This window comes from Caretta caretta, chromosome 27 (assembly GCF_965140235.1).
Source record: "Caretta caretta isolate rCarCar2 chromosome 27, rCarCar1.hap1, whole genome shotgun sequence".
NCBI lineage: Eukaryota > Metazoa > Chordata > Testudines > Cheloniidae > Caretta > Caretta caretta.
Window position 1 is genome coordinate 12995176 of NC_134232.1, and position 65461 is coordinate 13060636.

Below are 65461 nucleotides of genomic sequence, written 5' to 3' on the forward strand. Positions count from 1 at the left end.
CATTCTCTCTGAAGCATCTGAAACTGGCCACTGTCAGAGACGGGATACTGGGTTAGATGGACCATTGGTCAGTCACTTTGCTTCCAGCTCTGCATAGTCTCACCAGCTCTCTCCTTTCTCACATACCTAGATCAGCAGCAAAATGGTTAACAATGTTCCCCTGAAATAATCATTAATGATCATTAGTTTTCAGAGTTAAAATACACCGCAAAGGGCAGTTCATGCCTCTTGGAGCCATTGTTTCAGGCTGTCCACAGACTCAGGTACAGATCACTGCGGAATGAGCTCAGCACCCTTATAAAGCAGAGCAGGGGGCCAGAATTTTCAGGAGGGTTCTGCACCCACAGTCAGGGGAGATTTTCAAGTCAGCTGAGCCTCTCTATTTCGGCCCAGAAAGATGAGGTCAGATATTCAAACTGCACAGCACCCAACCACTCCTGTTGAAAGCCCTCTTGCAAATCCAGCTGCTTGTTTAGGCACCTGGAGAGTTGCACCCTTTTGGAGATCTGTCCCTAAATCGCAGAACCCCTGGGCAGCGGCTGACGTCCATCTCCCGGTTCCCTTGATCTGGAGGGAGTTTCCCTGCTCTGGAGTGGTTGTTAGAGCAGTTTGCAAGCCTCCCTCACCCCAGGAGAGATTTTTCCAATGTGTACCCCTCAATCAGCCCTTTTAGTTTTCGCTCTCATCCTCTTTCACGACCTCTCCATTTACCCCGATCTGTCCCAGGGCAGCCCAGACTGAGACCAAACAAAAGAGGCAAAGAGAAAAGTGAAATCAGAATGACCCTGCCGCACCAGGACGGAGAGAAGTGCTTTCTTAGGAGGCACACAATGGTCTTGGCATGCTACAAGGAGTGAGAATGCCTAGCCACTCCCAAGGGAGTTGGAATCCAGCTCGGGGGCGCGCGCGGCACGTCTCCGCCGCCCAGAGGAGGAAGTCCTGTGCAGGAATAAAGTTGTGGATCTGAGCGTGCAAAGGAAGGGAAACCCACCCAAACTTTCTGAGAAGACCCCTCTCTGCAAGAAGCCATGGGTTGCTGTCTGCAATGAAAAAGATGATCCTTCCCAGCAGCTGCTGTTTCTGCATGGGGCTGCTTTTAGCCTCTTTCTTGCCGGGCTGCTGGAGCACAGAAGGTGGGTCAGATTTGAAAAAGGAGAGAGAGAGAGAGAGAGAGAGAAAAGCAAGCTTGTGTGGGACGTTGGCAAAGAGAAATTTCAGATCAGGGAGAGAGATTTTAGGATGTGGGCGAAGAAAACTCCGAACAAGCACACGCAGCCCCGGAAAAGTAAGGGGGGAGGGGGGCACACCCAAAAAAACTTTGTCTGAAGTTTTGTGGAACTTGCATAAAGAAAGAGACCTGACCTAGTTGAATGATCTTTAGTGTCGTTACTCAAAGATCTACTGAGAAGGCAGAAATGAATCATTCCACCCAGCAGAGTGAGGTGTGAGGGGGAGTAGGGGGAGCGGGGGGGCGAAGAGTTTGTTAATTACTTTCGCGATCATGACATTGACTGGGTCCCATGAGTCCTAGTTGAGCAAGGATTTAGCTGGAGCTTTCACTCGTCAGAGCAGGGCTGCCGCTTCAGTGCGGGAGGGTGTTTCTAGATGTTGCCCTTTTGTGTTGTTTGAGACACGCACGAAAGGGCGATCGCTGTGCCCCTTTCCCAGGGACCATTACACCAGTCAGACGTGACCAGAGAGGCAGAGAACTGCGGCTGCATCAGGAGTGTAGGGAGGGGGAGACTTGACTGGTTTTGAAAATGGTTTCTTTCATTCCCCTTTCTCGTTGTCGCTGTTACAAGGAATGAGTGGGTTTAAAAACTAGGGTCCATGGAACTTGCCTAATAGCCCAAAGGCAATCACATGCAGACACTCAGGTTGCACGATGCAGAGATCTGGAGTGAGTTGTGTGCCTAATCACTTCATGGTAAGGGAACGGAGTTACCCACCTGATTGCTCTGTACAGCAGTAGATGGCAGGGTCAGACTTTACACACTCTGAGGTGCTGGATGAACTCTAAGGGCTGAATTTGTCTCTTTAATCGTATGTTGCTCTGTGTGCGGAATCACCAGAGGCTGAATCTCCAGGCCAGTCATAGTTTACCTAGGCAATTGTTTTCTATCTCACTCACACATTAAATAGTCTGGAAAGGAGTTTATGTTACAAGTTTTGGAGGCTAGGATTCTAGCCTGTTTTTGTGAGGGGGCTGGTTGAAAGTGAATGCTTGTTTTGTATGTTTTTCAAAATGTACAATGGGGAATTAAGTGAGGCCAGAAAGATTTGAGATTTTAGCCAGAAGGCAAGTTGTTTATTGAAAATGTTACCACCTCATCCATCTTGTCTGCTGTTTACAGTGTCAAGCTGTTTATTGTATTTGAATACCGTGGGGCTGCAACTTTATTGATGCAGTTACATTTTGTAGCTCATTGACTGTCCAGCTCTGTTGGATGAGAGGACAGACAGGAAATTCTAGGTGCTGATTCCCAAGGGAGATATCTGGTATGTCGGATTTAGGTAAATGATTCATAGCACCTTATGCACAAACCCAAATCTTTACTAACTGGTAGTGTTTGTTTTCTGATGTCTTAGTTCAGTATGAAGTTGACCTGCAAATGGGGCAGGTCTACTTTAAACCCGTACCTAGGCCCTAGAGTCCCTGTAATACACTATATTTAGGGATAATAGCTCCTGGGCAATGTGGCCCTCAGAGAACAGTATTTTATAAAGGATCTCTCATCCTGAAATGCTTCAGAGACTTTACATATACAGGAGTAACTTCACTCACAAGGTGAGATGCAGCCAGTTCTGGGGTGGAACACATCAGCTGCCTAACAGCACAGAGCAACACTATCCAACAGTTTGAGGGAGAAAGTGAAGGGGAAAACTCCTTCACTTGAATCTGCAGGAGTGAAGGGGGATGTAGGGTGGCAGAACGTATTTACTCAGATTGGAATTGGCACGGACAGCCAGGTTAACCCCCCTACTCCCAAGGGGAGAAAATCCCACAGGATCTTTAATTACTTCAGCTGATATCTCAGACAAAAAACAGCACCAGTGTGCCCCTTACTGCCATGGTGGGACATTGGTTCAGAAAGAGCATCACCTACTGACTTGGGAGCACTGCTTGGGTTTTCCTGTGTGCTTGTGTGTATCTCTCTGCCCCATATACATTCCATCTAGGCCCAACCCTGCTAAGCTGGTGAGATCCAAGCATAAAGTGGGCACTGAATTCTGAATCACCTTTTCCAATTCACATGCCAATAAGATGCTTTGTGTTGGTCGGGATCAGAATATCTGAAAAACTGTTTAAGTTAATTGATCTCCCTAATTTCCCAGGAGAGGGAACCTGTTCCCAGGAATGGGGACATCCTGGCAGGGCCTGAGTTACAGTGTTCCAAAATAAACAGTGATAACACCTCTGACGTTAAAAAGAGTCACTGCCCCAATCCCGCAAACACTCGGTCCATCGGGTTACAGAGTCACTGTTGGTTACGGTAGAATTACTTTGGACACTGAGAGAAACTGAGTCTGATAACATTTAGGGCACAAGGTCAGGCCCGTCTGTTTACACAATGGGTGATTGCAAGGTTGTGTGCAGCTTAACCCTGGGGTGAGTCTGCGTGTGTGTTGTTGGAGGATGTTTTGTGCGTGATCCTGGAATCAGTGCATCTAAAAATCTGACTAAATTAACTATCTCCAACGTACTGGTCAGGCCATGGAATCGTCCAGGTTAACAGTGGGAAAAGCCCTGTTAAATTATCACATCCTCCCAGCAGGTTCAGGATTGTTCCGTGGGTCTATTCTCCGTGCTTGCACAGTCCTCCAGTTTTAAGCATCTGTAGAGATGGAGCACCCAGACTCTTCCTTAAGATCCAGTTCCGCAGCTGAATGGATCCCTCCATTAGGAATCTTTGCCCGTAGAGTCATCTCTTCAATTCACTCTCTCCAGACCCTGCTTAGATTTATTTATTTTTTAAATGGTGGCTGTTATTTTAATGTAGATAATAAATAATAGCACCCACAGGCCCCACCTGAGATCAGGGCCCGATTGGGCTTGGCGAGGCATAGCCCTATAGTAAGACACAATCCCTGACTGAAGGGCTGATGTCAAGGATCACAGAGTGTGCTCTGCTTTGTACCCCTCGGCAGTCTTCTAGTGATAGGCCCATTTCACTCGAGGCAGAATCCTGCACCTGTGCCACTGGGTCCCTGGGTGATAGCACCCCGGTTTCTCCCCGTGGCTCCAGTTTTGGCTTGGCTCCCTGCAGGAGGCTTCTCTCTCAGGAGCTGCGTAACCAGATAATTTATGCAGCTACACAGTTCAGCCTTTTCAAAACAAAGTATTATTTATTACTCGACAGGAACACAGTTGGGAGAGAATTGGGTTAAAATAACAAAGGCCAATACGCATGAATCTTACCTAATGACAGGTTTCAGAGTAGCAGCCGTGTTAGTCTGTATCCACAAAAAGAAAAGGAGGACTTGTGGCATCTTAGAGACTAACAAATTTATTTGAGCATAAGCTTTCGTGAGCTGCAGCTCACTTCATTGGATGGCATGCATCTGATGAAGTGAGCTGTAGCTCACGAAAGCTTATGCTCAAATACATTTGTTAGTCTCTAAGGTGCCACAAGTCCTCCTTTTCTTTTTATGAATCTTACCTACACTTTGTTCTTTCCTTGTAAGCTTTGGGCAAGTTGCACTCAGCCGAGACACCCCTACAGCTGGCCTGGGAGAGACAGACAGCCCCCTCAGCATCCTCTCTGTGCATCTCTGTCAGAGATTCATCTCCTGCTCGTGCTGCCCGCTCACTACCCTTCCTCTCTAGGTGGGGGAATCTTAATGGTTCAGTGTCCCTTTGATCCTAGGCTTGAGCCTGGGAAAAATAAACCTGCTAGCCTAGCTGGAGACAGGCAGATGGGCATTTCCCAATTAATAGCCTCCCCATTTCCCGTCCCCACCATTGCTCCTTGGAAGACCCTTGGTATTCTCTCTGGAGATACCTTCTCTCCATCATTGTTTCGTTTCCTGTCTGTTTCCCTTCCTCTGATTTAATGCCATGCGATCAGGGAAGATAATATCAAGCAGGTAAACTGAGGCACACATAATTATTAATAAAAATAATACAGGACTCTCCCACGCTCGCCACAGCGGGTTAATAGAATATAGAGGCTTTCATAGCTAAGTGGCCTGTTTGAATCCAATCCAGGTCAGTAGCAGTTACAATCTGATGGCTTTTTCAGTGGCAAAAGTGTGATGAGTTTGTGACACCTCAGTCCAATTTGCAGTGGAGAAGTGTTGGCACTAATTGGAACGCTTGTTAGCAGGAATTGAAAGCTAGACTCCCTGCTCTGCCGAAGAATTGTTCCCTCCAGGTCAGGTTTGAGAGCTGTTAGCAGAGTTTGATGCATGTTTGTGTGGGGAGCTCTCCCCACTGCTCTGTGGTTAAACAGAGGCCTTCTGTCCCCCAGGTTTTTAAACAGGTTCTGTGCACACGAGGCATTTAACATCAGTATAAACAAGAGGCCCTTAGCCTCCCAGCGAAATGTCCGGTGCTGACTGCATGAGTGAGCCTTTAATGATTGATAATTGACTAACCTTGCTGGGAGCCTGGGCTGTCTCACATTCCTATGCAACTTTAACAACCTGCACCCAACTCTCCGCCTTTGGCAGCCAGCTCCCTTCAGATTCACTGCCAGGGGCGCAGAGCACAGCTGGGAGAGAGGAGACCCCACCATCCCCCCACCTCCACCACTGCCCTCAGGCCAGCCTGGTGAAGCGGGAGGTAGCAGAGAAGGCAGGCGGGGAAAGGGACAATCTTCCCGTAATGGATGGATGGATCTCAGCTTGGCACCTGCTCAGGGATGTTGCATCTCAGGCTGTGTAGGTGGGATGCACTCTCCCAGGAGTGTTAGTTGTACTTCTCCGTCCCTTAGTATGTGGGTGAGATGGGACCATAGTCAGAGCATTGATTCCACCTCCTGAAACAGCAGGATACAGCCCCTCTCCCCTCAGAGAGGGCAGAGCAAATAGGGCAGCACTCAGTATCTTCTTTTTCTAGTTTAAATGCTGGCTGGCCAGCCCTGGAGGCCAACGCTTCTTAGCCTATCCCCAGAACAAGGACAGTCCAGAAAACAGCAGGGCGCGCTTTCCATGCCCTCCCTCCCTACACGGCATCCCCGCAATCTGTCTTGTGCCTGACCCCCAGGGGGAGTTGGGTCTCTACCACCTGCTTAGCCCTCGGCGGAGGCTACCAATAAAGGGATTCGCAGGTGCTGAGTGTGATGCTTCTCTGTGCTGCTTGGTTTATTCAGTCCAGAAGCTGAGATTATCCTAAGAGAGTCAGGCACTCAGTGCCCACTGAATTTCCCTTCAGAAATGCCTCCCTCCCACAGGCTCCTTTGAGCAACCCTCCCCTGGTTAGCAAATGGCTGCAGAGGCAGGATGGGCCCGGCAGGTAGGCAGCTAGCCAGGGATTTGGGAGACTCAGCAGGTTTAAGTCCCTGCTCTGTCACTGTGCCCTGCATGACCCTGGGCAAGTCAGTTAGCCTCTCCGTGACTTAGTTTCCCCATCTGCACAGTGGGGATAAGTACCTTGCCTCATGTGGCTGTGTGAGGACAAATGCAAAGACTGCGAGCTGTTCAGATGGGGTTCAGACCCGCAGATAAATAGACTAAAAGGGGCATTATACGAAACGTGAGGTGACGCTATTGATTTATATGGATCCATATGGCGATAAAAGCTGCCCTGTCTTATTCGTAGGCGCACATGTAGCAGCTTTGAAAAGAGAGGCCATCAGACTAAAGCCAGACACTGCCCCACCAGCAGTCCCCCCACAAACCTCAACTCCCTTCCCAGCATGGCACTGACCCTCTTCCAAAAGGCAGAGTAAACAGACAGGCCTTGCCTCATGCCAGGAAGGTCACCAGACCCTGCGGGGAGCGGGAGGAGAGGATTGGGGATAGGAGGGTGAGACTTGGAAGCCAAAGCTCATGGATTTTGGAAGCCTGATTCCATTTAATTGTAACTGGGCATCTAAATCCAGCTTTGAGAAGCCTCCCCTGTAAAACGTACTTGTGCTCCTGGAGCCAGGTGTTGGTAAAAGGCCAGCAGCTCCCACTGAACCCTTGTGAAAATCTGGCCCTGTCTGCAGGTGCTGGGCCCTTCTGGCCTTTGCCCCACCAAAAGCTGCCACAGTTCATTGTTCTCTGGAATCCTACACCAATCTCTTGATTAGCAGGTGGATTTAGACCTTGAGCTTTGGCTGCAGGTGATGGCAAGAAAGCGAAAACAAGCTATCTATGGGAGATGGGACCCTCCCCCTCAAATGATTCCCCTGGCAGCATGAAGCTTTACATACTCTGTTCTGCTCTATGCACTGGGCACGCGCTTGGATCTGTTCTGGTCAAACGATGGTCCCCAGGACTGCTCCCAGGATCCTCTAGGAAACACCACACTCCTTCGAGAGCCCCACCTCCCTCTGCATAGCACAGGTGCTGCTCGAAGGGGAGAAGCTTCCAAATCCAAAAGGGATTCCCACATCATGCTGCCCTCCATGTGCTCAGTTGCGGGATCAGGAAATTGGGGAACCCCTGTGATGGTGCAGAGCTGAGCCAGGAAGCTCACAAGGACAGATCAGATCAGCCCCTGGCATTAATTATTCTCTTTCCCTCTTTATCTCCGCAGCCTCTGGGGGATTCCTCTCTGCGTTAGCCTAGCATGAAATACAAATCTGCCCTGGCCCAGCTTGTTCCAAAGGTGACCTTTAAACTTCTGCCACAGCAGAGATCTCCCACACTCGGACCTCTCCTGAGCCTCCCTGTGTCCCAGCAGCAGCTGTTAAATGTTCAGAGCCCTGCTTGCTGGGCCTTGGAAATGCAGCCAGTGGGGAGGGGCACTACTCTGAGTAGAGGGGGGGGTAAGGAATGGGTGGGAACAGGAAATGGGGGGGCCCTGCTGGCTTCCCCAGCTAATGGGGCTGGAGATCAATGTATGGATGGATATGTGGTTGGTGCAGTGGTTCCCAGCCTGCCATGCTCTGCCACAGAGTTTGGGCCACTTGCGATGCCAGCAGCCACCCTGGGGAGGGCTAGCGGGACAGAACCGAAGGGGTCGGACATCGTTTGGCTCGTCAGAGTCCAGTCGATGCTCCCGTTGGGATCAGGTACTGCCCCAGAGTGCTGGCAGGGCAAGGTGACGTTAGCAGCTGCACTGTGGCAGGCCCGAGGGGATGGCAACGAAGCCGTGGAGTGAGGAATAGCGCCGGGGGTTGGCAGGAGGAAAGGGCAGAGGACACAGAGGAAGCTGAAGCCAGGCTTAGCACGAGAGAGAGCAGCAGACAATTACATCAAGTTTAGGAGCCCAGGAGCTGGACAGCAAGTTGGAGCCCCCCAAAGGGATCAAGGAGGCGGCTCCAAGCACAGACCCCCGGGGGCTCAGCTCCTTTGCGCCAGGCCAGAACTCCTCGCCTTAGCACAAACCCAGACAAGGGACAGCTCAGAATCAGGCTGCGCAGACACGTCCTGTGACCCAGAGCAGGCGGGAGGCTGCTGGACGCGGCTGGCTTTACGCACGCGGCATGCCATTGCTGGGCAGCTGTTCGGCCCAAGGCAAGCTGTCAGTCAGGCCGCGCGGGGAGCGCCCTGTTTGCTGTCCCAGCCCACAGGCTGAAGGCTGGGGAGGGTTGGTAATTTACCACTGTGGAGGTGGGGTAGGACCGTTTGAGTTGGAAAGGAACAAGGAGGGTTAGGAACCTTTCCCTGAAGTTACAGAGCATCTGTGACAAAGGGAGAGGGAAAAAACCAGCATCTCTCTGAATCTCTGTGTGGATCATTTTTTTCCAACCTGGATTTGAAGTCCCAAGCCTGCAGGCTTCCCAGCCCAGCCCAGGACAAATCCCTTCTCCCGGCTGCTCAGTCACGTAGCCGATGCTGCCCGAGCTTTTCAGGAATCTGACAAATGGAATCCCAGCTCCCGTGATCTGTGGCGAGCAGCCAGTGAGCTTCTGCTGTAGGGTCACAGGGCAAAATGCCAGCACTGCTCTCTGGGGTGCATGACAAGGCAGTTTGCTTTTACTGGGAGGGACTTGGGGGGCACAGAGTGAACCTCAACAGCTGCTGCCCCTTTCCTTCCTCCCCATCCCCACCTCAGTAGCTGGCAGAGAAATGTTTGCCCCTGCTTCTATTTTTTCCCCATAATTCTGCATCCTGGAGAACAGCAGAATTAAACAAGTCCACAAGGCTACCAAATGGGAGGTGAGAGCAAGGTGTGGTGTGAGTCAGGACTCTTGGGTTCTCTTCCCAGGTCTGGGAGAGGGAAGTGTTTCCTACTGATTAGAGCAGGGGCGCTGGGCATCAGAACGCATGGGTTCTATTCCTGGCTCTCCCCGTACCTGCTGTGTGACTTTGGGTCAGTCAGAGCATCATGTTGTGCCTCAGTTTCCCTACCTGCCAAACGGTATAACTTCCTTATTCAGCACTTGACGACCACCTGCTGCACATACGTTAATTTAAGCTTAAATTCATTAAAATGGGGATAATAAGCCTGGCCTCTGGGAGTATAGGGCTTATTCGTATGTACAGAGCTTTGAGATGCTCACATGAAAGGGACATGAATAGAAAATTCCCCAGTGATCAGTCCTGGGGCTCGATTCCCCAGCTGGTGGAAAGAGTTGGGGGAGGGCAGGGGATATCAACCGAGCTGATCGAAGGGAAAGGAGCAGGCTTGGGCAAACTAGTCTCTGTCCATCAGTTTTCTACAAAGGGGAGACTGGAGTCACAGCACTTGCATGACCAGAGATCCAGCGGGCAGCTTCAGCAGCAGCCTGCTCCATTCTCTAGCTTCTCTGTCTCTACCCTGTCAACGACTAGCAGAGCACCCTCCCCGTAATCACCTGCTGTAATCCCTGCTGCAGCCCTGGCTGGCTGGAACCCCAACAATCCCCCCTCACCCATGTGTGGGCAGTGGGGAGCCAGGAGAGACATAAGGAGAGAGCTGGAGAACCTCTCACTTCACTCCCTGCTCTCCCCATCCGATCCCCTGTATTTGCCAGCCTAGATTCTCTCCTGGGGGATCAGGCGCGGGTCCATTTTACCAGTGCAAAGTTACCACTTGCCTACACAGTCCAGACTGGGGGGGGGGAAGAAGGGGTACTGTTTGCAGACCCACTGGTGCAACAATAGATGTGTGTGTGTGGGGGGGGTGCTGGCTAGCTGCAAACCAGCCCCCAAGAGACCAAGGGGGACAGATCCTGAGTGATGACCCTTTGGATAGCAGAGGTGGCACACGGGCAGTGCGGCCCGGGGGTTATTGATTCCCGGCTATCTTGCTTCTGAGGCACAGTTGCCCCTGTCTCTTGTGGCTGGGAATGGCCGAGGCTATTTGCTGGCTTGCCTACAAGGCGCTGTTCATTTTAATCTGCCCTCATTCCAAGCCCCAGATAAGAGCTCCAGCATCAGGCCTCCCATTCAGCTGGGCCAGGCAGGCCTGAGGCCTACCACCGTCCGCCCGTTGCTAGGAGACTGGCTACCGACATCCAGAGAATGCCTGGCCGCGGGAAGTTGACTTTATTACAGGCCCTCGCGGGCCATTGTCCCCTGTAGAGACCCCGCTGCGGACTGAATGCTGGGAAGGAGATGTCCTTAGCCCGCCTGCCTCTTTGGCGGGGGCGGGTCGGAGAAGCCAAGGAGGAATGGTGTGGTGCTGCCCCCCCCCCCCGCCACTGTGGGGGCCAAGGGCGAGGATTGCCAGTTTGGGTTGGATGTATTCCTGGAGATTTCATTACGACATAATCTTTAATTAAAGCTTAATCTTTAATTCCTGGAGACTCCAGGGCAAGCCTCCCAAGGATATCCAGCCATTCAGTCTGCTGCAACTCAGCTGCTTCCCCGAGGGGAAACGCATACCCCCGAAAGGAGTTTTCCCTCTGTACTATCCTGATGGGCCACCCACCCGGCTGAACCTATAGGGAAGACCCTGTTCCTCCAGTGAGTTGGTGTAGCCCATTCGTCAGAGCGTGGTACAGGGCCCCCCTCTGTGCCTGATCCACAGAGGAGCTGTCTTGCTCAAACTTAGCTCTGGAGGTTCCCTGGTTCAATTGCCGGGGTGTTGGCCAAGATGGCGGCTGTCACAGAAGTGGGCCCATATCCTGGATTTGAGCTGGAAGAATGGCGAGGGTCAGGCACAGAGGGGGACCAGTAACACACATGCACCTGTGGGTTACACCACCATCTCTAAGGGAATTGGGTCTCTCAGCCCCACCCCTTCAGGAGTGCTGCTCTAATAGACATTGACCCATCAAGCCCCAGTTTGGTCAAGGAGGAAGATCTCCCAGCTGCTTCCTTCCTGGAGATCACCATCCTCTGGTTGCTGCCCCTCCCTTCTCTAAGATCTGATCCTTTCTCCAGTTCCCTGGGCAAAGTTAGTTTCCACCTCCTTTTCCCCCAACCCCCCTAAGGGACTTGTCAGTCTGTCTGCAGCCCAGCAATGCAGGGCGGTTGCCTCTTGCTCTAGGGATGGTGCCCATCTTGGCCAACCCACTGGGGTTGAACTGATGGCCTCCACTAGTGTATTGTGCTGCCCTGTGGACTAGATGTGTCTAGGAAAACATCCCACATTCCAGGACTTCAAACGGGACTTGGCGCTGAGTTTCTGGTGCCATATTGTCTTTGTGTTTGTAGTATGCAGGCCCTGGCTCATCTTTAAGAAGTAAAATGCTCAATATTTATTATCCTGTTGCAGCTATTTTACCCCCATTTGGTTTTGGTCACTTGGCTTTGGCTTTGAACCTTGGCTTGCCCCCCAGGTGGCACGCACTGCCCGGGGAAGAAGAGTCAGGGCAATGGCCCCTCGAGCCCCCATACCCCCCTGGGTGGCCTTTGTCGCCGTGGGCCAGTGGACAGCAGGCCACTCACAGCATGTGGTGACAACTGCAGCAGTTGCAGGAGGCCGGGCGGGGGAAGGCTGCGTCAGGGCAGGCGAGGCGGAGGTGTGTCGGGGAGGGGAAGCTTGGCTCCACAACATTGCGTCAGTCCTTTGACTTTTTAAACACGCCCAACCTGAAAAAGCGGTTCCATCAAAACCTGCAACTGCCTGGGGGTGACCTGCTGCCACCGTCAATCAGGGGAGACAGGGTGAGGCAGAGCCTTGGCCGTACTGCTCTGCGAGGAGTCCATGGTAGCGACGGGGGCCTCAGGGGGGAGCACTTGTGTCCCTGAGCCACCAGGTCCTGTGTTTCTGTCCCAATCCAGGAATTAACAGTATACAGAAATCACCTTGCTCTAGCTCAACCCCAAGGTTTGGATTGGAGGCAGGAATTGCCGGGGCCAGTTTTCTGGCCTGTGCTATGCAGGGGGTCAGAGTAGACGGTCAGGATGGGCCCTTCTGGTTTTAAACTCTGTGAATCTGCCCAGACCAAAGGGGCACTAAGGCCTCTGGTATCCTATGGCCACAGCTCAGCAGAAGGAATGGAGAGCCCCATCACAGAGACTTATCTCCAGGTTGACTGGTCCCTCACCGGGGCGGCCCAGATGCAACAGACGCCCTCCTGGCTGACACAGTGAGGACTGAACTGGAAACCTCCAGCCCTAAAAGTAGGAGTTGCTACAGCTTGAGGTAAAGATCCATAACTCCCGTCTGTGGCTTGGCCCTATCACACCCTCCGAACTCCCTCAGGCATGAGTTGCTTGGGCAGAAGCTGGGGTACAAGGGTCCTCCCTGTTCCCAGAGCGTCCCAGCAGGGAAAGCCACAGGTGGGGTTTCAGGGTGGGATAAAGACAAACCTCTGTTTCGCTCCCTAAATGATCGACTGAATAGCTTAAAATATTGGCCTCCGCGTGCAGCACGCCTTAAAACTGGGCCCAGAGCTGGACCCCAGCCCTGGCTGGTGCAGGGACTGTTTTGTCTCGGGATAAATGCTAACAAGGGGGTAACTAGTCATTCATATCTTCCCCCCATCAACCCCCAAGAACAGACTGACTTGCTGCTACCGAGGCTGGGCAGCACAGTGGGTGCAGAGACAGCGATGCTGGGGTGAGCACATTAACGGCCTAAGGGCCATCAATGCATCCGATGAAGTGAGCCGTAGCTCACGAAAGCTCATGCTCAAATAAATGGGTTAGTCTCTAAGGTGCCACAAGTCCTCCTTTTCTTCTTGCGAATACAGACTAACACGGCTGTTACTCTGAAACCGGCCTAAGGGCTGTTTGCTGACCCCTGTGCAATGAGTTTGTGGGGTCTCAGCTGAGTTCCTATTGGGCAAACATCCACCTCACACAAAACCCACCATCCTGTTTGGGATTAATTGACCTTTGGCCTCTGTTACCAGAGCTCCTCACCGACTTTAAATGAATTTATCCTCACGCCCCCGTGAGGCAAGGCCGTGCTATTATCCCCATTTTACAGATGGGGAAACGGAGGAAAGGAGAAGCTAAGTGACTTTCCCATGGTCACACAAGGCATCGAGGCCTGGTCTCCTGAGTCCCAGACTAGAACCTTAACTACGGCATCAAGTTCCCCCTCATTTCATACAGTGGCGATAGAGATTGTCCCAACTCCCTTCGTCTTCCAACTCACCCACCGCCCCTCCCCCCATGACCAGCGCAACCTCAGCTGGGGATGTAGGGCCTCTGTCTTCACAAACACAGTCAGCTCCCAGACTGCTGCACTGGGCAGCACAGCATGGGGAGGAGGTGACCAGCCCTCTGTGGAGAAAGAAGTGGTTCCGGACTATTTAGAAAAGCTGGACGAGCACAAGTCCATGGGGCTGGATGCGCTGCATCTGAGAGTGCTTAAGGAGTTGGCGGATGTGATTGCAGAGCCACTGGTCATTATCTTTGAAAACTCATGGCGATCGGGGGAAGTCCCGGACGACTGGAAAAAGGCTAATGTAGTGCCCATCTTTAAAAAAGGGAAGAAGGAGGATCCTGGGAACTACAGGCCAGTCAGCCTCACCTCAGTCCCTGGAAAAATCATGGAGCAGGTCCTCAAGGAATCAATTCTGAAGCACTTAGAGGAGAGGAAAGTGATCAGGAACAGTCAGCATGGATTCACCAAGGGCGGGTCATGCCTGACTAATCTAATTGCCTTCTATGACGAGATAACTGGCTCTGTGGATGAGGGGAAAGCAGTGGACGTGTTGTTCCTTGACTTTAGCAAAGCTTTTGACACAGTCTCCCACAGTATTCTTGCCAGCAAGTTAAAGAGGTATGGGCTGGATGAATGGACTATAGGGTGGATAGAAAGCTGGCTCAATTGTCGGGCTCAACAGGTAGTGATCAATGGCTCCATGTCTAGTTGGCAGCCGGTATCAAGTTGGCCCAAGGGTCGGTCCTTGGGCCAGTTTTGTTCAATATCTTCATTAATGATCTGGAGGATAGTGTGGATTGCACCCTCAGCAAGTTTGCAGATGACACTAAACTGGGAGGAGAGGTAGATACACTGGAGGGTAGGGACAGGTTACAGAGGGCCCTAGACAAATTAGAGGACTGGGCCAAAAGAAATCTGATGAGGTTCAACAAGAACAAGTGCAGAGTCCTGCACTTAGGAGGGAAGAATCCCATGCACGGCTACAGATTAGGGACCGAATGGCTCGGCAGCAGTTCTGCAGAAAAGGACCTAGGGGTTACAGTAGACGAGAAGCTGGATATGAGTCAACAGTGTGTCCTTGTTGCCAAGAAGACCAATGACATTTTGGGATGTATAAGTAGGGGCATTGCCTGCAGATCGAGGGACGTGATTGTTCCCCTCTTTTCGACATTGGTGAGGCCTCATCTGGAGTACTGTGTCCAGTTTTGGGCCCCACACTACAAGAAAGGATGTGGAAAAATTGGAAAATGTCCTGCGGAGGGCAACAAAAATGATTAGGGGTCTGGAACACATGATTTATGAGGAGAGGCTGAGGGAACTGGGATTGTTTAGTCTGCAGAAGAGAAGAATGAGGGGGGATTTGATAGCTGCTTTCAACTACCTGAAAGGGGGTTCCAAAGAGGATGGATCTAGACTGTTCTCAGTGGTAGCAGATGACAGAAGGAGGAGTAATGGTCTCAAGTTGCAGTGGGGGAGATTTAGGTTGGATATTAGGAAAAACTTTTTCACTAGGAGGGTGGTGAAGCACTGGAATGCGTTACCTAGGGAGGTGGTGGAATCTCCTTCCTTAGAGGTTTTTAAGGTCAGGCTTGACAAAGCCCTGGCTGGGATGATTTAGTTGGGGATTGGTCCTGTTCTGGGCAGGGGGTTGGACTAGATGACCTCCTGAGGTCCCTTCCAACCCTGATATTCTATGATTCTATGAACAGGATGGGTGTGTATTAAAAGCAGATGCGCATGCTCAGTGACCCGAACCAGAACTCACAACCCTTTGGGGTCTGATCCTTATGGTTTGGGCCCATCTCTGTCATTGCCTTTCCTCGGAGATGCAACTGTTACTAGTTTTGTTTGTCTGGGGTGGGCTCTGACCACCAGCTCTCTTAACAATTGGGTCTTTTTTATCCCCCGGCTTGGACTCTGGCAGAAAATCCCGTGTCCCTCTAGCTCCCCCAGCCCCCTCACTGCACACTGAACGCCAGCCCCTGTCACAGGGATTTGAGAGCTGTCTGTGACATCAGAGCGAGCCACAGGAGTGAGGGTTTCTATGATCTCTAGGCCTGTGGGTGTCCCTCTCCGGATGTGATTAGAAATGGAGCCCCCACGTGCCCCTCCGGTCCGGTGGCTTCCTCCGGAACTGCCTGGCTTTTTTAAATCAGTGTCTGCCGGCTGGGTTTGGGTTACAAAACCCGGGTCTCTGATTTCATGAGCTGCAGTTGGACAGAACTTGGGTTTAACTGCTTCAGTGCCTGGCGTGTGTGGGAGGAGAGTTACGAGGGATTCATGCAAAAATAATGTACCTCTGGTACTGCACCATGCACAGCCATATCCCGGGCACGACTGCCCCTCCAGGGCTGTGTGTTGCAATGCCCCATCTGCCAATGCCCCTCCATCCACAGCTTCCCCTCCAGTGCCGCAGCATGCCCGTCTAGGGGGAAAACGTGCTCCTCCATAGCTTCCCCTTGCGCCGCTTGCACCCCATCAAAGTGCCGCTGTTGCAATGGACCACTGGCTATTTAGCAGCAACGGGGTTAAAGTTATGTCAGCCGCTGCCTGTCTGCATTCACCCGGGTGTCTGCACACGTGCTGGAAAGAGAGGGGCTATAGGAACCATTCTACTGCCAACCTCCTCCCTCATGGACCAGGTTTCGAAGCCTGTCTTCATCTGAGAATGAGGATGATGGACAGGCGGATGATGGGGAAAGAGGGAGAAAGCTTCTCCAGAAGTTCTGATAAATGCTTCGAAGTCTGGATACTTCTCCAAACTCTCCAGGCTCGTGTCTGCAAAATCGAGGTGGAGACTGGGTAGGCCAGATTCTGCACCAGTTTTGGTTCCTATCAGGTGACACTCTCCTGCCTCCCAGTATTTCAGTGGCACGAGCTTGGAGACAGGTGGAGAGCGAACACAGCAGTCTCCCAAAGGGGGTTCAGTAGAGTCTGGGGCCACGCTTCAGTGCGCCCGGTGGTTTCAATCCACATGCGAGCCCCACCCTGGATTATCCAACTCCAACCAACCATCAGCGTGGCTGTAATGATTGTTTACCAGGAGCCTTGCAGAGTCAGTTTCCCGCCAAGGAGGCTTATCTGATCAAATGCAAGAGTGCCAGCAGCAGCAAGCCCAGCTGGCAGGAGCAAGCCGCCTTTTCTCCCTGCCGGGCGGCTGATCATGGCATCGCTCTCCCTGGGTGTCTGCTGCAAGGAGGGACCGTGGGAGGGGAGTACAGCCAGCACAAGGTGCTCTTCCTTTCTGCTGGCCAATCGGAAAAATAGTCTCAGATCACCTGCGCAAAGATGTGTTTTATACGTGATGTTTCATTTGCTGGGTAAATATTGGGGATCCAACAGGGGAAATGCTATAGGGGGATGTTGGGTGGGGCAGGGTAATTCCTACGAGCGCCAATGCCAGCCTGAGAGTTCTCTTCCCCCTGGCACGTGGTCAGGTTTGTAGATGCAGCACCCTTGACTTGCGTTCCTTCTGCCCACGCCAATGCATCTTATGCTTGTAGGTGTAACCCATGCCCACGTGGCGTGATGCTCGTCTCCCTCTTGTGATGGCTGGGCAGGCAGACGCTCAAGCTAAGATCCGGCGGTCCCTCATCTGATCCCCGCAGCCGACAAACCGCCAGCGGGGATTGTGTTACATAGAACTGCAGCTCCCTGAACAAGAGTGAACAATAGGCCAGGACCTGTGAGCCAGAGGCTTGGAATTGGAGTCTGTATCCAGGTCCCAGTTTGTCCCATGTTTGAGTTTTGGTAATAGAGAGAGGGGCTAGTTATTTAGTTAGGATCTGAACCCCCTGCCCCCAAAGTGGGGTGTCTTGTATTGGCAGGGCATGGGGGCGCTGCTTAGTTCCATCCTTAGACTGTGAGCTCTCTGGGGAAGGGATTTTCTTTTGCTCTGTGTCTGTGCAGCACCTCACACGATGGGGCCCTGATCTCGGCTGACACGTACCAGTCTCATTGTTGAGCCCCAAGCTGGTTTTGATGGTCTTGTTCTGACTCTGACCGAACCTCCTGCAGTAAGGGAAACTCACGGGGCTGATAAGTGTGTTCCCGGGCAAAGAAGAGGTTTGCACAAACACTTGGGAGTCCCAACTGCTAGTTTGACTGGGATCGCACAGTGCACCAATCGCAGAGTCGTGAATAGAGCCAGGGAGTCCTGTACCAAGGCTCCTGCCGCTGACCGGACTCTGCTGTCAACTGAACTGAGTCCACCAGTCATGCAAGCCCTGTAGAGCCAGAATCACGTGTTGGTTTTCCAAGGACCTCCAGCTGCCTGGAGCAACTGCTCCGCAGCAGCACCGTGCTTTTAGCCCGGTTTAAAGTGTAGATCTGAACAGGGAACAAAGTCAAGGTGCAGGGTTCCTACCCTGGGCTGTTCTGGAGTCTGTTTCACCCCAAAGACTTAGCTTCCAAAGAAGCTCACCTTGGAGGTATAGTGCCGTAGGAGTAACAATTTCCCGTCCCTTCAGACATTCTGCTCAGCGCACCACCCACGAGGACTGGAAAGTGGGGCCTGTTTGGAATAGCCTCCTTGTTTATCCCCCTGTCTCTTTCCTTTCTCCCCCTCCCTTCTGGGGGGCTCTCCTAGGGAGCACGGGATAGGGACTTACTCAGAGTTGGAAGGCGGTTTGCTAAGGCCTTTTAGTTTTAACGCTTGGTCACACCTGCTGCTCTGGAATCCAAGCCAGAAGGAGGTGGAGATGCTGCGTAGGTTTGTGTTATTGTTTGTTTCTTCTCTCTCACTGGGCTGATTTCCTCACCCAGACCCAGCTAGCTCCACCCTAGCCCTGCTACGGAGGAGGCAGCAAAGCCGAGAGCTTTGAAGCCAGCGTAACTGGGTTATGTAATGCCCCACCCCAGGGCCCTTGGAAACCTGGCTGGCATCTAGCCCGCAGCAGTTCGGGGTGCCCACCCCGTGCTGGCTGTGTGAATCAAGACTGTTTAGTTTGGGGCAGCCGGGATTTTAGGAACTGTGGCGCAGGAGTGCCGAGCTGATGCCAATCCAGGGGTATGTGCGCCCGTCCCTTAGCTACATTTGAGGGGTAACAATAGTGTGGCCCAACCCAGCTAGGTCATAAGTCTAACCTCCACCTACCATCCTGGGGAAGTAAAGTGGGGGGACCCCATGGCATATAAACAGGGCGCGTGACAGGAGCCGGGGAATGGGTACTCTGGAGCCGGAGGGGAAGGATCGAAACCAAGTGGTTCCCTGTGCCCCTGGGAGGAGCCAGGGGGGCCCATCAAATGCTCTGTCCTCAGTTACCCTCAGCAGAGCTAAGGCCCACCAGTACTTGCCGCAGCAGCATGCAAACATCCCCCCAGAAGCTGGGGGGTGGGGGGCCCAACCCCCCTGCCCCAGCCTGGGAAAGTGTAACTGACATCAAGTGAAACTGACACCTCTGGCTGGGCAGCCTCAGCAGGGCCAGGAGCAAGGCCAGCGGACAAGCAGCGTCGCTGCGGAACGGGAACCAGGGTCCTTTGAACCAAACGCTTCAGTCTGACTTGCCCGGGAGGTTGTTCGGACCAGTGTGGTCTGGGGTCCGAGGGGGGGATAAGACAGGACTCCTGGGAAGGGCCGGGTGTTAGTGTTGGAGCAGGGGACTCGGAGACAGGATTTCTGGCTCTGAGACGGGGGCGTGATCTCGTTGCTAAAGCACAGGAGTGGGAACCAGGGCTCCTGAGTTTCTGTTCTCCAGCTGACTGGGGGCGAGTGCCGAATTTCTCCCTCTGTGAAGTGGGGCGGACGGGACTCCTCTGCCCAGGGAGGGAGGAGAGTCATCCAGCGTTCGTGACCGGTGGGAAGTTTGCGCGGAAGGCGCTTTGCGGGCATCCAGATCAAACGCTCCTTACTGGAGTTCCATGTTGACAGCTTCTGTCTAATTAATTGACAGGAGCCTTTTGTTAGCTGATCACAACGGTGGGGGTGAGAGGTCCTGACTCGCAGAAGCCATCAATCCATTTGGCCTCCCACTGCGGCCTCCCCAACTCACGAGGAGCTTTTATCTGAGGCAATGAGGGGGCTGAGAACCGGGGGCCGAGACCAAACAAATTGCTCATTTACAGGGTCGTGGCTAAACCCCATTGTTCTGCCTTGTGGTGGGGAGAAGTCATACAGGAAGCCCATAGGAAGCTGTTGAAAGCCTTCCCACGATAAATGGATGTTACTTTAGTCCATGGCATTTCCTGTGGAAAGTGACACTTCCTAACCACGTCCGGCGTCCAGACCGTGTGGGGAGCGAGTCCGTGACCCAGAGGGTATTAATGCCGGCCGCACTACCCTTCCAGAAGTTGGCGGGGAGCGGGTGGGAGTTCCAGTGACAGGAAATCCTGAACTGTCCACAGAGCAGAGGGGGTTTAAACTTAGCTTGGATACAGTCGGCTGGGTGCTGAGCCTCAATAGCCAACTGTGTCGGCGTCTCTCCCCGTCCGTCTGATTTCTAGAGATCAGAAGGGTTTATAACAAACATGGCAGGGCGCACGGCTCTGCGGTACACCTCACAATCCTCCTGCAACTTTGAACCTGCTTTTCATCCGCACCAATTACTTCCAGATAAAAATAAACCCGGCACCTCGCCTGCATGCTCCATTGCACTGATTCCCATCGGACCCTTCCTCTCTGCCTGGCACAAGACCCACACACAACCAAGCATTTCTCAAATCTTTGCTTTGACCCTGGCAAATGCTAGCAAAAGGATTTTTGGTTTTTTTGGGTGTTTGTAAATTCCTTTTTCGTAATCTCTCCCTCGGGGTTTCTGCAAGGCTTTAGACAGCTGCTGCCTGATTTACAAACACTCAGCAGTGGTTGGGTATATGGGCAACCTTTGAAATGGATAAAGGGAACCTGCCTACACTTGGGCAGACTCTGACCAAAGCGGGCTTCAGGAGGCAATAGAGAAGTCTGGGGATTTGCAAGCGGCTGTGTTTAAAAACAACACTCCAGGAGCTTTTACCTGTTGAGACCTGAGTTCAGGGCCCTGTGTTTTCCTTGCAGTGACTGATGCGTAATAATCCCCTGTGGGTCTCTTCTGTGTATTTACGGTAGCATCTAGGGGGCCTAGTTGATTGGAGCTGGAGTGTCAGGTGCTGCACCCACACGCGCTAACAGAATCCCAGCCCAGGAATTTACGATCTAACGAGACCAGCCGGGAAGGCGTGTTGCTCCCATTTTACAGGTGGGAAACTGAGGCCCAGAGGCACACAATGGCTGGATTCTCTACAGAGCTCAGCAAGCCCTTTGGAAAACCTGTCCTTTTTTAGGTGTCTAATGACAACTGAGCTCTGCTGAAAATCTGGCCCCATAGGCTTGAGAACTAGGGGCCAGGCCCCCCTTCCTCTCTCTTGCCCTTGGACAGAATGCCCTGCAGAAGGGCCAAGTGTCTGCTAGCTCTCCAGTCACAGCTCTGTGCCTTGGGGAAATGCCTGCAGAGTAGGGGACAGGTGGGAGCCGGGCCCTGTTTATCTGAACGCTCACAGCTGGGGTGGAGCAGCCTTTGGAGAAACGCTGCTGAGCATCTCTCCGAATGGCATCCATCGTCTCTGCCCCCCATCTCTGACCACCACCCTTGCCCAGCCTCACCGGCACTTCCTTTCCACCCCCCTGCAGTCTGCACGGGCACCGACATGAAGCTCCTGCGTCCCTCCAGCCCAGAAAACCACTACGCCACCCTCAGCCGCCTCTACCAGGACTGCCAGGTGGTGCAGGGCAACCTGGAGATCACCTACCTGGGGCCAGACGCTGATATGTCCTTCCTCAAGGTGAGCGGGGAAGCGGGGAGAACCTGAGCTCAGCATCCTCCCTTCACCCATCCTGCAGTGGGACGCTCGCTAACATAGCGACCCTTGCTGTCAGGCCATGGCAGTGCATGGCCTTTGCCTCTCCCGCCCCCCCAGCTGATCATCTCTTTGGCCTTGCAATGGCCTGTTTCTGTCCATGTCTCACCCCTCTCAGGCTACCCCCCAGCCCGTCCTCAGGGCTCATTCCTTAGCCCCACGCTGGGCTGACCAGGCCCTGTGTTGGGGCTGGTCGGGGAGCCTGACTCCTCTCCCAAGCTGAGTTCTCACTCTCTGTGCAGCCCTGTCACAGCTGGGGGTCCCTCAGAGTAACGAAGCCAGGAGATCAGGCTCAGCTGGGGGATAGCTGCTTGTCACAGGCAAGGCCAAGCCCAGCTTGCCTTAAAGGGCAGCCTGCCCAGGATGTGACTCTAAGGAGACATCAGGGTCTGTCCTGCAGGGGATAACATAGCAACCACCTTCCTGTGGGCATTGACCCTTGGTCCTTCATCCCTAAATGCAACATAGAATCATGGAATATCAGGGTTGGAAGGGACCTCAGGAGGTCATCTAGTCCAACCCCCTGCTCAAAGCAGGACCAATCCCCAATTTTTGCCCCAGATCCCTAAATGGCCCCCTCAAGGATTGAACTCACAACCCTGGGTTTAGCAGGCCAATGCTCAAACCACTGAGCTATCCCTCCCCCTCCTTTATGGCTGGAGCTAAAGGAGTAACTCCCCTAGCCAGTGGCTGGAGTAGACTCTTATCTGGACCAGCCACTAGAGTGGGCGACACAGGCCCGCACCCGCCTGCCTGTAAGGAACCACAGGGCAACATCTTGACAAGTCTCCTCAGCCAGCGGGAGCTGTTCCAGCCCAGCTCGCGAAGCTTTTGCCTGGGGACCCAGGTTCTAATCCTGCTGCTGTCAGTTTCCCAGAGATGAGGTTACCCCTTGCCCCCTGCTTGCCAGTTTATTGACGGTGGAGCGTGTGCTCCTAGCTGGGGGGTCTGGAGAGTGTGGAGCACCTGCCGAGGTGCTGGGCTCACTCTAGGCTCTTTCCTCCTCTGGTTAAAAGACTAGAAATGGTGATCCTCATGTTTGGAGACATCTTTCCAGCCCAGCCCAGTCGTAGGGGGCTGGGAGGCTTGTCTGCCTCAGGGGAGGGTAGCTCTCCGACTCTCCCCACAGAAAGTCTTCTCCATCTTCCCAGTGCTTGCTGGGGCGCAGGCTTTGAAGCAGGTGCCCACTGCGTTCCCCTGGGGGCTCTGACCCCCATGAAAGTGGCCGAGCCTGAAGCGCTCCTGGCTCTGCCGAGGTTGGCTCGTGGCCATGGGCAGAGGCATGGGTGTTGCCCTTTAGCTCAGACAGTAGCAGCTCCTACGTTTAGCTCCAGGGGTCGTAGGTTCTTCTCCCACTGACGGCCCAGCCCAGGGGCTATTGCCTCAGCCTGATGGGTGCCCAGGCTTGTCTTGTCTTGTCCCTGGCTCCCGCTCACCCTGCTCTCTGCCCCTCTAGGATATCAAGGAGGTCCAGGGCTACGTGCTGATTGCGCAGAACCAAGTGAGCCGCGTGCAGCTGGAGAGCCTGCGCATCATCCGGGGCACCCAGCTCTACGAGGAGAAATACGCGCTGGCCGTTCTCGCCAACTCCGACCCCACCGGGACGGTGGGGCTGCAGGAGCTGGGCATGAGGCATCTGACAGGTGGGGAGACTGGCACCTGAGCCAGTCGGGGGGCCTGGGCTCACCCCAGAGAGCACTCAGAATTAGGGGGGATGTACCAGGGACCTCTTTAGAAGAGCTGATTGTCACTGGACCACTGTGCCAGAGCAAAGCAATGGCCTGTCTAGTGCAATATCTTCACCTTGTTGGACCAGTGATCCCCGTAGCCTGGTATCCATGCCTCCATGCTATGCCCGATCAGACCCCTGGTCCATGTGGTCTGGTATCCCCCCACTGCATTGAATCAGACCCAGGGTCCACATGGTCTGGTATCCCCCCACTGCACCAGATCAGACCCAGGGTCTACATGGTCTGGTATCCCCCCACTGCACCGGATCAGACCCACGGTCCGTGTGGTCTGGTATCCCCCTCACTGCACCGGATCAGACTAGTGCCTGGTAATCCTGACCTCCCTGCCCAACCAGTTACACATCCCCCTTTCTCTGAGCGTGGCCAGTACCAGATACACAAGGCTCCTAGCGATGCAGCAGCCCAGCACTGGTGTTGGTGGGGGGAGATTCTTCCTGGACCCCCTTAGAGCCGACTGGTGCCCTGGAGCATGAGGATCCACAGCCCGGGTCATGCATGCTGCTGCAGATGCAGCTGTCAAGGTCAAAGGCCTTTCCGAGCATCCCTCAGTGCTTTGCCTGGCAAACGTCTTTTCAAATGAGCCCGAGGCCCCCTCGACTGGGGGCTGGATTCCCCAGCCGCCAGGAGACTGTCACGTGGCTGGGCCATGTGGGAGCACCAGGGATGGCCGGGCTGGGTCATCTACTGGCCCGTGTCGCCCAGTCTCCCGCAGTGGCCATGCAGCTATGCCTGATGCTCTGCCTACTGTCCTGTTCTCCCCCGGCTCCAGAGATCCTGAAGGGCGGGGTGCACATCGAGGGCAACCCCCAGCTGTGTTTCCAGGAGACCATCCTGTGGGGCGACATCTTCCACAAAAACAACGACCTGGCCCAGCACCAGCAGATCAACAGCAGCAGGGAGAGGACGTGTACGTGCCCGGGTGGGGTCCCTCCACGGGCGCCCCGGCTTCCGGGGAGGGGGGGTGGGACTGTCCTGTCCCTGGGACCCGCTCTTCACACCCAGCAGCAAGCCCCTCGGCATGCCCTAAGGCAGAGCCTGGGGCCAGGGGTGGGGCCTGGCACAATGGGCGGAGCCTCTACACCCATCAGGAACCAAGTCCCCCCCTCCCCCCCCGGAGCCTGGCGCACCCCAACAGGCTGGTTTATGACTTCCCCAGGCTTCACGCTCAGCCTCCCCCGTCTGCCCCACAGTCCGTCACTCCAGGCTGAACTGTGCTTCGGGAGCCCCAGGCGTCCAAGGGGGACGGGGGGTGTTGGTGCCTCAAGCCAGCGGCTAGTCGTGGAGCGGGGGAGGTGGGGAGTAGCAGCTGCTGCAGGACCCTCCACCCCAGCAGGCTGCTGGAGGAGCCTGGGGAGGGGGTTTCCATGCCTGGGAGAGTGGGGCGAGGCAGAAGCATGCTGCATCTTTCTCCCGAGGCCTGTGCCAAGGCAGAGTCTCGGGCATCCCCTAACGCCCTCGGTCTTCTCTCCATCCCGTCCAGGTGCTGAATGCAGAAGCTTCTGTTCCCAAGGGCACTGCTGGGGGGAAGGGCCGCAGTACTGCCAGACACGTGAGCACCGGGCACGGGGGAGAGGCGGTGCTGGACTCAGGTCTCTGCCTGTCTGGCCAGCACTGGCCGGGCAGCCCGTGACCTGCAGGGGCACACAGGGCTAGCTCGCCCTCCATGCAAATAGGGCACGGACCCTGCAAAGCCTGGCTGGGTGGGGGCACCATGCCAAAGGTCCCGGCTGGGTCTTTCTAACCGCCCCACGAGCGAGGGATGGGGCAGGTGCCAGGGGAGGATGGGCAGCGGTGTGGACAGGCGGTCGGTGGAGATGCATGGTGGGGAAATGCAGGCTGCCGCTGGGGGGTGGGGAAAGGAGGCACAGACTTTGGAAGGGCGGGACGGGGGCGAAAGGGATCCATTGAACAGGGTAGATTTCAGGATGCACAGAGCCCCTGCCCTGGGTGCTGCTGAGACTGGGAACCCCCTGTGTGGTGTGGTGGGGACAGTTGTTTGCTGTGCCCATCTGGGTTCCCAGCTCCCAGCAGAGCTCCCCAGATGCCAAGAGCCCATCGCGCAGCCAAACATCCAGATCCTCACGGTTCCTCCCCCCTTCACTCTCTGCCCCAGTGACCAAAAGCATCTGCGACGGGTGCCCCAGGTGCAAGGGCACGAAGCCCACGGACTGCTGCCACGAGCAATGCGCAGCGGGCTGCACTGGGCCCAAGCACTCGGACTGCCTGGTGAGCGCCACCCCCCGCCCCGGTGCCATCCCTGGGTGTGTGCATGGCGAGGGGCTCAGCACAGCGGAGAGTGTGGGGCAGGGGGTTGGGGTGGGGGTTAGCGTGGTGGGCGTGGGAGGGTGGGCAGGTGGGGGCAGGCGCCGTGGGGATGGCTGGAGCGGTGGATTGGTGCAGAGAGGCTCGCGCAGGGGATGGAACGGGGAGGTTGGTTGGAGTTGGCAGAGGGGGGGTTACGGACTGGTGCGGGGGCGGTGTCCCAGCTGCTCACCCTCTGGGCTGGCTGGCTCCCCACAGGCCTGTCTGCACGTCAACCGCAGCGGGATCTGCGAGCTGCACTGCCCGCCCCACTTCATCTACAACTCGGACATCTACCAGTCGGTGCCCAACCGGGACGGGCGCTACACCTTCGGAGCCAGCTGTGTCAGCCAGTGCCCCTGTAAGCGTCCCTTCCTCCGGGGGGATCCCGTGGGGTGGGCTCTGTGGGGTGCCCCACTTCCTGCCAGCTGCGTATGCTGGGCTTTGACCACGCACCCCAGCCCGGTGGAGAGATCCCCAGGGCAACCCCCGCAGGGCTCCGTTTGCACAGTGCCCCCTGCTGGCAGGGCAGGGCAGCCTGAGGGGCTTCTATTGACGTTTGCCTGGCACTTCCCAAAGTCGGGGCTGGCTCCTGGAGCTCCAAGGCCCATAGCTCTGCCCTGCTCCAAAAACCGCACGACGCACACGGCAATTACAGTTAACTGGCCAGCCGCATTGCAAACAAAGGCCTCCATGCTGGAATGCAGCAGTCGAGGGGTTAACGGGGAGGGAGATGAAGCCAGGGGGCTTTGCCCTTAGCTGCAGGAGGTGGGGGTGGAGCCATTTCCTTCCCCCCGCCCAGGATCAGAGACTGGGATCCAAGCTTTCTGACCAAACTGAAGTCCCCAGCTCGGGACTCGCCGCGGCTCGGACCCGGACTCTGTGTGAGCTGGGCAGACTCGTGTATCTTCTTCAAATACCGATCTGGTCCCCGCCACTGTAGCCTCCGGGTGCCTCCCGCTCCTCGGTGGCATTTCTCCTCACAGCCCCCCCCGGCGAGTAGGGACCAAACCCCAGAGGGGTGAAGAGATTTGCCCAAGGTCCCACAGGCAGTTGGTGGCAGAGCAGGGAATTGACGGCAAGTCTCCTGAGTCACAAGCTAATGCCCTAACCATGGGGCCATCTTTCCTCTCCATGTCTCCCCCTCCCACAGACAATTACCTGGCCACGGAGGTGGGCTCCTGCACGCTGGTGTGTCCCCAGGACAGCCAGGAGGTGAGCACGGACAGCGTGCAGAAGTGCGAGAAGTGCAGCAAGCCCTGCCCGGAAGGTAACGTTCCCACATCCCCTGTGCCCCGCCCTGGGGAGCCCCTCTCCTGGAGGGACGAGGGGTGGCACATCCTAGCAGCTCAGGAGCGTGGGATTCTCTGGATTTGAGGAGAGGGAGACGCATGCACTGTCTGGGCGGCTGGAAGGGGGTCTCCCTACGGAGGCTCGATGGGTGGAATGGAAGCACATGGGTGGTCAGCGCAGGGTTATTCCACACTGGGGTTCCCTCCCAGCCCCTCTCAGCCTCCTGCCCTGCTCTCTCCTAGGCTGCTACGGGCTGGGCGTGGATTTCTTGAAGGGCGTCCGAGCCGTCAATGCCTCCAACATCCAGCACTTTGCCCACTGCACCAAGATCTTTGGCAGCCTGGCCTTCCTGCCCGAGACCTTCGCGGGGTGAGTAGCGGTGCCAGGTGCCCCCATCTCCACTGCCCGTTGTCCAGCCCTGGCAAGCTCCACACAGCTCCTGCTGGCTCACCCCAGAGGAGCTACTGGCCCTGTGGGTAGGGGGACCCCAGCTCTGGACTCAGATGTCCTAGAGTGAAGGAGGTGCATGTGTGGCATGTCGGAGCACTGTGTGGGGGCACCTGGAGCTGGCTAACTCCAGCTCAGCTATCTGGCCACAAGGGGAGCCTCTGCTCCAAAGCACAAGCCCTTAATGCATGAGCCAAAGGGGAATCGCCATTAGCAGTGTAGGGCCTATGCCACACAGCTGAATGGTTTGGATTCTATCCAGGAGGGGACAGCAGTGCACACGCCAGCTGGTCCATTATAGTCCTGTCTAGATCAGGCCCCTTTTAGAAACTGAAACCTCCCTCGTGCCTTAGTCTTGCAGACCCGAGGCAAGCATGCACGTGAGTGGGTCACGGGGTGTGAAGCGGCTGTGAGCGGGGGCTCCTCCCGGGGCATCCGTTTACTCTTCCAAAATCTGTAGCTGGGCCTCGCAGGGATTGTAGCACAAAGGCCCCATCAGGCCGGGCAGCTCCTATGGTTGCACGGCCGCAGGGCAGCCATCGCCTCCTGCGTCCGTGGTCCCAAGGGCTTACGCCGCTAAGGATCCCCCTCCCCGACCGTGTTCCTTCTCAAACAGGGATCCCGCCACCAACACTGCACCCTTGAAGCCGGAGCAGCTCAAGAGCTTCGGGAGCCTGGAGGAGCTGACAGGTGGGTGAGGGACTGCTTAGCGCCCGTGCCCGCTCACCCACGTCTCCTGCCGGTGCCCACCGAGAGTGGGTTGCAGCCTCCCATCTGTGATGTGCAAACGACTCCTGTTTCCATTTCACTCACTTGCAAAGTCGCTGGACGGGGCTCAGCCGCGAAGCCACCCCAGGGGCCTCCTAGCAGTGGGGCTTTGGCTAAAGGTCCCACGCTCCTGCCCTGGAAATTTAAGCCATCTTATTTAGTGTGCGGGGAGTGGGGGGGGACACGCCCATCAGAGGCGGGCCTGGGCGCTGGACCTGGCAGTCACCCAGGACTTTGGGAGACCGACCCACCACCAGCTGGTGGGAGGCCGCTGCTCGCATGAATAAGGATGTGCCTTTGTCCTCCATTTCGCAGGCTTCTTGTACATCGAGTCCTGGCCAGAGACCTTCCCAGACCTGAGCATCTTCCAGAACCTCCGGATCATCCGAGGACGAGTGCTTCACAAGTGAGCATGCGCAGGCAGGGACGCGGGGTGGGGAGGAACAGACCCTAGGACGGGATCCGGAGAACGGACGGTTTGTGGTTCAGAGGCAGCACGTGGGAGGGTGTGACCCAGTTCCAGAGCCCCCGCAAGTGTGGGGATGGCAGGGACCCTCTGACTTCTGCTTCATTGTCCTGCCCCTCCTGGCTCACCCCGTGCCTGTCGACGTCTCTCTGCAGCGGTGCCTACTCCCTGATACTGCAGAACCTGTCCATCGTCTCGCTGGGCCTGCGCTCCCTGCAGGAGATCAGCAGCGGGATGGTGCTGGTCCACCAGAACCCCAACCTCTGCTTCCTCCAGAAGGTGCCCTGGGAAGCCATCTTCAGGAATCAGCGCCAGACGCTGTTCCAGACTGACAACAAGCCTGTGGAGCAGTGTGGTAAGGGGGTGGGGCCGTCTGCCAGGGCTCTGTCCGGCTCTCTGCCCCGCCCAGGGAATCCTCCTTGGCCCAATTCACCTGGGCTCTGAGTGGCACCGCCATGTTAGATGGGTGCCAGCAGGTGCTCCCTGCTGGCTGGTGCAGAACTCCAGTGCCACAGTGGTACCATGTCTCCCTGGCTGCGACTCTGATACCAAATGCCCCGCTGGCATCCGCGGCCGGCCTGCGCCCGGTGGAGTCTGCGTTCGCCCTGGGAAAGGCCCACTCGGTCTGGCTGCCCCAGGGGACGGAGGGGGCGGGCTGGGTTCCAAAGGCTAACTGTGGCGTCCTCCCCCCAGAGAACGAGGGGCTGGTGTGCTTCCGTCTCTGCGCCAAGGGGCAGTGCTGGGGGCCGGGCCCCACGCAGTGCGTGGCCTGCGAGCGCTTCCTGCGCGGGCAGGAGTGCGTGGAGTCCTGCAACCTTCTGGACGGGTAAGCGGGGGTCTGAGCGGCTGGGCTCGCTGCGTGTCTGTGCCCAGCAAGCCTCCTGGGGGGGATGAGGGAGAAGGGGGAGCCTCTGGCACCGTGGCTGGATGCGATGGGGGCAGAGGATGCCATCAAGCCTTGGGCCATCCGCCCAGCTGTGGCCAGGCCCCTTCTCCTTTGGCACAGATAGGGCAGCCCTGCCTGGGTTTGGGGCGTCTCCAAGGACCCTGAGGATGGAATACCCGGGGAGTTTCCTCCCCTGCATTTCCCCTAGGGAGGATCTAGCTGATCAGGGTGCAGCGGGGTGGGAGATGGGGTGCTGGAGCTGCTGCTCAGCAGCCCGTGCCCGGTGGGAGCAGGGGGCAGGCTAGGAGCCATCCCCAACCTGCTCCCTCGCCCCATCACACCCTCCCGCTCTGGGGTGGGGACGGGGCCTGGGTCGTGCAGGGTCCTGAGTGGCAGCCAGGTCCTTTACCAGTGCAGGGAAGAACCCTGCTGGCCGCTGGCCCGATCCCAGTCCTGCCCCCGGCTGCGGCGCTGGGGGGCTGCTGGGAAGGAAGTGGGCAGCTCTCGTGTGGCTTGGAGAGGCCAGCCTGCGGGACAGCGGGCAGAGCCTCCCACATGAGGCACCCCGTTCCAGCCCTGAGTCTGGGGTCTGAAGCTGGGCCCCTGGTCGCAGAGCTGGCTGTGTCAGCCCCAGGGGTCGGGGGGGGGGGAAGGGGTGCTTCTCTGCTCTCGCACTGCTGCCTGTTCCTCAGGTGGGCTGGGGTGGGGGCTGGGTCCTGCCCCATCAGCGAGCGCTGCGGGGTGAGGGTGACATGTGCCTTTGTGCAGCGATTGGCTCAGGCTCTTCCTCCCGGCAGGGCCGTCCGGGAACATGTCAACGGGACCCGCTGCCTCTCCTGCCACCCTGAGTGCCTGCCCCAGAACGGCACGGAGACCTGCAACGGATCGGTGAGGAGCTGCCCGGGGTGCCGGGGGGGGGATCGCATAAAAGCCCCTTTAGGACAGGGGGAGGGGATCTGCATTCCCAATCAGTTTCTACGATCGCTCAAGGCTTTGGGCTGACCCCGGATTCCTGGGTTCTTCATCCACCCCAGCCCCCAAATGCACATGGTGCTCACTCTGCATCCTTCCTTGCAGGAGGCGGACCAGTGCGCGGCCTGCGCCCATTACAGAGATGCCCAGTACTGTGTGGAGAGGTGCCCGAGTGGGGTGAAGGCTGATTCCTCCTTTGTGCCCATCTGGAAGTATCCGGATGAACATGGCGTCTGCCAATTGTGCCCCACCAACTGCAGCCACTCGTGAGTACGGGCGCTGGCTGGCGCGGAGCATTGCTCTTTGCTTGCAGCATTCAGCACATCCCAGGGGCCAAGACCGGCCTAGGAAGAGACAGCAAAGCGGAGCGAAGCAGGTGGGGATGGGCAGAGGTTTGCAGGTGCTGGGTGGGGGGGAAACTGGCATGGGGGCCCATGGGACGCAGCACAGCAGGATGCCCCAGTGCTTGGCCGTGGGAGGATTTTCTACATCGCTTCTGCCTCCCGTCGAGTAACAAAGCCACGTCTCTGGGTCCTTCCCCAGGTGCATGATCCGGGATGAAGACGGCTGCCCCGTGGATCAGAAGCCAAGGTACTGCACCCCCATCTGCCCAGCCCTCTTTGTGCCAACTTCCCAGGCAGGCCTCACCCTGGGCAGTAGCCAGGGTCCACCTCTCCCTGGCACCATCTTCCTTCTGCTCAGCATCCCCCTATCCCATGCACACCGGTAGCCCCCTTGCACTCTGCCAGGCACCACCCTCTGGCCAGGGAGCACCACAGGAATCCCTTCTGCAGCTGATTGGCAGGGGATGGGGCTTGCTCTGTCCCCCCCCCCCGCAGCCTTCCCAGCCCCAGGGGCTGTTACTAGGCAGACCATTAACCACCCGCCACCAAGGAGCCACAAGCCACTGCTTCCAAATCGGCCACCCATGGGGGCTAGTTTATGGAGAAGGCCCTGGATTTACCCGCCCCCCCGCCAAACGTCCCTGTCCCCCGTTCCCCTGTAGAGAGCCAATCCCGCGGGTTAGACTGGCCCCCACGGTGGAACCACCCCATCCAGCAGCCTCCCCCTTCTTCCAGCCAGGTGACGTCCATCATAGCCGGCGTGGTTGGCGCCCTCCTGGCCCTGGTCTTGGTCCTGATCATCGTTGTGTGCATCAAGCGGAGGAAGCAGCAGGAGCGGAAGCTCGCCATGCGGCGCCTCTTGCAGGAGACTGAGGTATGGCAGGTACCACAATCCCTAGCACCTGCCCCGCCCCGCACGCTCAGGCAGGCTTCTCGCGGCGGTGCCCGGTAATGCGGCAAGGCCTCCCGGGGCACCTGAGCGCTAGAGGATCCCAGCTGAGCCAAGGGAGGCCCTGGGCAGAAGTGACTGATGGGGGGCAGAGGAGGCGGGGGGCAAGGTGAGAGCCAGGCCTGAGTGCCCGGGGTTACTGCAGGGGGACGGAGGATTCATAGATTCATAGATTCATAGATATTTAGGCCAGAAGGGACCATTATGATCATCTAGTCTGACCTCCTGCACAATGCAGGCCACAGAATTTCACCCACCACTCCTAAAAAAGACCTCACACCTATATCTGTGCTATTGAAGTCCTCAAATTGTAGTTTGAAGACCTCAAGGAGCAGAGAATCCTCCAGCAAGTGACCCGTGCCCCATGCTACAGAGGAAGGCGAAAAACCTCCAGGGCCTTCCAATCTGCCCTGGAGGAAAATTCCTTCCCGACCCCAAATATGGCGATCAGCTAAACCCTGAGCATATGGGCAAGATTCATCAGCCCATGGGATGTTGACCCCCTGGATGCCCCTCGTGACCGGTGCCCAGGTTGGACCCAAGCGTGTGCTGTCCCCATTCCCCACAGCCACTCCTCCTGCCATCCTCCAGTGGGGACAGCCCAGACGCTCCCCCCAGCCCACAGGCTCCGTGGGGCAGGGGAGACGGCTGCCCCACGGGGAGCTCAGGGCCAGGGCCCGAAGGTGCCACACAGAGGGGTCAATTCTAGGTTCTGAGTCTCCGTGTCGCCTGGGGGCCGCAGCAGGGAGCCCAGGGGCCTGGGGCTCCCCAGCTCGCTGACACAGGACCCTCCTCCCCGCCCCTCACAGCTGGTGGAGCCGCTGACGCCCAGCGGGGCCCTCCCCAATCAAGCCCAGATGCGGATCCTGAAGGAGACCGAGCTGAAGAAAGTGAAAGTGTTGGGCTCCGGGGCCTTTGGCACCGTGTATAAGGTGAGGCGGGGACGGGCGGAGCAAGGGGGGCAGTGGGTAACCGGGGCCAGGCTGCTGCCCCACAGAAGTGGGATGGGGAGCCGGGGCGGGGGTTGGCAGCGTGGCTGGGGGTAGGGCAGCACTCAGAGACTCTAAAGGACACAGCTGGACGGCGTCTCTCTCCCCTTCTGTGCACTGCCCATTCGAGCCCTGAGGTGCGGCCCCGTCGAGCGCCATCACCATCCCTCCCTCCCCTCAGGGCATCTGGATCCCCGACGGCGAGAGCGTGAAGATCCCCGTGGCCATTAAAGTCTTGAGAGAGAACACGTCGCCCAAGGCCAACAAGGAGATCCTGGACGTGAGTAGGAGACGGGCGCTATGGCTGGAACACCCGCCCTGGGGGCACGCACGCCAACACTGCGCGGGTGCAGGAGGGCGCTGACCCGGCCTGCCAGGCTCAGCTGCGTCCTGGCCACCAGACGTGACTTTGCTTAGAGTCACTGAGCTGCCGGGTCCCTCCTAGTCTGTGACACACGTTGGGTTTGCTCCTGTTGCCGGCACCCAGTGCCAGAGGCGAGCAACAGCGGGGGGTGGGAGGAGGAGGGTTCGCTACCCGGTGTGCTTCACCCAATAATCACAACGGGGTGGAGAAGCAGAAAAGTTTATTTGAAGCTTCAAAGAAGGTACAGGGAGATTAGAATCTCAAATTCTGTACGCAGAGCAGGAAGTTACACAGGCTTTTATACATCCTTTCTTCAGCATACTTATCCAATAGCAAGCTGCCCTAAGTATCCATATAGCCAGCCAATCCCGTTACCAGCTAGTGCCCTTGTTCTCTGTATCATTTGTTAAACCATACATAAAGCTGCTTTATTCAGCATTGTTCTTCCATATCTGCCCTGTTTGGCCTTGTTTAGTTTCAGGCAGTCTGACTCTGCAACATCTTGTTGCAGATCCTCAGCATAACTGCTGCGAGTGCCTCCAGGCGGGGGGGCCAAGGACACTTGGGCCTAGTGCGAGGGGGCTTCATCGACACTCATGGTCTTCCATCCCCTCGAGTTACCTAGTGGCCATGCCCAGTGTCCCCAACAACTCCCTCCTTTGAGAACACTCAACAGCCTTGGCTCTGAGTTTTCTCACTTGGGCTACTTATTTCTTTACAATAGGACTTTGCATAAGCACTTTGTGATAGCCCTGAAGAGAATGACTTATTAACTTTTGCAAAAGGGCCCTGACACATGATACTGCACAGCATAACACTATTAATACAAGCAATACAGGAAAGAGAAGTTTCAATAACAGGCTAAATAAACCACCCAGCCAAGACGACAAACCCCAGCCTGAAAACAAGGTTTGCAACCAATCGCTCTCGGGGGCAGTATAGGCAACCTGTGCTCCGGCTCGGCCATGGGCCTCAGCCTGTACCACCTTTTCATAGATCTCATTACTGCTATCATTTACATATACACAACATCGGGGCCCGATGAGGGCACAAACCCCTCCTTGGGATGCCAAGAGATAGTCCAAAGCCAGCCTGTTTTGGAGGGAAAACGTCCTGAGCTGCTGTACCTCTTTATTTAACGTTTATACTGCTGACCCTAAATCACTAACTGAGTCCTCTAACTCTAAGGCCACCTTCTCAAGTACCATTTGCAGCCTTACAGTATAGCAGCCTAGGCATGCCATGGCTGGCCCGGAAAACAGTGGCGATATTCCCAGTACAGAGCACCCTACAAGCTTCTCGGTTGTGAGGGAATTCTTCATATTGCCCTCCAATGCCGTAGTCAGTCGCCGCAGGGTCTCTTCTCGTGACTCAACAGAGGTGTCTCGGGCATTTCTAATCTTTCCTTTGGGCAGTGTGGCAGTTATGGAAAGATGAAGAACTCCACGAGCTATATAACAGCTACCTGTCCAGTTGGCTGGCAGCACTTTGTAAGCCTTTCGGCCACATACAAAATAGTGACCCTGTAGGGCCCAGTAAGGACTGTTTCTTAAGGGGATTCCTGGGATATTTAAGGGTGCTTTGTCTGCTTTTCCAAACCGTTCATATGCCCCTAAGGGGGCATCCCATCCTCCTGATTGGGTACAAGTGGGGGCGTTTCTGATTGTGCCGTTTAAATTACACTCGCCATAGGGACCACTACAAACCCACCATTGGCTTGCTACATTGGGGATATTAACTGGACGGCAAGTTATATTTCCAAACCCTTTTTTTGTGGTAAGATTATTTGTAAGAGTTTCCCTAAAAGGGGAGGAACCATTACACCCACACTGCTGGCCTCCCCTTTTGGTCTTTATCCAGTACCCATCAGCCCACATTGTAATAACACAGGAGCTTTTTCCCACAGGACGCCCATAGTGATCAGATTGGTTTCGGGTAAAACATAACACTCCCTCAGTGCATACGGCAACTGAATACTCCTGGTCCTGATAGGTGGCTTGCTGTAAAGAGGTCTTGTTCCAGAATGGTGATTCCGTTCTTTCCTGCTCTTTGGTGGCGGCTAATTCTGCTAGGGTCAAAGGCAGCATGTCAAGGGGCATTCCCGTTTTTGGGGGACAGTGGAATCGGAGCACATACCCAGCAATCAGTCTGGTTTGTTACAGAAGCAACATGGTGCGCAAGCAAAACAAAGGAGTTATGCTCCCGATATGCACAGTTTGGAAATACCAATACAGAGAATAACAATGTTACCCAATTAATTATCACCAGAGTCTTCCCAACCCAGGGTCTCCAGTACGTGGGTGGGCCCATTTTAGCGTTAAGGTGCCCACTATTTGTGTCTTTTAAACAGTAGCTTTAGCCCGAGATTGTTACTAGATGAGGAGTCAGCAGGTTGGACGGTCCACTGTTCTGCTGACGAGGGGGCGGGTACTGCCTTCAGACGAGAGTGATGGATCCAGTTCTTGTGTCCCTCGATCTTTGCCACTGTATGGGAGATCAGCAGGACGGTATAGGGTCCTTTCCACTTTTCCTGGAGAGGCTCGTCTTTCCAGGTACGAACAAGCACGGAGTCACCGGGCTGTAAGGAGTGGACAGGAGAGTCCAAGGGGAGAGGCTGGGAATCCTTGGTATACCTGTGAAGAGACAAGAGAACAGCAGACAGGGAACACATACACTGTGACAAAAAACCATTACCCAGCTCCCATTCCCCTGACAGAACCGGGGTGCCATTCATAGGCCATGCCCTTCCAAACATAATTTCAAAGGGACTAAGCCCTAATCTACCCTTTGGGAGAACGCGGATACGGAGTAGGACGAGGGGCAAAGTCTCAGGCCATCGCAGTGAGGCTTCTTGGCACACTTTTGAGAGATGCCGTTTAAGGGTCTGATTGGTACGCTCCACTACACCACTGGCTTGTGGTCTCCAGGGCATATGGAGTTTCCAGGGGATCTGTAAGGCATGTGAGATGCTTTGGATGATTTTTGATGTGAAGTGTGTCCCGTTGTCAGATTCCATCCACCGGGGGAGTCCAAAGCGAGGAACGATCTCCTTAACAAACTTGAGGGCCACTGTTCTGGCAGTGCAGTTACGGCATGGGAAGGCTTCTGGCCATCCGCTGAACCGATCCACTGTGACAAGGAGATATTTGAACGCTTGGGTCCGGGGAAACTCAGTAACGTCTATTTGCCACACTCATCCAGGGCCTGGAGTGGGTTCTAGGGCAGCTGGTGGCACAGGATGTCCCGGTCGGGGGTTATTCTTTTGGCAGATTAAGCAGTCCACTTGTACCTGGGCAGCCAGGGGTCGGAGTCCGGAAGTGATAAAGTATTTTCCCATTAGCTGGATAAGTGCTTCCCTGCCAGCATGAATGGTTTGATGTAGTTTCTGCAGCACTGGCCGGATCAGGCCCTTTGGTAAGAGGACCTTCCCTTCTGGGGAATGGAGCCATCCCTCCTTTTCCCGGAGACCGAGTTTGTCAGTTAGCTGTCTCTCCTCCCCAGAGTACTGACTGGTTGGAAGCTCCCCTACTGATGGGACAAGGGCATGCATATGGGCGTTCTCAGACAGAGGGGATGGCAGGGTGGCAGCATGCTTAGCCTCTCTATCTGCCCGGGTGTTACCTCTGGCCACATCTTGATCTTCCCTTTGATGGGCTTTACAGTGTACCACCGCCATTTCCGAGGGAAGCTGTATGGCTTCTAGGAGCCGGAGGATTTGGGGCCCATACTAGACTGGGGAGCCTTGGGCTGTCAGCATTCCCCTTTGCTTCCATAGGCCAGCATGAGCATGCAGCACACCAAAAGCATACTTTGAATCAGTAAAAATGTTGACCCGCTTTCCTTTTGACAGTTCAAGTGCACGAGTCAGGGCTATTAGTTCGGCCAGCTGGGCAGAGGTCCCAGCAGGCAAACCTTCAGCTTCCACAGTGTCATGGAGGGTCACAACAGCATAACCCGCCCTCCTTTGCCCATCTATTACAGTACTACGGGTAGAATTAGTGGGGGAAGCAAAAGTGGATGGGAATCTGGGAGGCAGTGACCATGAGTTGGTTGAGTTCAGGATCCTGACGCAGGGAAGAAAGGTAAGCAGCAGGATACGGACCCTGGACTTCAGGAAAGCAGACTTCGACTCCCTCAGAGAACGGATGGCCAGGATCCCCTGGGGGACTAACTTGAAGGGGAAAGGAGTCCAGGAGAGCTGGCTGTATTTCAAGGAATCCTTGTTGAGGTTACAGGGACAAACCATCCCGATGAGTCGAAAGAATAGTAAATATGGCAGGCGACCAGCTTGGCTTAATGGTGAAATCCTAGCGGATCTTAAACATAAAAAAGAGGATTACAAGAAGTGGAAGGTTGGACATATGACCAGGGAAGAGTATAAAAATATTGCTCGGGCATGTAGGAATGATATCAGGAGGGCCAAATCGCACCTAGAGCTGCAGCTAGCCAGAGATGTCAAGAGTAACAAGAAGGGTTTCTTCAGGTATGTTGGCAACAAGAAGAAAGCCAAGGAAAGTGTGGGCCCCTTACTGAATGAGGGAGGCAACCTAGTGACAGAGGATGTGGAAAAAGCTAATGTACTCAATGCTTTTTTTGCCTCTGTTTTCACTAACAAGGTCAGCTCCCAGACTGCTGCGCTGGGCATCGCAAAATGGGGAAGAGATGGCCAGCCCTCTGTGGAGATAGAGGTGGTTAGGGACTATTTAGAAAAGCTGGACGTGCACAAGTCCATGGGGCCGGACAAGTTGGATCCGAGAGTGCTGAAGGAATTGGCGGCTGTGATTGCAGAGCCATTGGCCATTATCTTTGAAAACTCGTGGTGAACGGGGGAAGTCCCGGATGACTGGAAAAAGGCTAATGTAGTGCCAATCTTTAAAAAAGGGAAGAAGGAGGATCCTGGGAACTACAGGCCAGTCAGCCTCACCTCAGTCCCTGGAAAAATCATGGAGCAGGTCCTCAAAGAATCAATCCTGAAGCACTTGCATGAGAGGAAAGTGATCAGGAACAGCCAGCATGGATTCACCAAGGGAAGGTCATGCCTGACTAATCTAATCGCCTTTTATGATGAGATTACTGGTTCTGTGGATGAAGGGAAAGCAGTGGATGTATTGTTTCTTGACTTCAGCAAAGCTTTTGACACGGTCTCCCACAGTATTCTTGTCAGCAAGTTAAGGAAGTATGGGCTGGAAGAATGCACTATAAGGTGGGTAGAAAGCTGGCTAGATTGTCGGGCTCAACGGGTAGTTATCAATGGCTCCATGTCTAGTTGGCAGCCGGTATCAAGTGGAGTGCCCCAAGGGTCAGTCCTGGGGCCGGTTTTGTTCAATATCTTCATAAATGATCTGGAGGATGGTGTGGATTGCACTCTCAGCAAATTTGCGGATGATACTAAACTGGGAGGAGTGGTAGATACGCTGGAGGGGAGGGATAGGATACAGAAGGACCTAGACAAATTGGAGGATTGGGCCAAAAGAAATCTGATGAGGTTCAATAAGGATAAGTGCAGGGTCCTGCACTTAGGACGGAAGAACCCAATGCACAGCTACAGACTAGGGACCAAATGGCTAGGCAGCAGTTCTGCGGAAAAGGACCTAGGGGTGACAGTGGACGAGAAGCTGGATATGAGTCAGCAGTGTGCCCTTGTTGCCAAGAAGGCCAATGGCATTTTGGGATGTATAAGTAGGGGCATAGCGAGCAGATCGAGGGACGTGATCGTTCCCCTCTATTCGACATTGGTGAGGCCTCATCTGGAGTACTGTGTCCAGTTTTGGGCCTCACACTTCAAGAAGGATGTGGATAAATTGGAGAGAGTCCAGCGAAGGGCAACAAAAATGATTAGGGGTCTGGAACACATGAGTTATGAGGAGAGGCTGAGGGAGCTGGGATTGTTTAGCCTGCAGAAGAGAAGAATGAGGGGGGATTTGATAGCTGCTTTCAACTACCTGAAAGGGGGTTCCAAAGAGGATGGCTCTAGACTGTTCTCAATGGTAGCAGATGACAGAACGAGGAGTAATGGTCTCAAGCTGCAGTGGGGGAGGTTTAGATTGGATATTAGGAAAAACTTTTTCACTAAGAGGGTGGTGAAACACTGGAATGCGTTACCTAGGGAGGTGGTAGAATCTCCTTCCTTAGAGGTTTTTAAGGTCAGGCTTGACAAAGCCCTGGCTGGGATGATTTAACTGGGAATTGGTCCTGCTTCGAGCAGGGGGTTGGACTAGATGACCTTCTGGGGTCCCTTCCAACCCTTATATTCTATGATTCTATGATTCTATGATACTGCTACCATCAGTGTACCACTCATAATCTGCATTTGGGAGGGGTACATCCTTTAAATCCGGACGGCTGGAGTACTGGACATCTATGATCTCTACACAGTCATGTTTCTGTTCCTCTGTTTCTGGCAAGAGGGTGGCTGGGTTAAGGGAGGGGCAAGGCTGTAAGGTGACTTCAGTGTTCTCTAACAGCTTAGCCTGGTACCGAGCAATCCAAGCCTGGGTGAGCCAAAGCCCTCCCTTTGCATCCAATAAGGCTCGGACCATATGGGGAGTATAGATTTGCATAACCCCTCCCAATGTTAGCTTCTCGGCTTCCTCAAGCACTAGGGCAGTAGCTGCGACCGCCCGTAAACATGCCGGCCGACCCTTTGCAACCTGATCCAGAAAAATAAGCCACGGGACATCTCCATGCTCCTAACGGCTGTGTGAGCACTCCTAGGGCCACCCCCTTTCGTTCATGTACATACAACTGACATGGCTTAGAGAGATCCGGCAGGCCCAGAGCCGGGGCTTTCATCAACTTCCTTTTCAAGATTTTAAATGCCCTGTCAGCCTCTGGGGTCCAATAGAAGGGGTCATGATTTGCTCCTTTTACATAGTTGTACAGGGGTTTAGCCCATAGTCCAAACTCTGGGATCCATATCCTGCAAAAGCCTGCCATACCCAGAAATGCCCTGAGCCGCTTACGGTTACTGGAGTAGGAACTTGACAGATAGCTTCCTTTCTTTCACTTGAAAGCTGATGCTCCCCTTGCTGTATGTGAAACCTGAGGTACCGTACCTCTGGGAGGGCGATTTGAGCCTTACTCCGTGCTACCCGATATCCCCGGAGTCCAATAAAATTCAGGAGGCTCACGGTTGGCTTTAAGGCAGGGGGTTTGGCCCACAGTGGCAATTAACAAATCATCTACATACTGCAGAAGGAGGGCCTTCTCATTATCCCACTCCTCTAGGTCCCTGGCCAGAGCCTGGCCAAAGAGGGTGGGGGAGTTTTTAAATCCCTGGGCCAACACTGTCCAGCAAAGTTGCTTTTTAACCCTATTTAGGTCCTCCTACTCAAAGGAGAAGATCTCCTGTGACAGGGTGGCAACTGGAATGGTAAAGAAAGCATCTTTCAGATCGAGGACTGAAAAATGGGTATACTGTCCCCCTACAGAAGCCAATAAGGTATACGGGTTAGGGATAAGAGGATGCAGAGTCTTAACCCGTTCATTGACTGCCCTTAGGTCCTGTACCAGCCGATACATGCCATCAGGCTTCTGTATGGGTAGAATGGGAGTGTTCCAGGCTGACTGACATTCCCAGAGAATACCATACGTTAGGAATCGATCTATAGTTTCCTGTAAACCTTCTCTGGCTTCCCTCTTGACTGGATACTGTTTTACTTGCACTGGGCCTTTCCCTGGTATGAGCTGAATAGTAATGGGGGTCTGGTGGGTGGCCTTTCCTGGGATCCCTGATGCCCACACGAGGGGGTACACCTGGTCTTCCCACGGGCTCCATTCTGGGGCTTGCATAGCTGAGGACTCAACTGCAAGGGTCATGATCCATGCATTCTCAGGGGGTAAGGGAAGGGTTATTTCATCCTCAGTAAAATGCAGGGTGGCACCGAGGCGACAAAGCAGATCCCGTCCCAGCAGAGGCGTTGGCCACTCAGGGAGGTATACCAGCTTGTGGGATATAGTCCTGTTTCCCAAAGCACATTCCGCTGGGGCATACACGGGGCACTTGGTGTCCCTGCCTGTGGCTCCCACCACAGTAAGGGAATCTGCTACTGGCAACTGAAGGGGTCGATTTATGGCAGTTCGTGCCGCTCCAGAGTCCACTAAAAAATCTATTTCTGAGCTTCCCATCCGCATCTTTACTCGGGGTTCTGGGGGTAGGGTGGTCCGTCTCCCCTGACACCCCTATTCCTGCTCCACCATCGCCATCATAGAGGCACCCCCCTTTTCTTTCCTCTTTGGGCACTCATTTTTCCAGTGTCCCTCTTGTCGACACAAGGCACACTGGTTGCGACCCAGTCGTCTCTCCTGCGAGCCCGGACATTCGCGTCCATGGCCCCTTCCTCCCCGGCCACTTCCCTTAGTGCCGGCCTGTACCGCTGTTACCATCAGTCTCACTTGCTTTCTTTCCTTCTCTGTCTCTCTCAGACTACAAGCTCGGTTTGCAGTCTCTAAGATTTGTGCCATGGTCATGCCCATTAAATCCTCCTTTTTTTGTAACTTTATCTTAATATCAGGGCTGCTCTGCTTGTAAAAATTCCCTTAATAATTGACTCAGTTGCCTGATCATCGGGGTCTGCATTAGTGTTCTGTCGAATGGTGTCCCGAATACGCTGTAGAAAGGCCCCTGGGCTTTCTTTTAAATCCTGCATTACTTCATATGGCTTTGCCCAATTATTATGTCGGACAGCCGAGTGACGGAGTCCATGCAAAAGCAACTCCTTATAGGAGGTAAGGCGGGTCATATCCCCATGATCATTTGGATCCCACCTGGGGTCTGCTCGGGGGACTTGTGCATCCGGGTCAGGGACATTAATATGATCCCGGTCGTACCATTTCTGCGCCTCCTCCCTTGCCTTGGACACAACCCGTTGTCTTTCAACCTCAGACAATAGGGTTCGCAGGAGGACGTTACAATCATCCCAGTCCGGCTTGGGGCTGCTAAGACATCCCTCAAAAACTGAAATAAACCTGCTTGGGTTGGTGGAAAACTCTCCTGCCTGTGCTTTGAAAGCAGCCAAATCCACAGGATTAAAGGGCACATGAGTATAAACCTGCATAGTCGTGGCCGGACGCCTTCCGATCCAGACCGGGCAACTTTAGTTTCGGTGATTAAGGGGTATAGGCCAACCAGTGGGGACAAGGTGTGGGTGTAGGGGCCGAAGGGGACACCGGCTCTGCCGTTACAGTGGGGGTGGGGTCTGGGGACTAACATTAGCTGCTACCGAACCAGTCGGAGTCAGATTACAGTGCTGTAAAATATCTGGTCGAGTACATAAAGTCAGAAACAAATGCGCATACATATGTTCATTCCATTTCCTTGTTCTCTGACAGAACAGGAGTAACTGAAGGATCGTGTTGTAATTAATTGACCCTTCTGGTGGCCACCCCTCCTGGTCCTCTAGTTGATATTGAGGCCAGTCAACTGTACAGAATCATTTTAATTGACTCTTAGTCATCGGATCCGCACCAAATACCTTCCAGTTTGCTAGAATGCATTCTAGGGGCGTACACTGTGCCCTAACCCCCGAGCTCTGTCCCTGTCCCATACCTACAGGGTAACTCTGGGCATCCCCAGGTTCCAACAGAGCATACAATCCGGATTTCAAAAGGTTCCTACCTTATCCAAGGGACCGGTTCCTCACCGTCGCCTGCAGCTGCTCCTCCCCTATATCCAAGGGACCGGTTCCTCACCGTCACCCACAGCTGCTTCTCCACTATATGAGTGCGTTGCACCATTGTGCCCTCCGGGGTCGATCAAATCGCATCTCCTCCGAGGCCCTCGATGGACTCACCAGTGCGCGCTGGGCGTCAGTTCTCGCCGCAATCCTCGACCTCCAGGAGGGGTCTGGGCAAGGCTAAATAGCAGCCTCGTCGCCCACCCAGGGACGCCAAAAGCTGTTGCCGGCACCCAGTGCCAGAGGCGAGCAACAGCGGGGGGGTTCGCTACCTGGTGTGCTTCACCCAATAATCACAACGGGGTGGAGAAGCAGAAAAGTTTATTTGAAGCTTCAAAGAAGGTACAGGGAGAATAGAATCTCAAATCCTGTACACAGAGCAGGAAGTTACACAGGCTTTTATACATCCTTTCTTCAGCATACTTATCCAATAGCAAGCTGCCCTAAGTATCCATATAGCCAGCCAATCCAGTTACCAGCTAGTGCCCTTGTTCTCTGTATCATTTGTTAAACTATACATAAAGCTGCTTTATTCAGCATTGTTCTTCCATATCTGCCCTGTTTGGCCTTGTTTAGTTTCAGGCAGTCTGACTCTGCAACATCTTGTTGCAGATCCTCAGCATAACTGCTGCGAGTGCCTCCAGGCGGGGGGGGCCAAGGACACTTGGGCCTAGTGCAAGGGGGCTTCATCGACACTTGTGGTCTTCCATCCCCGCGAGTTACCTAGTGGCCATGCCCAGTGTCCCCAACACTCCCATCAGTGGCTGCGGGTAGCGGGTACAAGCTCTCCGGCTCAGGGCACTTTCCCCACCAAGCTACCAATGTCGGTGCCTACGCGTATTAGCCTGCCTCCATATGCCACTCCCGCCCCCAGACTGGGCCTGAGCCTCCCAGCACAGCCATTTGCTGGAGAGAGACAGGCTGTCGTGTGACCAATGTTTGCAGAATTACTACTTGTGGCAGGGGGAGCAATGGACTCGTCTTGTCCGCCGTTTTTTCCTTGCTGCTCTGCTCTTTGATCTCCACGCTGCAAGGCCCCAGACTTGGCTGGACCATGCTGTGGAAATCGAAGAGTAGCTGGGCAGGGCCATGAATCTCTGCCCCGTGGACCCACACGTGACCTTTCCGTGGTGCAGGGGAGTGGGAAGCCAGCTCTAGGGGCCAGGCTCCTGGCAGGAGTCTCCCCAAGTCGAGTCCTGCCGGGGTTGATTTTGCTCCAAGCCAGTTTCTCTCCTCCCCAGGAGGCCTACGTGATGGCAGGTGTGGGCAGCCCCTACGTCTCCCGCCTCCTGGGCATCTGCCTCACCTCCACGGTGCAGCTGGTCACCCAGCTCATGCCCTACGGCTGCCTGCTGGACTACGTGCGGGAGAACAAGGACCGCATCGGCTCCCAGGACCTGCTCAACTGGTGTGTGCAGATCGCAAAGGTAGGAGGAGCCCCGGGGATGGGCGAGGGGGCTCAGGTGCAGCTCTCCTGCCAGAGAGGCCAGGGGGACGACCGGCATCAGGAGCCTTCTTGCCACTCATAGGTTCACGTTCCAGCAGGGCCGACTCAGCCATTCCACCGGAGAGGGTTCCCAGGCTGTTTGGGCCCTGAGATCCCCTCTGCTCTACATGGGTGTTAAAGACCCCATGGCCAGGCTTGTAAGCATGGAGCCGGGAAGGGGGTTGTCTCAGGATCCTGAGGCCAAAAATCTCTCCTTGAAATTTCACTCTGTGCTGGTCGTTCATGCTGCCCTCCACTCCCCAGAGGTGGCTGCATTATCCCTGTACATGCATAGTTCGTCAAGTCCGTTTGGTTCTTTCAGACTGAAAGGTGCTGCTCACCGTGGGAAGTGATCAGTATCAAAGCATAGCTGCTGTTTTCTATCCCGACCGGGATACACGACCGCAGCAGCTGCTTCTGCCAGCCCTAGGTACATAGGGGGCAGGCTGCTTCCAGCACAAGCGGAGGATGGCCAGCCATAAATTAAGGGGGAGTATTAATTAGCAATTAGAGCAGGAGGGTAGGCATTAGGACCCCTGGGTTCTGTACATGGCTATGCCACTGACTCACTGGATGACCTTAAGCAAGTCTCTTTCCTGCTCTGTGCCTCAGCTTCCCCATGTAGAAAATGGGGCTAATGTCTGTAAAGTGCTTTCACACCTTCTGACGTGCAGAGCACTACTAACCGGGGTGGGGCTCAAGCCAGCTGGGTCCCTGTGAAGTCCACCATGGGCCTGAGAGGCTTACGGGTCTCCATGCTGGTTCCTCCCTCCCCCCTCAGGGGATGAGCTACCTGGAGGACGTACGGCTGGTGCACCGGGACCTGGCTGCTCGCAACGTGCTGGTGAAAAGCCCCAATCATGTGAAAATCACTGACTTTGGCCTGGCCCGGCTGCTGGACATCGATGAAACAGAGTACCACGCGGACGGGGGAAAGGTGAGCCAGGTGGGGGGTACCAGGGAACTGAACTGGGAGAAGCCAGCGGCACTGGGGAGGGGCCCAGACTCCAACCCTTTACTCACAGAGACACCCAGTGCCACACCCCCACAGCAATGGCTCACTGGTATCACGTGGCAACCATGAGCTGCCAGTGCTGGCTGGGCACATGGGGAACAGGTTGTGAGAGTCATCCCCATCCCATCCCACCCCCCAGCAGGGGGCAGCTAACCAAACCAGGGCCATTTCAGGGCCCCCCCCGGGCGCACAGATTTGGGAGGGGCCGTCACTGTAATGTGTTCCTTGGGTGATAATGCCTGCGGCCTTGTTGCTATTCGGTGTCATCAGAAGCAGAGAGCGAGCCGTGGCTGCACCGGATGAGGGGGGTGCTGCCTCCACGCACCGTTCTAGCTCATTGCTGCCAGGCATCCGAATTGCAGAAACTGACGCGCCCACAAGCCCCTGGAGGTCCAGTCTTGTCCGTGTGGACAGGCCAGGTCAGGGGTACACCTTGCAGTCAAGACCCTGTGGACATAAACCTAAATGATGTACCTGAGGCCGTTTCCCCCACAAGCCTTCTTGGAGAGCGTGGTGCTGGAACTAGCCCGGTACACGGCTGATCTACGTTCAGTGGCCGTACGCGGACCTAGCAGTTCTCTGCTACCTCCCTCCTGGCATCGGGTCCTGTTGGATGTTATGCTGTTGAGTGCTGTCAAGGCCTGTGTTGGATGGCCGAGCTCTTGGCTGAGCGCGGTCAATTCTCAACCTCAAATTCTCAGCACAAAATCTAAATCCAAACTATTTTGGCCCAACCCCAAAATGCTTCCACTCCAAAACGCGGCCGTGGGGCCTCACAGCAGCTGTACTTTGGGTCCCTTTGGCATCCATTCTCCAGTATGCACCAGGCTCCTCCCATGATGCACCATGTTCCCTCACCCAGAGGGGAGACTAGTGCATCATGGGTAATGTAGTCTGACTAGGGAGCCTGGCCAATATCTGCAGGCAGCTCTTAGTGCCCGTCCTGTCTCTCCCTGCTCCTGAACACATGACAAGGCAAGGGTGAAATGAACAGGCTCAGTCTGCTCTGTGTTTTTCCGGCCCCAGGTTCCCATCAAGTGGATGGCTCTGGAGTCCATCCTGCGCAGGAGATTCACGCACCAGAGTGACGTCTGGAGCTATGGTACGTTGCATTGTCTCCAGGATCCCTAGCTGCAAGGGGTGTGGGGTAAAAGTCCCATTGCTCCTGGCCCTGATGAGTCTGTCTTTCTAGGAGTGACCGTCTGGGAGCTGATGACTTTTGGTGCCAAGCCGTACGATGGGATCCCGGCCCGAGAGATCCCCGACCTCCTGGAGAAGGGAGAGCGGCTGCCCCAGCCTCCCATCTGCACCATCGATGTCTACATGATCATGGTGAAATGTACGGAGGGCCCTAACTGTCACAGGCGTTCACTAGCCACTCCCCCACCATTCTCCACTCCTGGGTTGTACAGGTGGGAGGCACGTTTGGTCTTGGAGCCTCAGAAGAAAAGACTCTGGGGTTCAGAGGATGGGGTCCCTCCTGCTAATATGTGACTGAGGCTTGAGGGTGAATTTGTTGGGTAAAGACCCTGGGGCCTAACCTCTGGGGTGGGTAATAGCCAGCTCTGTTCAACCAGTCCTAGAGGGCGGGGTGTCTTTGCAAGACGGGCCAACATTTGGCCTGTGGCATGGGTGGGTGAGCTGGGTTACCTTCTGGGCACAGGGACTGGGGCTTTGCCTACTCCTAATCGGGACAGAGGGTAAATAGGCGAAATCCCCCCCCCCCCCCCCCGCCCGCTACAAAGTCCTTCAAGCTCGCCTTGGTGGTGCAGCCTCCTGGGGCCGAGGCGACGCTCAGATATATGTTCTGAGGGGAGGGTCACAAGGGCTGGGAGGTGTCTCTTCACCAGGCCCCTAGCACTAGTCCTTGCTCCTGTATCAGTGAGCAGAGCTTCACACGGGGTGCACATGCCTAGGGCTCACTGGCGCCTTGCTCTCTGCTCAAAGGTTGGATGATCGACTCGGAGTGTCGCCCCAGGTTCCGGGAGCTGGTCACAGAGTTCTCCCGTATGGCGAGGGACCCACAGCGCTTTGTGGTCATCCAGGTATGTGGAAGCGGCTTAGGTCGCTACACTGCTCCTGGCAGGGAGCAGGGGGTGTCTGTCTCTCAGTAAGAGGCCCGGGCAGCAGCCAACTCCCTCCCCACTGCTTAGCTCCCAAAAGCTCAGTCTTTGGCCTGCTGTGGGGGCACTACTAGGGGACCCACACCCCAACCTAACCAGTAAGTGAGCGGGTTTCACCTGCCCCATTCAGCTCCTCAGCAAGTCTAGGGTTTGGGGTTCTTCTCTACCAGTTGGGAAGCTAAAGTGTGGTGTAAGGCAGGGAACTACAAGCCAGGAGTCCTGGGTTCTATCCCTGACTCTGATTCACTGCGCGGCCTCTGGCGAGTCACTTCTCTGCGGCTCACATTCCCCTTCTGTAGGAAAGGGATAATGCTGACCTACTCCCAGGGGTGTGGGGAGGATGAATGTCCATCCCGTGCATGGGGATCTTGTGATGGAACATGCCGGAGAAGCACAAAGAATAGTTCCAACCTTTAATCAAGGGACATCCTTTTGGGGCCGTTAACCACTTAGATCCAGTCTCCGTGGATCTGGAGCAGAATGCATCACCCATATGCAGAGGCTGCAATAAGGACTAGCAGCTAAAGGGTTAATTTCCCGACAGTATCGTCCTGCCCGCCCACTTCCCCTGGAGTTGTGATCCCAGCCTGGGGAGTCCTTGGTGCTTTGTAGAGCATGAGAACGAGGGTGAAATGCCCTCAACTCCCTGTCTCTGCCCCCCACAGAATGACGACATGATGGTGCCGGGCAGTCCCATAGACAGCACCTTCTACCGCGCCCTGCTGGAAGAGGACGACATGCAGGACTTGGTGGATGCTGAGGAGTACCTGGTCCCTCACCAGGGTTTCTTCAATGCAGAGCCCTCTGCCAGCTACCGCAGCCGGATCCCTTCCACCAGGGTAAGTGCGGCGGGCGCTGCTTCGGGGCCTTCACTTAGCCATACCGCGGATTGCCAAACCAGGCTGCCAAGCCAGCCACCGGGCTTCAGCCAAGCCACCTTGAGCTGCGTGCGGGTGAGAATTCACACGGTGAGAGCAGGTCGGGACTGGGTGGGAGAAATAATGGCAGGTGCTGCGGAGGAGGAGGGCGCGGGTGACCCAGGAACTGTCTTCCCTCGAGGCTGGCTCTGACCCCATCTGGCCCGGTAGGTAATAAGCTGCTATGTTGCCTTCATTCGCCTGCGGTGTAAAAGCAGCTCCTCCCCCCTGTGGCTTGTTGGGTGCCTGCATCCCAGCTTCAGGGGCAGAGCCAGCTCAGGAGGAGGGTCCCCATGGACAGCGAAGTCAAGGGCCTCAGCAATCATCCCTCCCGCTCTGGTCTCCTCCCACTCCCTAGAGCACGACAGAGAGCCAGGTGGATGCAGAGGAGACAGAGGACTCGGCCCACTATCCGTACCTGGGCAAGGCTCTCTTGGAGCAGTCGAAGGGCCCCACTCCCGACATGTTTGACAGGGACTACGTGGCAAGCAAACCCCTTCAGAGCCCGCCTGTGCGGGAGGCCAGCACCCTCCAGCGCTACAGCGAGGACCCCACCAGCGTCTCAAGTGACAAGAACGAGGGGCCGGAATCGGAGAGCTACATTAGCCCGTCATCCTGCAGCACAGCTCCAGGTATGGAGGTCGGACACAGCCCTCCACGGGGGAAACTGCCCTTTTCTGGCCGGGGATGAAGCTGAGCATGAGCAGGGGAGGTGTTCTTGGGGCAAATGCACAGAACTGGGACTCAGGTGATGGGGATTTATACCCAGCTCTGACACCAACTCACTGGGTGACCTCAGGTAAGTCCCCTGCCCCTCTCTGCCTCAGTTTCCCCCTCTGAAATGAGGGTGGCTGGCTCTCAGGAGCTTTCGAGACCTAATTCATGAATACTTGGAAAGCACTATCTCCAGTATTTACATGGCCGTCTCTCACTGTGATGGACTTATCCTCACAACCCCCTGGGAGGCACAGAGGGGGAACTGAGGCACAGAGAAGCTAAGTGACTTGCCCAAGGTCACAGGGCAAGAGGGGAGGTGTGAAGGAGCAGGAAATTGACCCTCTGTCTCCTACCTCTAAGGCCAGTCCCCTAACCACTGGCTCTGCTGTTCTTTGGGAGCCTCAGCAAAGGGCATAGCATTATACAGAAACACTCCAGCCTCAAGCAATTGCTGATCATGGCTCAAGGAAGGAGTATGAGAAAGCAGGATACAGGGTGGCTGTGATTTTAATGACTCTGCCAACTGGGTGGAACCAACCAGCCCTGGATAAGGTGCTCGTGGGTCACTCCAACCCCACAGCCCCCGCCTGTGACTCTTGCAACGATGCCTCTACTCTGCACTAGAGACGCCGTATTGGTGTCACTTACGGCTTTATAGCTTTGGAGTTAGGCCATTTCTCCGAGTTTCCAGGCTGGGGGGGAGGGGAAAGGAAGGCGCTAAAACAAGCTGTTATGCCAGTTCCTCTGTGTATGTGGGGGGGGGGGGGGGGGGGGGGAGGTGATGAAAAGGTAAAACAAGGTCAAATGAAAAACAGGGCAGAGGGATCATGAGCTTAGGAAGACTGGCAGCAAGGGAAATAGTCAAAGTATAAAATCTCACCTCCCAAATCACTAAACCAGGGACCCAACCACCCACCGAAGTCTAAAGGGTGTGAACCTCCAGGAGGAACCGTTTAGTGTCACACAGCTGGGAGCAATAGGATGAAATGAAGTAAGGGCAAATTCAGACTGAACAGCAGGGGAAGTTTGATCTGTCCGGAATACAGGACTTTCCAGACAATTTGAGCCATCCAGCCCCCTGTCCTGCCTATGGGTAACGGCCAGTAGAGGAAGCTGCAAAGGAAAGCAGAATAAAGCAGGGCTTTGGAGTGGAGCCCAGAGCTGGAGCACGGAGCAGTGGAGCTGCAGGTTTTTGCCTGGAGCGGGAGCGGAGCCGAAGCACAGCTCCAAAGCCCTGGAATAAAGTTACTTGGCTGGGAGGCAATGCCCCCAAAGGGAAGTGGTGGAATGTTTTAAAAAGCTAGGCTTTGCAAAGTACTAAGAGCGAACGGGCTCCAAGCTGCATGGGGAGGTCGGAAACAAGGCCCAGTTTCCGTGATTCATTAGACATTTTGTCTCCCATTTGTAGAGTATGTGAACCAGATGGAGGATTGCCTCTCACCTAGCAAGCACCAAAGATCCCAGGTGTCCACACTTGAGAAGCCAAAGGGACACCTGGGAAAGAACGGGCTAATCAAGGAACCAAAGAACCCTTTCCAAGGCAGCTTCGCCAATGCCGTGGAGAATCCAGAGTACCTGACCCCACACAACCTTTCCTTGGCAAGTGCTTTCACGCAGGCCTTTGACAACCCTTACTACTGGAACCAGGACCCTTCCAAAGTCAATCCTGCCGAACCAGGCTCCACAACCAATGGCTTCACCACGACTCCGACTGCCGAGAATCCAGAGTATCTTGGCCTCACCGCGTCCATCCCGCCGCCCAAGGACACATCAGATTAAGGGCTGCGCCTGGTCAGCAGAGGAAGCTATTTCAGCCAAGGCAGCTTGGATATGTATCAATGTATGAATGGTAACAATTCATTTATGCAGCGTGCAGGAGTCCTGTAATGAAGGGCTCCAGGGAAGAATAGCACCAAGGCCCGTAACTATTGCTCAAAGGCAGCTCTGCCAGTCCTCTTAAAACTAGATCTGGTTGATGACTGGAGATGACCCAAAAGGACCGAACAGGGCTGGTCCTCGTCTCATTCCAGCGAGGATGTAGGGGCTGAGCATTGCTTTCAACAAGCCTGTCCTTCATTTATCTACGAAACTGGATTCATTTTGACAAATACCTTGGTGTCTATGGAAAACATGGGACCTATGGGGTCTCTTCCATCTCCACCTTCTCTGTGCAGGGATTGTCAGACCCCTCCCACTTCCACATGCCAACCATGGGGCCGCTTGGCTTATAAAAGCCAGAGTCAGGTCAATGGTGGGGTTAAAATTCAAGGGCTTTAATCAGAGTGATTCTGACTGGAAAAATGTGAAACGAAGCCTACAGGGGTGGCAAACCACTGGCGTCTCTTCTCCTTGCTGCATCGTTAACAGGAAGGGTGGGGGACAGGCCTTCATTCACGTGGGGTACTGATAAGGGCGGATGTGCTCTCACAGCCTGAAGGGGGTTACCAGTAATGTTTTTTTTAAGACACCCATGGAAAAGCTTTAACAGGACAGGATTTAAAAGTGGTGGTGGATCGGAGCTGCCCGCATCAGTGAGTAGCCCTTCCCTGCCCCTCAACAATTCAGAGAACTAGGATGAAGCATGCGGCAGGCACTGTAGTTCAGAGCTTTCTCTGTAATAAGTAATCAAGAGCAGCAAGGGAGGAGGTATGACCAGACCACTGTTAGTACAGCTACTGGCCAAGGACAGGACAGCTCAGCTGTCCAATTCAGCACCCATTCTGGAGAACAGGATGGGAACGAGAGACAAGGAATGGAGATCAGGGTACCAGTCCTTTCCAGCAGCTACAGCAACCTACTCAACAGACCTTCATTCCAACTGCCCGTGGAGCTGGGAACCAGGCCTCTGTCCAAGCTCTGCGAAACGGGTGCGGGGTGGAGACAGGTATTGCTTTGCTATTGTACAACCTCTCACACCATGAGATCACCCACTGAGCTGGTCATGCTTGCTTTGACTTCCTGTTTTAAGACAATGAACTAAAAGGAAGGAGCACAGCCTGTTCCCACTGAAGTGGCACTGTCCGCATAAATGCAATGGCTTCCTCATCCCTCTACCTGGAGTATTTATTTTTTAAATCGGCAGTCACTCATTGCCCCTCCAAATTATTCAAGAGGGCCGCATATGACACTAAAGAGCAATGATCCACTTCCAAAACTGGCTTGGGTCTTCCAGTGTGGTAATCCCCCAGAGACTTCTGTTAAAGCCTCAATCTCTCCCTATATCCGTTTAGGTTTACATTGGTTTGTCATGCAATGCCCTAGATAACATTCAAACTCTCCACCTGGCCCTTCTCAATTCAAACCTTCCCAGACCTACATGTGCTAGAGAGAAGTTTGCTCTTACAAAACTTCTCAGGGGGATAAGCTGACTTGTGATAAGACATCCCCAGATCCTGTTTAAAAATGTTAGTTTTATGCATTGTACGAGGTGACTGATGGATTGTTTTTAATCAACTGTATCAAAACTATTTGTATATTTGACTGTACATTGTTTTTCTACTCTATTTGTCTGAAGCGTTTTTCCCCCAAGAGTGCACATCTCCTTTCTTTCTTGTGTGAGGCAAATGTGTTTGCTGTTTACTTTCTCCTCTCAGAAAACTTTTAGAAGTAGGAATATTGAGCATTCAGCATCCGCAGCAGATAGTAACCCTTAGCACTGCTGTAGCACCCCCCTGTGCAGGAGAGCAAAGGGATGTAACCACGTTACCTACCCCTCAGAACCGGGATCTAGGTTAAGTCATTTGTTATATAGGCTGGAAAACTGAGGCAGACACATGGCAAAGCCCTTCTGCCAAGGCCTACTTTAACATCTGTTTGATGTTAAACAATGATTATGATGAGTAATTCAATCCAATTTAGCCATCTGATGGGAGAGAAAGGAGATCTGAAGCCTCCAGTCCCTGCCAGTCTTCATTGAGAAATGACTAATGAATCCTACTAAGAGGACCGGTTCACCTGCATTACCTGAAAAGACATCCACCTTTCTGACTCACTGCTGGAAAAAGTGAAGGTAACCAACAGCATTTCTCAACCTGGAATTTTTCAGTGAATGGTTTGATTAGAATCAGCCAACTGCTCAGTTTAACCTCGATTATTAACTCCTCTGGGCTGACTAGGAGCTCAGATACCGTGGTGGGGAGTACATTAAAACCACAAAGATAGAACAGAAATGTCTATTCTCTCTGAGATGCCATGGACAATTAATCCGACCAGCATTTCTGAGCCTGATGGCCAGTCAAACTAGTTCCCATCCTCATTAAGATGGAAAACATACCAAAGGGGAGAGTAAAGTAATTTTTTCTGGCCATTAAAGAAAAATCTGAGAAGAAATATTTCTGCCCAATTTGCTGAACTATGAATCCTATCCAAGTCTCCAGCCAAGCTAACTGAAGGAGACAGTCTCAAATTTCTTCGTCAATGTTGTTTTCACTAGAGAGAAAGAGCATTTTGTGATATTAATGAGCACTTGGCCCATCCTGTCAGCTCTGTCTTCTGTATATTCCAGCAGCCATTATGCTTTGAGCCAAGGAGCTTGCTAGCTGTGAAACATTAACACATCTGAGCTGTTCACCTTCTATCTTTTAACTCATTTGCTTTTCTAATCAGGGAACCCATACTGGCATTGAAATACTCAGAGCCTAACCTTCCTGTGTATGCACAATTTCTAAACACTAACTTAGGGCTGGTCTACACTAGAAAAATAGATTGGTTTAACAACATCGGTCAGGGGTGTGAAAAACCCAAACCCCTGAGTGGCATTGTTAAACCGACCCAATTCTCTGTGTAGAGCTGGATTACCTAAAACAATGGGACAACCCCTTCCGTCAGCGTAGGTAGTGTCTACACTGAAGCACTCAAGTGTACGCTCTGACAGCGTAGACAAGGCCTAATCCTTTCACCCATTAGGAAAATCTCCTTTGAGTACCTGCTGCAAAAACAGTGTGTTTCTACATTGAGATAGCAAACTTGCGCATTTCATCTGCACTCAAGGCAGTCCCTTGGCCTTTTGCCTCAGGTTCTCTCTTCGTAAAATGAAGCTGTCTTCGCTGCCAGAAAAAGAAGTGTGTCTGTGCACTGAGATAGCGAACGATGTAAAATCCTAGTGAAGACAAAGGCATAGGGAGTTTTTTACCTGCATGCAGCTAGACCAGATCAACCTCAGGGGGTACAGGGATTGACCTCATCTAGCTGCATGCAGGTAAAAAGCTCCCTATGCCTTTTGTCTCCACTAGGATTTTACATCGTTCGCTATCTCAGTGCACAAAAACACTTTTTACAAGTGCAAAATTATTCATCTAGCATACAGCACCCACAAGCGCAAATAAAACGGTTTTCTCTGAACAACCTTTCTAATCAAAGGGGTTGCAACCCTCAAGCGACATATTTTGGGCAACCCAGAGTTCCAGGTGACTGAAATCCATGAACAATATTCACCTGCCCGCTACTGTAACCACAGCTAGAGTTTCAAAGCTTTCATAGCCCAGTGCACTGTACCCCTATCTTATAACACAGTAATAATCTCCCCGGTCATTTATACTCCCCGACAAAGTAAAAAAGGAACAAGGTTTTACTGTGATTTTATTTACTACTGGCTTTTTTTTTTTTTTAATACACAGTCTATAATAAATAGAATCACCCTCCCTTAAAGCATAAATTAGACACTGGGTAGCCAGAATTTCATTGGCACTGCCAGGTTCTTATCTTTAACACCAGCATTCTCTTAAGTCACTTAGCACTTTATCCTTTAGCTCATTCACCCCCTTGGCATTCAGTGTCAAAGGGCAAAGTCATGACAATAGAAAAGTGAAAATTGGGTGTTAAACAGGAGGGGTGGAGTGGAGTGGAGGGGGAAGTTTTCTGCAGGGAGCAGATGGGCAATTAGAAGTCAGTCACTAATTATGGTTCTCGCAGGAGGAGAGGAAAATAAGAAAGGGATTTTACTATCCAAAAACTGATGTCTAATTGATCCTGCTTTAGCACTGGTCTAAACAGTGACAAGGGTATTTTTAAATGATTAACAATAGTATTTAGCATTTAAGAACAATTCAGTTCTTCTCTAAAACCTTCTGATCCAAATCACCAGGTCTTCATAACCACTGTGGTCAGTTCTCTGCCCCAAAACACTGACTATCTCCTACTCTATGGCAGGAAGCCTCTCTCATTTCCATGTTACCACAGTGCTAACCAAAACAGGCAGAGCTTCCTCAGTGCACTTAGAACCCTTGGTGGGGACAGGAAGGGCAATCTGGTCTCTGGTAGACTCCACCCAACCTACTTGGATTTTAAGGGAGGGTGACAGCAAGGCAAGAAGTTGCCCAAGTACGTGCTACAGAAATAGGAGAAACGGGGACATTTACGGAATGGAAGGGGGTAGAAAATGATGGCATGAGGCTGCTCTCCTCCTCCTTGGGGTTTGGGTGGCTGTCTGGGGTTAGAGGACATGCACAAAGTAGTACCAAAGTTTAGTCATTCCTCCCCAACAGCAACATGTAGTAAGCTCTCAGCTAACCCATCTCCAGTCCCAAGTCACCTGATGTGATGCCATTCCTCACAAGCCTCTTTGTACAGCAAAGTTAGAGATTCAAGTTACCTTGATGTCTCTTCCACACATGATGCTGCCTGGCCATATAGTAAAATAATTAAGCCAGAAGGCAGAGAGGAGCAAAGCAGCAAGGTAATGAGATTTAAGAGTGGATGGGCAGAGCTGAAGGTGATCAGAACAGAACACATGTAGTGACGAGGGTGCTGCCGGGGCTACAGGATGACACAGGGGGGACGGCTGTTGGTGATTTTTTCGAGTGGTTCCCCATTTCTGGCTCTTCTTATTGCTTCAATGAGCTAGAGAACAAGAGACAGAATGGAAAGGCATTAATCCCTCCAAAGATTCTCCCATAGGCCTCTAATGGAGAAGAATTACTGAGCCCTCTCCACACGCATGGGCCAAAACTGCAGTAGTGTCTACTGATCTTGTGGGCTCAGCCTGAAACAGTTTCAAGGACTGGACTCTCAGAAGATGCTATGCACCCCCCTTCTGAAAAATCAAGATACCTTAAAAGGTGTCTCAAGCCAGGCATCCAAAAATCACTACTCATTTTTGAAAATGCTGGCCAAAGTTTCTAAGCCAAGTAATATTAGAGGCAGACAACAGTTTGTGGTTTAAGCTGCACTAAAGCAGGGTCCAGGATGGTGTCTGAATTCTTGTTACAGGCAGCAGGGTTCTGATTGTAATAACATGCCCTTCAGTTTGAAATGTGCCTTGATACATTATGAGGAGAGTAGCAAAGCCCTAGGATGATGAAATGCCTTTGAAAAGCCTGTCACTTCCAAAAATAGAAAGCTTCTCCGTCAGAAAGGGATTGTTGTAAACAGGAGCGTCCCTATAGGCACATTCCACACAGGCTGATGCAAGGGTCAAGCTGGGATCTGGATACTTACATCCTTCTCATAAGGAAAGCCACCATTCTCTAGTTTGGAGAAGACAAGCTGCCCATTGATTTCAATTTCAAAGGCACCTTAAAAACAGTAAACACAACCGAGCTGTAACAATCCACAGACACTTCCAAACTACATTTTTAATTCACTGATCAGTCCCACAGGATCACTTACTCAATGCTGAAGATCAGGGCATTCAGTCAGTTTAAGCATACAGACAGCAAACAAGGAAAAAACTATCTAACTGATGCTATGCTATAAGCCTGTGCTAGGTCTGTCTTAAAATATGTGCTTTTAATCCAAGGATCTCAAAGAGCTGCATAAAATGTCCTACACCCCTCACATAAAATGTCCCCCTCACAACCTCACCATGAGGTCAGGAACTATTATCCTCGCTTTACAGAAGAGGAAAGCAAGCCACATGACTTGCCCCTGGTCACCCAAAAGGCGCGACATTCAGATACAGAACCCAGGAGTCCTGCTGTATTAGATTACACAGCTTCAAATTTGCAGTTAAAGATCAGTTTCTGTGTACAGTAATATCCCAACATCCTCGTACAATTGAACCCACCTGAATAATGTTAAGTATCCTCTCCCCCATTAAGATTACTGCCCACATCACTTGGTCTGAGGCAGTGACCTTGTCAGACACCATGTGCTAAGCAGGAACAGACTGGGTCGTGTGCATATGTGGCGTAGAGTCCCTCGTGATAAGACAAGACTGGTCTGGGGTGTAGCAAACATAAAGGGGATTCTTTATATGCACATAGCTTTGTTCTGCCCAGGGCCCTAGAAGATGCAGATTCCAGCAGGTCACTGGTAAAAGGGCATTCCATACCATGAATCTCAACCAAAAAAGCCCTGCCCCACGGTCCTGAAGGTTTCAAACTGAGATCCATCACTTGCTGCATTCCTGTTGAGCCCGACATTCTCAGTTGGCTGCAGAAAGAGGCAGTTCTTGTGGTTAGCAGGTCCTGGCCCAATGAGTTACATATCCTCTAGGAAAACCATGTGTATGGGACCAAAGCAGTCTCCTCCTCTCTGCACTTTTAACCCCTTTCACCCTTGAATTATTTGCCAATACACAAGACATGTCACCTAGGTGGCCTTTAGAGGACAAAGCTTTGAGGCTGCAAGGTTGGCATGGTCGCACCTAAGTAGTTGCGAAAGTTTGGTGGAAAATCCTACCTTTCCCCCCAAGCCTGGATTCGATTTCTATATCTGGGTACTCTTCTTTCACTGCACTTGCCAATTCCAGGTAAGTGGACTCAAACCCACAGGGCTCACTGATAAAAAAGGAAGAAAAACAGATGGTTGAAAAAGACACACACAGGGTAAAGCTTTGGAGAGGCTACTGGAGCTGCTGAGAGGCTAACATGAGGAAGACAAATTTCAATGCATTGCTATACAGAGCAAAGATCTAGTGGGAGCTGAACTGCAGAGCAACACGCAAAGATGGTGGAATGGATATGGGGCATCCCCCTAAAGACCATCACATTCCCACTGAGCCTCACATCCCCCTATGCACTCATTAAACTACAGTCCCCTCTCTGTGAACTGCCAATAACTCCAATCTGCCTAATTTAGCCCACCACTAAACACTCCCCCACCACATTCCCTCCATGACAAGATCCCCTCTGCAGCCCACACAACCCCCCATGCTCCCACAGCCCCCCAAGAGCCCACCCAATCTCCAACCCCCCAAGAGCCCACACAACCCTCCAATGCTCCCAACCGCTCCCCAAAACCCCACACAACCTCCAACCCGAGCCTCCCAACTCCCCATGCTCCCAACAGCCCCCAAAACCCCCTAGAGCCCCCCAATGCTCCCAACAGCCCCCCAAGAGCCCACAAAACCTCCAACCCGAGCCCCCCAATCCCCCAATGCTCCCAACAGCGCCCCCAAGAGCCCCCCCAATGCTCCCAACAGCTCCCCCAATGCTCCCAACAGCCCCCCAAGAGCCCACACAAGCCCCCAATGCTCCCAACAGCCCCCCCAAAGCCCACACAAGCCCCCAACAGCCCCCCTAATGCTCCCAACAGCCTCCCCAAGAGCCCACACAAGCCCCCAACGCTCCCAACAGCCCCCCCAACGCTCCCAACAGCCCCCCCAACGCTCCCAACAGCCCCCTCAACCCCCCATGCTCCAACAGCCCCCCCAAAAAACTCCCACCAGCCCCCTAGAGCCCCCCTAGGACCCACCCGGCCGAGAGCCCACGACAAACACCCCTGCCCACGCCGCCCCCGTAGCGCCCCATCCCGCGGGGGGGGGGGCGGCCTCTCACCAATACTCCACCACGATGCGGAGCCCGGCGGGCGCCGCCGGCTCGGACCCTCCGCTCATCCCGACCCCCCCCCCGCTCGCGCTTCCGGCTTCCCTGGTCACGTGCAGGGGGGCGCTTCCGGGATCCGCCTCTCCCGCCGCCGCCGGCCCCGCGCTCTAGCGACCCCTGGCGGCGGAGCGGGGAACTGCAGCCTCCCTCCCCCCCCCAGCTCACCAGCCCCCCCTCCCCCTCCCGGGTCTGATCCCCCTCCCCCCCAGCTCACCAGCCCCCCCCATAACTGATCCCCCTCCCCCCCACCTCCCACACACAGGGGCCGAGCCCCTCAGGCCCAGGCACCCCCATCTCGTGTTTGTTTTGGGGAGACCCCCCCCCCCCGGCCCAGGTTTTGTTTCCCTGCAGGCGCCTCCCCAACCCCTGCCCGCCGCCCGCCGGCGTTTTGAACCTCCTGCTGCGAAAGCCCGTCTCATCCTCTCTGGGGGGGCCAGGATCCCCTGATCCCACTCGCGCCCCAAGCCCCCCGCAAATGAAACTCGCCCAGGCGTCGCGGGGCAGCACTTGGTTTATTTCGCCTCTTTCCTTCCACCGATCTGAAACCGTCACTTCGCAGTTAACTTCCCCCCCCCAGACCGCCCCCCTGCCCCCCATTTGCTGAGGGAACCAGGGTGGGGGCAGCGGTGGCGATGCGGCCGCTCTCCCTCTCCCTGCTCTAATTGCACACCCGGAGAGGCTCATAGTCCTGCTCGGCCAGCACCAGGCCGGGGCAGAAGAAAGGGTGCAAGGGCTCCTGGAAGTTGCCCCCGAGGGTGCAGATCTCTGCCATGCACTCGGCGTTGTAAAACCCAACCCTGCCGCTCTCATAGTCCAGGCAAATGCCCACCTGCGTGGGGCTGGAATCCAGGGTCAGGAGGGCTGGGGGTGAGGACAGGGCATAGTAACGGTTGCCGGGTATCTTCCGAAGGGCCCAGTATCCATTTTCAGGTTTGAGATCTTCTGTTGCCTTGCGGTTGACACAGTGGCTGGCTACCCCAATCACCCAGTTGCTTTTGCCCCCAACGCTCACCTCCCAGTAGTGCCTGCCTGCGCGGAAAGCCTGAGAGCAGAGGACATAAAGACATGGCTCAAAGCGCTGGGGGTCCTCCAGGACAGCCTGGGCACTGGGTCCCAGTTTTGCCGATTTCAGGTCTTCGGAGAGCTGCAGGTGCGAATGGGCTGTCTTCGGGTCCAGGGTGAGGCGCTCCAGAGCAGACCGCATCACATACCACAGCATCCTTCTACAAACCATGTACGTCAGAGAAGGGCTGGAGAGGACAGCGGGCCTGTAGTGTCTCAGCTCCTTGCTACGCCTGGTCAGCTCTGTCTTTAGATGATCCACCTGGCTATCAGCCATACCTGTTAGGTGCCCATCATGGTCCTCCACCTCACTCAAGTAATCCATTAGCTCCAGAACACAAGCTGCCCTCTTGGTGATGTCTGTCACTCTGTTCTCCAGGCGGCTGAGTACCTGCTTCTCTTCTTGGCCAATCTTGGCCATCACAGATTGCTCCTCAGCATACAGGAAGCTGTGCATCTTTCGGAAGTCCCCCATCACCTCCTCCCGAAGGGACTGCAGGTCATTCTGAGTAGCCTGGATCCTTTTCTTGTAGCAGCTCTGGAGCTTTTCCACACCCTCTTGAGCCTCCAGGAACTTACAGACCACGTCTTCTATTTCTTTATCACAACTCTGCCCCACTGGGTGCCTCTGAGGAGCCTCCATGGCAGAACCACTGCCCTCCTTCCCGTCCCTCTGCTGCTTCAGCTGTACTGATGGGAATTTAGCAACCCTTCGGTGGGGTTTCCCCACAGCTGGATCTGCCGGCACTCCAGCAGGGTTACACTTCCTAAAGGCAACAGCTGTCCGCGGTGCACAGGAAGCAAGGTACTGCAAAGCCCAGCCCCACTGGCCCTGGGAGAAGTCCTGGTTACCAGTTCTTCACTAAGTAGTGCATAAGTTTCAGTTTCTCTGAATGCAGTGGGAGGAGCCCAGCCAGGTACTCCTTGCTTGTGAAATCTGCTGGTGTTTGCCAAAGGCTGGAGACCTCTCCTTATCTACAGTACAAAGCTTGCAGTGGAATAAAGGCTGAGTTTGAAATACCCACCAGGCCTGCCATCTGAGCACATCTAGATTCTCTCACTGTGACATTCTATACCATGGGGGAGTGCCCTGTAACCCCCATATTCCTCATTTATATAGAATTGTGATCTTGCATATAAAGCAGGCCGTGTGAGGTATCAGGGGAAAGGTTATGGTGTGCTGAAACCTATTGTTCCATCAAAATATGTATATCATCAATTCATATGAGGTTATGAGAATGTCCTGTATGGTTGTCACTAAAATATGCTATGGGTTTGGGAGGTGCCTAGATACTAGCTCTCCAGAGACAATGACAAGGGAGATAATGACAAGGGAGGTAACCAACCCCCGGTGGGTGCTGGGCAAACATCACCAGCCATTGTCCAGCAAGGGAGCTACAATGCAATGACTCACCTGCATAAGGCCATACCAGGGGAATTCCTCAACCTTCCCTGGCCCACAAGCAATGCCCACCAGACATGCCTGGACTTGTGTTCTCCAAGCACATGAACTAAGAGTATAAAACAGGCACTGGCCACATGCTGGGCCTCTCTCCAGCCCCCCACCTATGCCACAAGCAACAAAGACACTGAGAAGACTGAAGACTCCAACAGAGGAGACTGGCCCAGGTTTAAGGGACAAACCTGTATATTAAGGACTGCAATATCCAGTGGGTGAGAAAAACTGCTTAATCTAGATGTTGCCCAATTTAATAGAGCTGAGAGTTTAGACTGCGTGCTTATAAATATAATATATTTTATTTTGGTAACTATCTCTGACTTTTTGCCTATCACTTATAATCACTTAAAATCTACCTTTTCTGGCAATAAACTTCTTTTACTATTTATCTTTACCAGTGAGTTTGTACGAAGTATGTGGCAAATCTGCTCAGGTTTTGCGAAGGCCGGTGTATATCCACTTTCCACTGATGAAGTGTTGAATCAATTCATAAATTTGCACTGCTTGTCTTGAGCAGTGCAGGACGGTATATTCCTGAGATACAAGGCTTGGAGCTGCGGGGATTTGGCTGGTGCCTTTCTCTATGTGTTTCATGAGTGGCTCTGGGAGCATTCATGCAATCTAGCTGGCTGTGGGGGCTCCACATGAGGTTGTGCTGAGTGATCACAGCACCTGAAGGGGTTTGCTGTTTGTCACTAGCAAAGCATTGTGAGAGACAGCCCAGGCTGGAGAGTTAAGGGGGCAGAGCGATCCCATGGTCCCAGGCTGCACCCCAGGGATCCCCGTCACACTCACCTCTGCCTCATTTCCTCTCTCTCACCCTAATGCCTCCTGGTCTGTGGGTGCGTGAAATCTCCGCAGCAAGGCAGCATCGAGGCTGGGTGTGGGACAAAGCTGCCTCAAGTAGCAACTGTGCACAATGCAACATGCAGGATGTAAGGCGGAATCCAGCTAAACTTTTAAAACCAGCGGCCAGAGGCAGATTCTTCAAGCCACGGACTGCCTCAGCTGACCTGCTGTTTGCCTCTGGAGTAAGTGGAGCTGTGCTCAGTCATAGCTGGCCGATGATACCCTGCTCTATGCAGATGGTCCGTATACAGGGTGAGGAGATGGTGACATTGTCCATAGGTGCATAGATCTGAAAGCCAGAAGGGATCTTTTGATCATCTCGTCTGACCCCTGCATAAGAGAGGCCAGAGAATCTCACCCAGTTACCCCTAAACGGAAACCAGTCATTTGGCTAAACATCTCCCAGAAAGGCATCCAGTCTAGAACTGGAGGTGCCATGGGATGGAATATCCACCCCTCTCTCGCAGTGCAGGTTTGTAAATCTGTGGTGGCACCTGGAGTTGCAGATCCAGCTCTGAGATTATAAAGCCAGAGGAGAGAAACCAACAAATCAGTGGCCTTGGCGTTTCTCACCCATGGGACCAGAGGCAGCAGAGCTTGTCAGGGACGGGGCTGGAACAATTTGTATGGTGCGGCTGCTGAAAGCCACTGAACAAAACCCTAACCCCTGTACATGGCAGAAGCTCCGCATTCGGTGGCTACTCTTACTTCAAGCCAGAGGGTGCTGCTGTACCCCCCAGTGTCTCTGGTTCCAGTGCCTCTTCCCCAGGAAATTCCAGCCCTCCCCATGCTCCCTGAAAAACAGGCCCCAGATTTTACCCCTCACTTGAGCAGATGGCGGAACGGGAAGTGTCAAGGGAGGCCTTGCCCCTCCCCTAGAGTGAGGAGAACGAACCATGCTGCTGCCCCACTGCACTTGGGTTTCACGTTTAGATCAACCCTATGTGAGACCCTGATCCGCTGGTCCCTGGGTCTGTCCTGAGCCAGGATCTGAACCAGCGGGATCAGCGTCCTGCAAAGCCAAGTTACAAACCAGTGAGCACCCCACCCCGTGCCAGCACAATGGCTGGAGGGGCACAGCCCCACTGGAGTGCAGCTGCCCTTGTTATAAATGAAAGCACCACGCAGGGGCAGGGTGAGATACCAGAGGAGAGTGGCAATGCCATTAACCCTTTCCTTGCTGCAGCGCTGGTGGTGAGTATGTTTGGCAGCAGGCTGAAGGTGCCAGGAGCCCCTTGGGTCCAGGAAAAACCAGGCTGACCCTGATTGGTAACCCGCACGCAAGTAGCAGGGTGCTCCATGGTGTCTTAAAGGGGTGGGGCACATCAGGGTGCAGTAGGTCAGGGTGCCTTCCCACCCCCACTTCTCTTCAATGCGCCACTTCCAGTCGGTGGCAGAGTCCAGGGTTTCCTGCCAGCGAGGAATACTGAGTGCTTACGTCCTGCCTCCCCTCACCCTCCGGCAGCCAGAAATAGCTCGTGACATGGCTTGGCACCAGGTGGAGTCTGCGGTGCTCAGGATCCGGGGGTAAGTGCCGCTCTACGCGTCAGCACATGGGAATTCCAGCACGCAACGGAACAACTGGCTTCCCCTTTATTCTGGTTGTGAAGGGAGAAGGACGGGAGCCCAGGGGCAGGCAGGTGCGGAGGCCGGCAAGCCGGAGCGGGGGGAGGTCCCGGCTCAGTGCTGGTCTTGTCACTATTTGAAACATCCAGCTCTATCATCACACGAGTGTGAAGTGTTCGGGGCCCTCGCTGCGGCTGCGTGTGCAGGGCTGGAAGGGAGCTGCCCGCTCGGCCAGCTGAGTCATTTCGGAATTGGGGCTGGAGCTGGGCGGATGGCAGTAAAGCTTGGGCCCTTGGAGCCCGCCCTTGTTAATGGGGCCGTTTGCCAATTAAAGAGGGGAAGAGGAAAGGAGGGGGGAGGCAGCCTGTGAAAACCACGTGGAGGGCACTGGGATTTAGCCCAAGAGCTGCAGCAACGGGGTGGGGGAACCCTGGGAAGGCGTCGGGTGGAAGCCGCGGAAGAGTGCCGGCTCCGGGAGAGACGAATCGGGTTATGCAAGAGAGCAGGCTGCTCCACTGGAAGGAGGCCATGGGGGTGGTCTTCTGCTGCGCCTGCCCCGGCAAGCGGGGCCCCCCAGGGAAGGCGCAGGCGTACCCTGAGCAGAATGGGACACTCAGCATGACCTCCCACTGCAAGGTAATCGCTCCCTCCCCAAGGGGCCATCTCCTCTCTGCAGCGCAGGGTCCCCCCTGCTGCGAGACACTCGCAACGCCACTGAAGAGGCAGGGGCGACACAAGGGACAGCCTTGGGAGCCTCTGGGCCTGCTGCCTGCCCGCCTGGGGACCCAGCCCTGCCAGTGTATAAATCGGTGTGTCAATCTTTTGCATGTGCACGTGGCTGTGTGTGCGTGCACAAATACGTGTGCCTGGGGGTGTGCACGGATGCATGTGTCTGTGTGGAGGTGCACGCACGCACGAATGTGTATGCGTACATGGATGCATGCAAATATGTAGACGCTTGTGTACATCTGGCACGTGCAGCTGCAGAGGTTTGGGCTGAGCCCTGGGCTGGGAGCCGGGAGTTCTGATCCCACCTCAGACACCTGCACTGGGCAAATTATGTCGCTTCTCTGTCCCTCAGTTTCTCCACCCGTACAATGGAGGGATATGGGGATCAAGTGGTTCACGGGCCCAGACTGTCCCTGAATTCAGGACAGGATCTCTAAAGTTCTTTTTAGCTCGATGGGGCCATAGACTAAGTGCATGCATGCACCTGCCCACCCCACAGCAGTCCCGGCGTCACATCGGCAGGGCTCTCCCGGCCCCAGCCAGCTCCCGCTGTCGTCAGGAGCACCCTCTTCTCCCTTCTCCATGGAGTCCAGCGGGAGCAGGAGCTGCACTGCAAGGCACTGGCTAAGCAGCCTCAGCAGGTACGCGTGGAGACTAGTTAGCAGCCACCAGGGGTGCTGGCACATAAGGACGCAAGCCCAGACCCAGCATAGTAACAATCCCCACCTCAGAACCAAATCTCAAACCTGCTCCGGCTCCCTGATCCTCCAGAGGCTGCTGGAGCCCCTAGAATTTAGCCTCACCTCCCATCACAAGAGGCGGCTCCTTCATGAGTTCCCACAGTTCAGACCCAGGTGTTCCCAGGCATAGTATCAGCCCTGCTCTCAGCCCCCTGGTCTCCTTCCAGCCTCTCTGCGTCCCCTCCTCCTCCCCGCTCCCTCTGCTGCCTGCCGCATGGGATCCTGTCCAGGCCCCTCCAGGGCTGTCGCCTCTGGCTGTCTCGCCCAGTGGTGCATCGGTCCCTGCCATGCAGCTGCGGCTTTGGGCAGACGTCTGGAGTCCCTCGCCCTCTGGGGAAGAACTCTTGCATGGGTGTACGCGGACGGGGGTTCAGCGTGCATGGAGGAGGGGCGACAGGCATGCATGGTGCTGACA

The 65461-nt window shown here is 54.4% G+C and overlaps 3 protein-coding genes across 3 annotated transcripts; 1 reads left to right on the forward strand and 2 right to left on the reverse strand.

Annotated features, from left to right (window-relative positions):
* The first annotated feature begins 902 nt into the window (after positions 1-902).
* Positions 903-53451, forward strand: ERBB2 (erb-b2 receptor tyrosine kinase 2). Its single transcript, XM_048830136.2, has 27 exons — positions 903-1133; positions 21189-21340; positions 22872-23058; positions 23936-24073; positions 24647-24715; positions 25280-25392; positions 25687-25828; positions 26621-26737; positions 27003-27129; positions 27824-27897; positions 28291-28381; positions 28597-28796; positions 29135-29267; positions 30125-30215; positions 30405-30565; positions 30843-30890; positions 31379-31517; positions 32402-32524; positions 32763-32861; positions 43861-44046; positions 44887-45042; positions 46147-46222; positions 46313-46459; positions 47068-47165; positions 47909-48082; positions 48519-48792; positions 50286-53451. The coding sequence occupies exons 1-27, from the start codon at positions 1046-1048 to the stop codon at positions 50654-50656; spliced, it is 3774 nt and encodes a 1257-aa protein (XP_048686093.1). The 5' UTR covers positions 903-1045; the 3' UTR covers positions 50657-53451.
* Positions 53452-54437: 986 nt separating this feature from the next.
* Positions 54438-58695, reverse strand: MIEN1 (migration and invasion enhancer 1). Its single transcript, XM_048830137.2, has 4 exons — positions 58594-58695; positions 57497-57594; positions 56312-56388; positions 54438-55714 (listed from the first exon to the last, which is right to left on the reverse strand). The coding sequence occupies exons 1-4, from the start codon at positions 58650-58652 to the stop codon at positions 55631-55633; spliced, it is 318 nt and encodes a 105-aa protein (XP_048686094.1). The 5' UTR covers positions 58653-58695; the 3' UTR covers positions 54438-55630.
* A 577-nt stretch (positions 58696-59272) lies between these two features.
* On the reverse strand, positions 59273-60657 carry LOC125626846 (nuclear factor 7, brain-like). Its single transcript, XM_048830354.2, has one exon. The coding sequence runs from the start codon at positions 60344-60346 to the stop codon at positions 59300-59302; it is 1047 nt and encodes a 348-aa protein (XP_048686311.2). The 5' UTR covers positions 60347-60657; the 3' UTR covers positions 59273-59299.
* Between the last annotated feature and the right edge of the window lie 4804 nt (positions 60658-65461).

What these genes read in the sequence shown, in the direction of transcription:
- ERBB2 (XM_048830136.2), top strand. Translation starts at nt 1,046, where the DNA reads ATGAAAAAGATGATCCTTCCCAGCAGCTGCTGTTTCTGCATGGGGCTG. An exon ending in GGGCTGCTGGAGCACAGAAG is followed by an intron (nt 1,134 to 21,188) that starts GTGGGTCAGATT and finishes ACCCCCCTGCAG; the next exon opens with TCTGCACGGGCACCGACATG. An exon ending in CCAACAAGGAGATCCTGGAC is followed by an intron (nt 32,862 to 43,860) that starts GTGAGTAGGAGA and finishes TCTCCTCCCCAG; the next exon opens with GAGGCCTACGTGATGGCAGG.
- MIEN1 (XM_048830137.2), bottom strand. Translation starts at nt 58,652, where the DNA reads ATGAGCGGAGGGTCCGAGCCGGCGGCGCCCGCCGGGCTCCGCATCGTG. An exon ending in CGCATCGTGGTGGAGTATTG is followed by an intron (nt 57,595 to 58,593) that starts GTGAGAGGCCGC and finishes CTTTTTTATCAG; the next exon opens with TGAGCCCTGTGGGTTTGAGT. An exon ending in ATCCAGGCTTGGGGGGAAAG is followed by an intron (nt 56,389 to 57,496) that starts GTAGGATTTTCC and finishes ACTGTTTTTAAG; the next exon opens with GTGCCTTTGAAATTGAAATC.
- LOC125626846 (XM_048830354.2), bottom strand. Translation starts at nt 60,346, where the DNA reads ATGGAGGCTCCTCAGAGGCACCCAGTGGGGCAGAGTTGTGATAAAGAA.